This window comes from Artemia sp. Qi Xiang Cuo, chromosome 4, assembly GCF_049724085.1.
Source record: "Artemia sp. Qi Xiang Cuo chromosome 4, ASM4972408v1, whole genome shotgun sequence".
Lineage (NCBI taxonomy): Eukaryota > Metazoa > Arthropoda > Branchiopoda > Anostraca > Artemiidae > Artemia > Artemia sp. Qi Xiang Cuo.
Window position 1 is genome coordinate 1,307,707 of NC_142797.1, and position 72,089 is coordinate 1,379,795.

Genomic DNA, 72,089 nt, shown 5'->3' on the forward strand with positions numbered 1-72,089 from the left:
TTATTGGATATATTTGAAGAAATGATGGGCGTAAGAGGAGGGTTCTTTGCTCTCTAATCGCTTCTGACTACAGGAAATGGCACTGGCCCTCTGAATTTTCAATCGAGAGAGCCATTTTTTTATTTCCGCTACAGCATTTTCTATAAGAACCTTATATGTCCTATTATACAGTTTACAACCCCTGCCCTGAGGGCTCTAAGGGGGCTGTCATCCTCAAAGACATAATTTTCGGACCTTTCAACTACGTTGAAAAAAAAGGCTATCTCAAAATATTGTTGGATGTGTTTGGGGAAATGGTGGGTGTGAGAGGGGGGTTACTTACCATCCAATCACTTTTGACTATTAAAAAGGGCACTAGCCGTTTCAATTTCCAATCGAATGATTCCTTTTTGAAGTTTCTACGAGAACGTTTTCTATAAAAAAAAGCTTTATATGCCCCTAGGGCATAACTTACAACCCTTGCCTTGAGGGCTGTTTGGGGAGTGTCATCCTCAAAAATATATTTTCCGGACTTTTTAACTAAGTGAAACCAAATTGCTATCTCAAAATTAGATTGGATGTGTTTGGGGAAATGGTGGGTGCTAGAGGTGTATTAGTTATCCTCCGATCACTTTCGAATACTAAAAAGGACACAAGCCCTTCTAATTTCCAATCGAATGAGCCCTTTTTGAAGTTTCTACAACATCACTATTTATAAAAACCTTATATGCACCCTGGGTATAACTTACAACCCTTGCCCCGAGTGCTCTGAGGGGGCTATCATCCTCAAACACCTAATTTATAAAATTTTTAATTACTTTGAACAAAATTGCTATCTCAGAAATTTGATTGGATGTGTATGGGGAAAAGGTGGGCGTGAGAGGGGGGTTAGTTGCCCTCCAATCACTTTCGACTATTAAAAAGGGCACTAGCCCTTTGAGTTTCAAATCGAATGAGCCCTTTTTCAAGTTTCTACGACAAAGCTTTCAATAAAAACCTTATATACCCCCAGGGCATAGATAACAACCCTTGCCCTGCGGGCTGTGGGGGGAGTGTCATCCTCAAAAACAATTTCTATCTGGAAATCAACTACGCTGAACAAAATGACTATCTCAAAATTTTGATTGGATGTGTTTGGGGAAATGGTGGGCGTGGAAGGGGTGTTAGTTGCCTTCCAGTCACTTTCGACTTCAAAAAGGGCACTAGCCATTCCAATTTCCAATTGACTGAGTCCTTGTCTCGCGCTGCCTATGAAAAACTAAAGTTGCTCTGATTCGACTATTCTACAATAAACTCTACTATACATTCTTTCTACATTTTACTATGCATTACTTATCTATTTTGTCAGAGAACTTTTTTTTCAAACTTAATTGTTGATATTTGCGATAAAAAATATTATTATCTTCAGATAGAGTATAGACCGGGAACTCAAACAGTAATTATCCTTTCTAAAGAAAAAGAAAAGTTGCTCTGATTCTACTATTCCACAATAAACTCTACTATACATTCTTTCTACATTCTACTATGCATTATTTATCTATTTTATCAGAGAACTTTTTTTTTCAAACTTAATCTTTGATATTTGCGACAAAAAATATTATTATCTTCAGATAGAGTATAGAGCGGAAACTCAAACAGTAATGATGCTTTGTAAAGAAAAAGAAAAGTTGCTCTGATTTTACTATTCTGCAATAAACTCTGCTATATATTATTTCTGCAGTCTACTATGCATTACTTATCTATTTTATCAGAGAACTTTTTTTTTCAAACTTAATCGTTGATGTTTGCGACAAAAAATATTGTTATCTTCAGACAGATTATAGAGCGGAAAATCAAACAGCAATGATGCTTTGTAAAGAAAAAGAATAGTTGCTATGATTGTACTATTCTACCATAAACTCTACTATACATTCTACTATAAATTAAAATTCTTATGATTATATTCTATCTCCTGCAGCGTCTTTTCTAGCTGAAGTTAGAGTAAGACTGTGGAGAAAAACATGCTTAATACAAGTAATATTGCAAGACTGAAGTTGTTTGTTATAGTTGTTGAAAGAACAGTAGATAAATTCAGTGCATGAAATTTCATAAGCTTTACCGTAATTTGACTTCCAGGTATTCAAGAAAGCTGATGTTTTGCTAGACCCTGATAGTTCTATAGGAAGTGGTCTTTTCTTGCCGGAGTTGAACGAGCCTGAACATTGTAATGCCAGCAATACCGCTCTCTGGGAACTACATTCACTAATGGTATGTACTACTAGAATAGCGTATATGTTTTTAAAATAACGTATGTTTTAAATGAAAGTCGTAACCGTCATTAACGTTATAACCATTAAGTATTTCCTGTCTGAACTGAACGAGTTAAAGATTATGACTATACCTCACGTGATTTTAATAGGTCAAAGCTATTTAAACCTCTTGAATTAAAATAAACGATGTATCTATTTTTAACGTTACAACTTTAGAGATTTATGTTTCGTGTCGGAGTTGAACGAGCTAGAACTTTGTAATGCCAGCAATGCTGCTTGGAAATCCACTCTCTAAGGGTATATAGTATTAAAATAGCGTATGCTTGAAGTGGATATGTTAGAACTATAGAGAGTGGTTTTCCCTTGTCCGAGTCCAACGAGTTTTACATTATAAATGTTGTGACCATAGGACGGGGCCAAAATCCAGTAAAAGTTCATATTAAGGCTGCTGCTTCCAAGTTTTTCGGAGGGATCCATCATGCTAATGCTAAGGAGAACAAAATTCGGACTTCTGCCCCTTTCCCCCTGTCTAATGGTGTTATACTGGTAGGTATTGGTGTGGTAAGGTAAGGGTGTCACCACTTATTGGTGCAAAAATGGTACTAAACCTTTTACTGTAGGGAAAAGCCCCTGGCGGTGCCACATTTTATGGGATGCCCGCGTCTACCAAACCGGCTCTGTAAATACCGGGTTTGGTAATACCCAATTTACAGTATACCCTGCCCCAGGGTATGATAACGTGATCGAGCGGTCAAATGGTCAATTTCTAAGGCCAAGGCTACCCACCCTGGGTTACCGCTAATTTCTAACTATCTCCTTGGAGGTAACGAACCCCCCTGTCGATAATAATGACGGTATCTCGTAACTCTGTTCCTACCCTGTCTGGGTTCCGGGAAAATTAGTACACAGTAATAAAAGAAAATATCTTTTATTACTTATTTTAGTACACGTAGACAATATCTTACTTGTATTCTTCCAAACGGTCACAATAAACACATGTATAAATTTCCATTACATACTCCCTACACGGGGTCTCAAAGTAGACTACTCAAAGATAATATTCTGGACAGCAACTTTTCATAGGGGTGGACCTTCACTTGGCCCAGTCAATCCTCTCAATACCCATTCAAAACCAATCCTACTTTTTCTTACCTTTACCTTTCAATGACTCAAACCAGGAAATACAAAAATAGAATTTAGTTCAAAGCTTACTTATTACGAAAGCATCTAACTTAGCAACCAGAATTCAATTTAGGATTAAAAATTATCTTATAGGCTAATATAATTACAGAAAAGAAAATGGGTCATTTATCTGAAAAGAAAAGGAACAAGGGTAGAACCCCAACACCTCCCCCCGTAAGATAAATGACCACCCATGCGCCATTCTCGTCAATTTTTACAATTATAGCTCTTAAGTTCAACATTAAGAAATTCCTGTCCTTTTTCTTCCACCAGTGCCTCTACTTCCACTGCTGCACTCAGGATCCGTCGTCATTCATACTTCTTTACTGTAGAGCCCCCCAGGTCTTTATCGTATAGTATCTGCATTAAGTTTTCAAAGTTGAATTGCCCAAGATTCGTAGAAAATGATCGTGCGCAGCACAATCAAAACACAAATTTTCTCGCTCTCACGAATTTACATTTGAGAGGAGCAGAGAATCAGTTTTTGGCACATTTGATGATGCCAGCCATCATGAAATATTGGCTGTCCTAGCCTCTTAATTTCCATCTGTGGAAACAACCGCACATTTCAATAAAACAGTAAATTGCCTTTGGCATAATTTCAAGTAATCTGAGGCCGAACATGCAAAGGCCTGTGAAAACGATAAGGGTACTGGGAATGAAGTAAAATTTTGAGCGAATCATGAATCGTCTTTTTTCTGGGTTTCCTTCCCTGGAATAATCAAATGAAGAATATGCGTAGTTGCTAATTGAAGATGAAACTTAGATACTGAATATGGTTCGCCGGAAATAATTGTCGATTCCCATGGAGAATAACAAGTGTGAATAGGGTTACTGGACAAAGGTTTGGGTGAAATGTGAAGTGACTGGGAGAGAGTATCCCCCAAGGACTCCAGATCAGAGAGGCAAAACCTCGGTAAAAGGATCACAACTTGTCCGCCAGTTGTGCATTGAGGAAAAGGGCTATTTTTTGCGACTTCCCACAGGCGATCCCCCCCAAGGGATTCCTCCCCCTCATTAAGGATCGACATATCTTTTGAGTTGATAATACTAATCTCAGATTCCTTTCCAAGTTTTTCCAATCCGACTCGACATTCAATATCTCCCAACTTTCCCCCAACCCGTTGTAGGTCCTTCATCTCTATTTTGTAATCATTTTGTTTTATTCCCCATGGGTCTTTGACCTCTTTTTCCCCCTTATTATATATGTTATCAAGGCACAGCCCATCCAACATTTTTTCTCCCTATTATTTATGTTATCAAGGCACAGCCCATCCAACATTTTTTTTTCTCCCTATTATTTATGTTATCAAGGTACAGCCCATCCAAAATTTTTTTAATTTTCGCCACTTGAGGCTGAATCTCCAAATTTTGTCCCTGTTTTGCATTTATTTGTTCTTTTTCACTTTTCTCAATTTTTTCATTCGCGCAAAATAATAAATCATCGTTAAATCTGAATTGGACTCCAGTGTCCTCCATATTTGACTGCATTACTTCATTGTAGCTCCGTTTAATATCTCTTTTCTCTGTTTTAGTTCTCTTTGCTTTTACCGTAGAAACAAATATTTCGTTATGAAATGGGAACTGAATTCCGATATTTGGTTTTTCATATTGTGCTAAAATTTCCCGAACTTTGTGAGGAAAAGCGCATACAATAAATTTCGTCTCATTTTTCTTTGGTACAATCAGTGTTTCATTTTGGATTGTACTTGTTAGCGTCTCATATTCAATAAAAGTGTTCTCAAGTTTTTTTTTTGCAAATTTTCCTGAAAAATCATTTTCGCGCGTCTTATTTTCAATATTGTGTTGTCTTTTTACTTTTGCATCCCATTTCTGTGGATTACCAATATTTCGAACACGCGTATCAAGTATTTCGCTTTTCCGACAGGGTGGCGCAGCCTCCCAATTTTTTTTTATGAGCTGGTCCACCTCCCCCGTAGTCAACGAAGTTGTATATTTTCCCGTCTTAGTGTAGTTTTGTAATTTTCCCCCTGTTAAAGAAGTCACTTTTAAGGATAGGAGATTTCCGATATCTCCAAAGTCTCCTCCTACTAAAACATTCTTACTTACTTAGGTCCTCCTATGCCTGGGGGCGCATAAGGCAGCAACAGTGGTTCGCCACGACGACCTGTCCTGAGCCTTCAACCATAGCTCATCCAACGAGGACCTCGCCAGCTTCTCCTTCATTAGCGACCTGCCAAGGGTCATTTTCGGTCTCCCTGATTTGCGGAGACCGGGGGGATGTCCAACACCATGCGTCGTGCGGCAGCCTTCCATCCCCAATTTGCACCATATGCCCCCAATACATCCATCGCCGCTTTCTAATGAGATCAAGGACGGGGGTATGATTTGTCATACGATAGATTTCATCATTTCGTATTCTTTCCGTCCAATGTATATTTGTGATAGACCTTAGGCAATTATTGTCGAATGCCTGGAGTCGTCGTTCTAGCTGAGCAGTGATGCTCCAAGTTTCGCAGCCGTACATAAGGACAGAGACCACATTGCTATTATAAATTTTAATCTTTAGCTTCTGGGAATATTTATTATTTCTAAGGTAGCTGAAAGCAGACCCAGCCAATGTTATTCGGCACAGTATTTCTCTTTCGGAATTGGCAACTTGCGTAAGAATGCTGCCAAGATACTTGAACTCTCTCACTTCCTCAATTTCCTCGTTGTTAACCAAAAGTCCTTCGGCTAAGTCAGGTATGACTGCATTCGACATTGATTTGGTCTTGTTAGTATTTATGGAGAGTCCGACAGCATTTGCCATACGACCGAGTTCATCAATGTTGCGTTGCATATCTTCTGGGTCGTTGGTAATAAGTGCAACATCGTCAGCAAAATCAGCATCATTGAGTTCTCTCAGTGGATTTAATTGTAGACCGCCACTATAACTGCAGCCATGGAGAACAAAATCTATCACTATGGCAAACAGTAATGGGGATAGAATGCAGCCCTGTCTTACATCTGACTGAACAGAAAACCACTCCGTTAGGCCACCCTCTGTCTGTACTGCGCACATGATATCATGATATAGCGCTTTAATTATATTTACAATTTTGGTCAGAATTCCATAATGCACTAAAATCTTCCACATGGTTCCACGATGCATCGAGTTGAAGGCTTTGAGAAAATCTATAAATACTATAAGTAGCTGAACTTGCCATTCATCCAGCAGGACTCTCAGGCTAAATATCAGGTCACAACATGATCTATTCTGGCGGAATCCGTGCTGCTCATCTCTCAGAACTTTCTCCACTTTACTTCGAATCCTGTTAAGAATTATTTGGCACAGGACTTTGCTGCCAACAGACTGTAAAGCAATACCTCTCCAATTATCACACTTAGTCTTTTGTCCCTTTTTGAAGAGTTTTACAATTACTACCTTCGACAATTCACTAGGGGCTTTTTCTTCATCCCAAACACAGGAAAGAAGTTCAAATATGGGTTCGGCTAGGGCGCTTCTACCGTACTTCAGTAATTCTGGTGATATGCCATCATTGCCGGCAGCCTTTCCGTTTTTCAAAGTCTTTAGGGCCTTCGCTTAATTCTGCCGTTTTTTCAAAATTGTATATGTATAAATCATTTTCTATCTTCATTTACTTTCATTTTCGTACATCTTCATTTTCTTTTATTGGTTGAAGGTTTATTGTCTGCATTACTTCTATTATAGACTATTTCTGAGGCTCTTGAGACTTTCTCCCTGCAATCATTTCCATTGCGTTTTCTTTCTTCTCTGTCTGCCTCCTCCTTTTTTTCTTTGGCTGTTCTAGGCTATCTCTATCTCTTTCTTCTGTCTTTTCCTCCACCTTTCGTTCTCTATCTATTCTAATATTCTCTTCTCTCTGCTCTCTAGCTATCCTCTCTTTCTTGTCTGTCTCTCTCTATTTCTTTTCTATCTTCCTCCTCTTTTCGTTCTCTGGCTATTTTCTCTTTCTCCATGAAATTTAATATATGTTGTGTCATATCTATTTGAGTACTTTTTCGTGAGCCCCTGCTGGAAATTGAGCTTCTGCTACTCCTGCTACTTGGTCTACTATGATTCTCTCTGTCTTTATATCCTCTTGATTCGTTTTCTGAGTCTGTTCGTTCTATAATTATATTTTCTCTTACCCGCAACTCCCCTACATTTTGTACCTCATCTGAAGGGTGAGTTGTTTTTTTTACCCGTATTTTCATATAATGATTTTTCTTCATGTATTATCACCACATTTTCTTTTGTCTGGGTTTCTCTATATGGGAATAATTATTTCTGAATCTGCCTTAAACTCTTTTCTTCTTCCATGGTTTGTACCGGAGATCGCTCTATTATTGTTTTTTTTTTGAAGATTTCCCCTTCACGAGTGTCAGAAATGTCTATTTCACCCCCTGAGTGATATATGGTTCTATCTGATGGTGTTTTTCTTAGGGTATTTCCAGCGGGAGTCGCATACAATTGTGTGTCTGAATTCGATTTTTGTGTTACCGCGGTAGATCTTGTCTGAATTCTCCGTTTGTCCGCCATTACTTCAAGGTTTACTTAACGTCTTCCGTCCAAATGAAAATCCTTTTACCAGTGTCTGTTTTTATCCTTTCGTGAAAATTGTTTCGTTTTAATTTGCCGATTCTACGTGGGCGGCGCAGTCTCCCTTGTCTCACAAGTTAATTATTCGTGTGATCTATTGATTCTTAAATTTTATTACTTATTATTATCTAACTAGGCACAGCCCAGATAAAAAAAAATTCTCTCTTCGCGATTTTTTTATATATGTAACCACAATAGGCTACTATGTAGGCTAACTCAACTTGTCTCTTCGAAAACGCGAAATTCTTTTACTATCAGTGCTGTTGATAGCTCCTTTTCTTGCTGCCGCCAGTGTTATACTGGTAACCACCGGTGGCACCAGTGTTATACTGGTAGGTTTCAATGCCACCAGTATTGGTGTGGTAAGGTATGGGTGTCACCACTTATTGGTCCAAAAATGGTGCTAAACCTTTTACTGTAGGGAAAAGCCCCTGGCGGTGCCACATTTTATGGGATGCCCGCGTCTACCACACCGGTTCTGTAAATACCGGGTCTGGTAATACCCAATTCACAGTATACCCTGCCCCAGGGTATGATAACGTGATCGAGCGGTCAAATGGCCACTTTAAGGCCAAGGCTACCCACCCTGGGTTACTGCTAATTTCTAACTATCTCCTTGGAGGTAACGAACCCCCCTGTCAATATAATAATGACCGCATCTCGTATCTCTGTTCCTACCCTGTCTGGGTTCCGGGAAAATTAGTACACAGTTCGTAGAAAATATCATACTTGTATTCTTCCAAACGGTCAAAATAAACACATCTATAAATTCCCATTACAGACTCCCTATACGGGGTCTCAAAGTAGACTACTCAAAGATAATATTTTGTACAGCAACTTTTCATAGGGGTGGACCTTCACTTGGCCCAGCCAATCCTCTCAATCCCCTTTCTACTTTTTCTTATCTTTACCTTTCAATGACTCAAACCAGGAAGTACCAAAATAGAATTTAGTTCAAAGCTTACTTATTGCGAAAGCATCTAACTTAGCAACCAGAATTCAACTTAGGATTAAAAATTTTCTTATAGGCTAATGTAATTACAGAAAAGAAAATGGGTCATTTATCTGAAAAGAAAAGAAGCAGGAGTGGAACCCCAACAAAGTGTATATATGTCTTGAGATATTATAACTTTTTTCTTTAATTTTATTAACAAAACTTTTTTATACCGAAGGGTAGTTCAGTCTGACTTTAATACCCTTATTGAATACAATTATATTTCCATCGTAAACATTCCGAGTGGATTCAACTTACCTAACTTAGTCAACGTGACTTAGTCAAAATCAAAAGTCCTCTGGTCAAACAGATTAAAAATCCTTTGTGAGGATTTCATACGGGTATTTCATGTGGTATCAGATGCTGGTTGAAGGGCCTGGGGTTGGATGGAGTTGGATTTGGGTGATGGTTGTTACCCTGTGGGTGCTTGGAAGAATGTGATTGTCTTTTTTTATTATTAAATTAATTCGCTTAGGATGCTGCTAGGACTATTTATTTAAGCTTTCTTTTTTTATTTAATTTATTAGTTTAGAATGCCTTTAGGAATGTCTATATGTAGGTAATCGCTACTCGTTAGCAAAAGTTAAATTTTCCCTAGCGTAGAGATTTATATTTGTATGGTTTATATTTTTGTTTATTATGTTAGATAAAGTTAATGTTAAAGTTAAAACCATCGAAGATTATCTGTAGAAAATAAAGCTTGTATCACATATTTCTATCAGCTCATCAACTAGTATTGATCGCCTTTGAAAAAAAAAATACATTTCTTAGTTAAAAAGTTGATGTACTTGTTGTCAGTTAACATTCTAAGATCAGTACCGAGAAAGGAGCAAAAGGTAAGCTCTACTTATCTTTAGCAATGAGAGAACTATTAAAGTTTGAGGAGGTGATAGCTCTTATTGATGGTAATTTTGGCTCGTTCTAAGTTGAATTTGATTATTCATTTTATTTTGACTTAGTTTTAGGTTTCATTTAACCATTAATAGTATCTATTACTTTATGTTTCACTTGATTATTCATTATAATTTTTGTTCATTTTTTTTGGCTCCATTTATTCATTCGCAGTAGTTTCTATTCGTTTTAAGTTTCACCTTAAGTATATCGATTTTTAGTTTTCTTTTTGTTTTTTGGGAACTTTTTCATTAATAATATGAAAAGAGTTAAACAATTTTTAGTTAAAAAATTGCTACTTTTTAGTCAATTTTTTTCAGTTCCACTATCCTCCAATTTCTGTTCATTTTAGGTTTCATTTATTCATTCACTCACTGTAATTTCTGCTTGTTTTAAGTTTTACTTATTATGTAAAGTTATTTTTGCTCGTTTTTGGCTCTAATGTTGCTTTTTAATCGTATTTAAACTTTTTGAAAAATTTTTAATTAAAAATATGAAACGAGTTAAATAGTTTTGATAATAATAGAAGAAAAATCTGAACCTTGAAACAAACAGTTTTTTCAAACAATATGGTTTCAAATACTGTGAAATTAAATTCCTACCTTTCAGTCAATTTTTTTTTTCAGGCCCATTATCATCCAAAAGTTAGAAAACTGGCTAAATATATACAGAGTGGATTACCAACAACCGGGAGTGGAGTGCTGCCGCCAGAATTGGGAAAAAAGTAAGGTTTTTTATAATTTTTTTGAGACCCTTTTTCGTTTCTTGTCACTGCCAAAAAACGAATCGTTAATTATTATTCAAGAAGCAAGTGCTTATTTGTTGAACATTTTCCATAGGAAAAAGGTTTGGCTTCATTAGAAGAAGCGCTGGGCGTGGGTTATTTAAATAAGAAAATTTAATCGTATTTAATTAAATTAAACGTGCATGAGAACCCTAAAACTACTACCGACAAGATATGAAGTTTCTGATATTTCTAGAGAAGGATGGTCAGTTATATGAGTGTTAGATTATTAAAAGAAAAATTTAGCCATTCGAATGGGTACTTCAAGGTATAGTGCCCTTTTGAAGTAGCAACGGAGATTCCCGCAAAAAAAACAAATGGATAATTATCCTAAAAGAAAGAAGTGATCATATGTAGGATATTTTCCGTAGGAAAGACGAAAAAAAAGCGAAAATGTCTCATTTATTTCTTAACAAACTCAGTTTGGGCCACCAGTATTTTAATTTTTAATTTGGCTTTAGAATTAACAGTAAATGCGCAGGACATGGAATCGGGTGTCCCATACATAAGATAAGATAAGATTTGTTGCAAAAAGCCTGTCAGGCCATAGCAACATATAATACAGTCTACAAACAAAGCTCAAGAACAAAATACGACTTTAGATAATAACAATCGAAAAAAGAAAAAAGAACAACAAAACGACAAAAAGGAACACACCAAGGTTCAACATTTTCACCAACAAACACTAATCATAATAAAATTCAAATCCTGAAAACCGTAAAACTGTGTTTAATAGCACATGCGTTCCTCTCGGCCATCCGCTCAATTAAACAGCATTCACTCCCAAACACTCCTCCAAAACATTCATTCCGCAACTCAGCCAGCTTCTTCGATACAAAACTCGGATACAAAATACACTCGGATACAAAATGAAATAAGTTCTCATTCACACATCCACACATTGGGCAAAAATAAGGGCCAGTCGCCAGCCTAAACTTTCCCAAAAATTTCAGTCTCTCACCTAAATCCAAACTATCCCCTCTTAGCAACAACAAATTCTTCTAATTCTCTTTATTCAACCCAAATTTAAAATAAACCTCCGTCCCCCAACATTCCTTGGCTTGGGAGCAAAACCTCAGAGACATAGATTAGTCCTTATAAGCTAGCTACTCTTGGATTTATTGGTCATTTGGGGTTCACTGGACTTCCTTCTATACGGTTTCACCAATAGGGCCTTTTCCTTCATTCCCCATCTCCGAAAGGCCATAAAGGTCCAGTATTTTCTTGACCTGGTTCGGCCATGAATCACGTCTACCGTCCTTCAAGCTCTCCAAATAAGCTGACTTAAGAAGCCGAGCTCTAGGTACCCTAATTATCTTCTACCAGAATTTTACCATTCTAGCCAATCTAACACTCCCTAAACTGAAAAGCCCCAAATCTCCTTTCGGTACCACTGAACTAAATGAATCCTTCAAGTCTAAAATTTTCTTAAAATATCTTAGCTGAACTGCTTCTAGCATATCTGCTTTAGCAAAACCCAAACCTCAGAGTCCCAATGTAGACTAGAAGCTACTTTTGTCTGGAAAACTCTTTTGTGGATCCTCATGTCATCTTGCTGCCCTAAATTACTTCTCAAAAGCATATTTATTAGCCTATTACCCCTTAAATTACAATCTTCTACATGGCTAGACATTCCCTTAATGCACTAAACTTAACACCCAAATAAACAAATTCTTCTGTAACCTCTGTAACACCTTTCCTTCAAAATTAAAATAAACCTCTGAATCAACATCTCCTTTACTCCTAAATACTAATACTACTGATTTCATAGCGCTCAACTCTAAATCATTCTTTTTATAAATAATTTTTTATTATATCTAATTGCTTAAAACCAACAAATAGAAAAGTCTAAGTGAAAAAAAAAACAACAAACGAGACTGCGGCCAGTGGAGAGAAAACACGAAAAATGTAAAACAAACACGGATATTTCGCCTGTATCCAAACAAGGTGTCTTCAGCTCGAAAGAAAACATAAGAAGAACAAGATAAAAAAACAAGGTAAAGCTAAAAACCAATAAAACCGCCACCAAAAAAAAAATATACAATTGGCACAAACTGATCCATGTAGGGAAAAGATGCTATTATAGAATTACTTCTGTCAGAACACCAGAGTAACTGAATGGCTGGCCAGTTCGGCTTAAGATCTTTCAATCTAATTGCTTCTGAAGATTATCTCTACTATCCGCCAATAGAGCTATATCATCCGCGAAAAACATGCATGATAGCCTAAACCAATCCAAAGATACATAAGGGCTCCAATATTTTTCATAAACCTATCTAAATCATTAACAAACAAGGAGAAAAGCTTAGTAGATAAAGTACATCACTGTTTCGACCCGACGTGTGTCGTATGCAACCAAGACAAAACTCCCACAACCCTCACAACAAAATTCACCATTCGGTACATATCTGCTACTATTGTTGCAAAACAAGAAGGCAAACCCATTTTTAACATACTTACGATTAACAACATCCTAGTTACCGAGTCAAAAGCACTTTTCCAGGTCTAAAAAGGCTGTGAACAGCCGACCATTTTTCCCTCTATCATGTTTCCTTCTCAATACATCCAAAGTAAAAATGTGGTCAACAGTGCTGAATGTCGATCTGAATCCCGCTTGTATCGGGCTAAGTAATTCCTCCCTATCTAAATCTAACCAATCTCTTAGACTAAATTCCAGAACCTTACAAAGCAATTTACTTACCACATTTCCCATAAAGATAGACTTAAAGTTTTCGTGCAACTTCCTATTACCTTTCTTAAAAAGAGGCACTGCTACAGAAATGTCCCATGAGTGAGGCCAACAATCTTGCTCTGCTACAAACGAGAAAATTGCGGCCTAACATGGGTATTAAAGTTGTCCTTCCTAACCTCAGGGCCTTTGTAGACATACCATCTGTTCCTGGACACGTGAATTACCATTTATCTTTTTCAATTGATCCCAAGTTTCTTATTGAGATACAGGCCTAGTTAAATCGTAATTATTCTGTCTTAAAGGATATGTTACCGTCTCTAGAACTGACTCTCTATCCTCTGAACCACTCGACTCATTCGCCCTGACATATTCTGACTCCCTATTTTCAAAATAATCTGGCCACGTCTCAACTGCCGGGACATCTCCTCTTATTCCCCGGCCCTGGATTGAGCATTTAATCACCGACCAAAACTCTCTAGGGTTATTCACACTATAAGCTCTCATAATTTCCTCATTAATTTTCATCTGCATCTCTTTCTTTTTAACTCTTTTAACCCTATTATAATCTGACCTTAATTTCTTATATTCAGCTAGCCTGGGCAAATTCGTTTCCTGATCCAGTGGATCTGTTGCTTTAAGTAGTCTGAAAACCCTAATTACCTCTTTCCTTTTCTGCCTACATTCCTTATCGAAAACACCCTCAACTTTTCTGGTCGGATGTTTCCTATCCTAAGATAAAGGCTTGATGCTCTCATAAATTTTATATGTAATTGCCTAAACAGTTTGATGGAATTCTTCTGGTTCTGAAAAATTCAATATCGAATGGCAATCATTCTAAAATTCCTCACTTTCCTGTTCCATTTTAACCAATTCTTCTTTCTCCTTGGCTATCCAAACTGGTTTACGGATCCTTTCTACACACGTAGACCTTCCATTTCCCCTTTCAGACTGTCGAATACACGCTCTCAGCTTAATACTCACTGGCAGATGGTCAGATCCGACCAACTCTAGGACCCTGAGGTCGACCGCCCGGGGTCAAAGAAAAAAACTACATAAAATATAATCAATTTAACTTGGGCTAAACCCACTATATCACGTAAAATCACCCACACCAAAATCTCCTCCCAACCTTCCGTTCATAATTAGTAACCCTTCCTTTTTAAAAAAAAATTATTAAATTTCTTCCCCATCTATTTATTTTCCGAGACCTATCCCTACTTTTCCTAATAGGGAAAACATACTCACATTCATTCTCCAAACAAACATTCTGTCCTGGTCCATTTACAATGGGTTCACCAACCTGCTACTCGTCCTCTTCACTAGTATATGTATTGAAGTCCCATGGAAAAACAAAATTACGGAAAGGGTATATTCTTTTATACAACTGAGTTTCATTTTCAATCAATTCCCATGTATCTTCAAGGCTGTAAGAACTATTATTCGGAGGCAAATAAACCACACACACAACAAGGTGAATATTTTTAACTGATAATAATAACCAAAATAAATTTTCAGACTCACTTTCTAGCCTACGAAATAAGTTAAATACACCCTTCCTTACAAGCGCTGAAACTCCCCCATAATGTTCACCATTTGCCGACACTTTTCTCCTACACTCAAAAACATCAAAATCTTCACATGACGAAAAATCATCTAGAGAATTCCACGTCTCAACAAGGCAAACAACATCCCAATTTTCACAACTGGCTGATGTACTTGACTCTAATATATTTTCTAACTTTTCCCTTCTATAACTTTGCAAATTCCAAACTACAAAACGTAAGCACGATTCACTATGGCCCTGTATTCCCTATTCTGGCAATTTTGACTGGTTCCCAGGCACTACTATATCCCCCCAACTAGGATGCTCCTGATAAAAACCGGAGCTTTCACTTTCTGGCGAGGCCCAGATGATTCGTAATCCTGAATCGTCTCCCTTTCTCGAGCCTTTTTTTGCGCCTTTATCCTGCTCTAAAGGGCTAATGTTCTTACTGTTTCTTTTGCCCTGTCTCACACTCATGCTGAGGTATATCCACCGCAGGTTCTTGGCTAACTGGGATATGATATTGCCCACCAACAAAAGCAGCCCGGTCCCTGTCTTCTATACTAAATACAGAAGTAGCACTTCCAAAACTCTGACCACTAGCAGCAGAATTTACCGATCCGCCTCTCTCACGCGAAATAATCTGATTACTCTGATTTGCACGAGCGTAAGATGTCCCAGGTTCTTTAAAATCATTATAGGACCTAGCCATCTCATCACGCGTACGTTTTCCTTTCTGAACTTCATTCACTGTCCCATGCGTGACTGATTTTGATCCATCTTTACTGAGTGAACTTGCATTGCCTATTACTTCATTGCCCCTGTATATATTTCGATTTAAGTCGGAAGTCTGATGATCATTGGTTCTCATTACCTCTACTGCTATAACCTTTCGTTGTTCTCAATAAATTTCTCTCACTTTACCCAATTCACTGTCGTATGCAAAAATCTTATCCCCCACGAAAAGTCTCGCACACCTCAGCTTTGGATGTAAATGGCCTTTCGTACGCACGGCCTCCAAAATTGGTATCAACTTACTGCGTGCCAATAAATCTGAAGAAGTGCAATCTGGGGCTACTGATAAATGAAACCTTTGAAAAGTGCTGCCGAAGTAAATAGGGATTTGTTTAATTCCATAGACGCTAATTTAATTACGACTGGTCTGACTTTCTGGTTTGAAGGTAAACGAAAAACATCTTTAATATCTATCTGCATAAACCTGGTCCTCTTTTAGACTAGAACCCCTTATCTTTGGGTCAAAATTGTAGAGTATCACATTACACCTTTTTTTGCTCCGCCTCAATTCTATCCTTTTTCTTATCATTCTTTGCAACTTCCATTTTCAGCTCACGAACTTCCGCCTCTGTATTTTCCGATCTTTTTTCCACTTAACAAATTTTCTTATTCAGAGATTCCAAAATTGAAGAAAACTCATAGATAATTTTTCTTCCTTTTCGCGCAGGGTATCCAGTTTTTTAAGCTCTATTGACATTTCACTTAATTTCTTTAAAATCTGTAGCTGGACTTCCGTTGATTCTGTCATCTTGATGGTAATTACTAGCTAATTAAAATACAGAGACGTACCTGTTTAAAAATCAACTATTATATCCACGCTGACTCAAAGCGTGCAGTTAGCTAAGCCGCCTTTAACAATGCCATGGCTAACAGCAATTCCGAGTGAGCATCTCAACAAAATCCAAATCCAAAGATAATTAACAATTAACTTCTCGACAGATTCTGCAGGATATATATTTCACAAATCAAACTAATTGAATGCTGGAACATGCATTTCACAATTTCAGTCATATATATATGATCCGCTTTTTGGATGTTCACTGAATGAGAACTAAAACTGAACTGAACTGAGAACTAAAACAGCATGTGGTGGTACTGAATCAGAGAACCTTCTCAGCTTCCAACATTATTATTATGGGGCTTTTTTGTATTTTACTCTATGACACTCTTATAATGATTACCATTCGTTTTCTTATTAGCTAAGTAATTTGTTATTAATAGATATAAATAGATAGCTAGAAAATGTGGTAGCTGAAAGTGCTGCTGGTTCAGTGCATTCTATTCAAACCATTTTTTAGGTGTTTGAAGAATATATACTATTCAAAAGTATCTAACCAGGCTGATTTCCAATGTCAAGATCCCCTGATCTTGAGATTTTTAGTGGCAATAGGTCACGGCCGTATCAGGGGGGGGGGGGTGGATTAACTGTTTTGAACCCTCGCTCCCAGGAATATGCCTCTCGCTCATAAACCGGTCGTAAAAATGCATCTAAAAATGTAGTTTCTATCAAAAACTAAGAAATACTTCTCCAACTCATAAATTGATCTTAGAAATGGCAGGTAAAAAAACCTTTTTTGGGACCTTACGAAAAAGTCCACGGGAGGTAAACCCCTTCTGCTTCATTCTTTTTATGACCCCCCCCCCCCCTCAGAAAAAAATATTTTGGTAAACCCCGAAATAACAAAAAAAAACGGGTAAACCTTGTTTTTAAAAGCTTTTTCGAAAGCTAATAAGTGTTTAAATTTTGAATAAAATAGATATGTCCCTTCTATAAATGTTTGGTGTCTATTTTCAGGATGTGGATCAGGCAAGTAAGCAGAAAGACTGGGAGAATAGTCTTTTAGTGGATCATTGTCCTATATTTGTGGTTTTCGTAGCTATATCACTGATGAAAAGGAACTTTAACGTCATAACACGGGATTTAGTTCTGAGATTATTTCGTCAGTCGGGTATCAAAGTCGTATCTACATAGTTGTAAATTTTCAGACGAAAAAAAAATCTCACATTTCCCCTCTGATAACCGTAAAATAAAAACGGGTTTATATATAAAATAAATACATATCAATCTGTTTTTGTATTACGTTTATTGGAGGGGAAATAAAACAGTTTTGAGGTTTTATTTTGCTCTTCTGAAGATTTAAAATTATGGAAATATGACCTTTTGATGCCCGACTGACGATTTATCTTTTTTAGTTTATAAGCCATAAATCTAGAAATGGCCAATTATTGATAGTCAACTGCTGGCTCAGAAATATTTCTAATACGAACTTAATTAAAGAGGTCTAGCTATAGTTACTATTGATACTAAAAAAAAAGAAAAAAAAATACAATTAGAATTGTGTTTGTGAGAATTGAGACGTCGAGGTGGAATAGGGATTAGAACCGGAATTGAGAAAGAATAAAAAAAATAAATAATAAAATAAGAATTGAGACGTCGAAATAGAATCTAGATTAGAACCGGAATTGGGAAAGAATAAAAAAATGAATAATAAAATAAATAAATAAAAAATACAATTAGAATTGTGTTTGTGAGAATTGAGACGTCGAGATGGAATCGGGATTAGAACCGGAATTGGGAAAGAATAAAAAAAAATAATAAAATAAATCAAAATAAAAAATTAATACAAATAGAATTGTGTTTGTGTGAATTGAGACGTCTTGAGAATTGAGACGTCGAGGTGGGATCAAGACTAGAACCGGATTAGGGAAAGAATAAAAAAAATTAAATAAATACAATTAGAATTGTGTTTGTGAAAATTGAGACGTCGAACTGGAATCGGGATTAGAACTGGAACTGGGAAAGAATTCGGGGAAAGAGTTTTGGAAAGAGGAAAAGAATATAATGTGGAGTCACTTATAGTATGATAAAATTTGTTTTCGACGTAATACCTCAAATTACATATATTTCAAGACCACACTGCCTTTCTATGACGAACAAATAAACGTTCAAATCGGGATAAGTCCATTTATTTAGACAGTGAAAACAGGTACAAAAGTCTAGATATTTCGACAGCGACCGTCATCAGTAGAAAAACCCATTCTACTGATGACGGTCACTGCATATGTGATCGAAATATCTAGACTTTTTTTTACCTGTTTTCACTGTCCAACCATAAATGGACTTATCCCAATTTGAACCTTCATGTGTTGGTCAATTGTGTTGGAATTTACTCTCTAATAATGTGTTATATGTCGTTTCAGGTCACCTGTAGAATTTTTGGAGGAGCTTGAAGGGGAAGACCCTATGGTTGGAATACCAAACCCTCCTGAATACGTACCGAAGAAATTAAAAACAATTCGACTCTTTGATACTAATTTAATTGAACTTTGCAGAAATATTAGCGATTCCGTGAGCTGTGACGATTTTGACATTTCAGTTGATGGTTGAGTTTTGATTAAAATATATTCCTGCCTTTTACTTTGGCAGACGATGTTTTTTAAACTTACCAACCTGTTCAGTGAAGTTCTAAGCCTCGTTTTCATCTGGGTTTTACATACACCAGAAAATAAATCGACCGATAAAACTAAGAGAAGATTGTTATTCCGATACAGCATGGGAAAATGGGGTTCCTAACTGGCGGACTCAAATGCGGTTTAAGAATTGTTTGCTTTTTTTTTTTTTTTAAGAATATATTTAATTTAAAAACATTTAAATTAAATTAAGTATTATTTTTTAATTAATTAATATTTATTAATTGAATTTAGTTAATTTATTTATTTAATAATAAATATTTATTTTGTTTATTTATTTAATATTAATTTAATTAATATAAATATTTAATTTTAAATTCATTTTAATATTTATTTATTGCAATAATTTAAAAATATAGCAAAATCGACTAATATAAAGATTAAGGAATGAACTAGATAACTTTGGTTTCAATTATTTTCACCCTGGGAAACATAAACAGAGAAAACTGTCAAAATCATCGGCATTGAAGGCAGTGCCATCGTCTTTAGGCTCCATGGCAATCGGGCAGGAGATCCTTTTCCATAATTTTCAAGCTATAGAGCAATCCAGACCCAAGCGTTTTTCTGAGTCACAGCTATTTGGTTTAGAGGAGCACCTCATAACTTTCAGAAGATGCAATGGAACCGGAGATAAATCAGTCATCATCGGCACCAAAACTGTTCTTTTGCACCTAAATCCCCTCTGAAGAGAGTCGAGACTGTTATTATAACTCTGATTTTGGACCTGATGATAGATACGTGGCGAATAAAACTTTGGAAATGCATGTGTGGGTGGTAAGTGTATATTATATTATTCTCCTTACTTTGCTCTAGAATAACATTACCCGTATTTTGTATATCTTGAAGCCTTGGTTTTTTTTCTCTCTTGCTCCTGGTATTCGATTAAGTTGTTTTCTGCACCTTAGTTATGCCTGTTCAATCTTGAAAAATACTTCTTCATATTCTTAAGGTGCAAAGGCAGGATAACCAACACGGTCAGTTCCTAAAATGCTAAAATTGCCCAAATTTGCATGCTACACAGCAATTTTCGGTGCTACAGTTAAAAAAATGTCGCGGTTTGCAGCGTGACACGTGCATGGTCCGTTCAAGTGTTCTTGCATTAGTTTTAGGTCAATCTTAGTTTTAGGATGCTTAAATTCTGAGTATTTTGAGGCCGTCTCCTAGAAGACAGCTGATTTTAGGTCATCATCACTCTTGTGTCCAATGATGGACAGTAAAGCACATCCTTCAGTACCAATTATCTCCTGCTTGGTGCTTGTCTTCAGGAAAACTAGAGAACTTCTTCGGAGCGTCTCGTTTTCCTTAGATATGTCTATAGCCTTTCCTTTTCCAACATCGTGTTTATGGGAAGTGGTGTTGCAGCCAGGTAATGCATGGCAGAAAAGTTTGGAATTCCAGAGTTCTTTTCCCAAGCTAGTTTTCATCATTTGCATATCCCACGCAAAACTTATGCTGTCTTGTTTCACTTCTAGAGAATAACACATCTTGTTGGTATTGCAATGGCGTGAAACCATCCAAGAAAGAATAAGTCAGTATTATCACAAACTAGCACAGTAGGAAGAGTACTAGACCTCTCAACAGTGGTCTTAACGGTTTTCATATCAGCCTCGCCTTCTCCTGAATATTTTCGATCCCCCTTTCACATAAGCTTTCATTGAGCATGTGGACGAACCTCGCCTTTTTTTTTTTTTTTTTGGTTAGAAAATCGTCCTTGGGCATTTTAAGATATATACCTGCAGAAAACATCATCTCTCTTCCGTTAAATTTCACACGTCTGGTCTTTTGTTGCAGGTCCTCCATCATATCGAGGCATTAGTCTCGTCTCTGTAGGTAACAGATCACCTAGTAATATCATGCTTCTTAGACTGAGAGATGCCTTAGACAAAGTTTTAGGAGAAGAACAGTGCGGTTTTGAAAAGGGTAGAGGATGCATCGACCAAATTTTCACTCGTAGGTTAATAATTGAGAAGTACCTGAGTTGTCAAACACCTTTGGTCCTCAGTTTTATAGATTATGAGCAAAGGTTTTATCCTTGCATGGTATACCAGACAAATACATTAAAGTGATTAGTACAATGTACGAGAATAACACTGCTGCAGTTAAGGTAGGAAATGAGGTTAGCAGCTGGTTTTGTATTAAATCAGGGGTTAATTAGGGTTGTGTTCTATCCCGATTTATATGGATTATTTTGACGGATTTTGTCTAGAGGAGCACAGGAAAAGGCAATGGGAGATCACGGAATCAAATGGGGAGGAAAAAGTCTCCTTGACTTAGATTATGCTCATGATTTAAGCATCCTAGAGGAAAGTGTGAGCAAAATGAATGAACTTTTAGAGCTTTTGCGAGTTCAGGGTGTTAGAACAGGTTTGAAAATTAATACATTCTTAGACCACACTGGCTATACATGACAAACGAAACTCAGAGAAGAGAGAAAGTAACAAAATGAAAAATAAAATAAAAAAGGGTGAAAAAACGAGGATTTTGTCAGCCAGTGAACCATTAAGATGACAAAATATAAGCAAATATTTAGACAAGGACCTCCGCCAATTCGTCCTCAGTGCTAAACAAAAAAAAAAGAGAGAAAAAAAAAAACAAACGAGAATCTAACCTTTTGAAGTTCCCTGTACAAAGACATAACAGACACTGAATAAAAAACCAGGCTGGAATCAATGAAAATGAAATCTACCAAGATGATTGTGCAAGGATCTTTCGTCTTGCATTAACTTTGGCTGGTCTACAATTTTGGTTTTCATTAGATATGCAAATAGGTTCTTTTAAGTTTTTTCGGTTGAAATTATTGATTGAGTCCTTCAAGATTAAACTGTCGTAATTTGGGCTTAATGAAATATCTCCAGTATCTCTATTTATTGCTAAATTTTGGTTCATATATTTTTTTATTTCAATTATCTCCTTAAAAGTTTGTGGTACGCCAATAACAGTTGATATTAAAGCTGCCTCGTCAAACAGAACTAGATGGGTCGGGTTTACAAAAATATGCGAAGCCAATGCCGAATCAAAGTTGTCATTGTTATTTTTTAACCTCAGGGACTTATCTATTGAAATTTTGTGCTCATGCAAACGTTCACCTAGTTGTTGATGGGTTCTACCAATGTAAAATTTTCCATTTTACTACTCTTTCGATTCGAATCTCCAGTTCACAATGGAACTCGAAGATTCAGGTAAACTGCCTTTCTTAGATGTTCTGATTATAAAAACTACTCCTGGTCTTGAATGTTCTATATATAGAAAGCCGACTCATAATGATCGATATTTACATTTCTCGTCCCCTCACCCTCCTTCTTTGAAAAGAGGGGTAATAATTTCTTACGTCGACAGAGTTTTAAAAATTTTTTCACGTAATCATATTACTTATGAACTAAATTATCTCAAGGATATTCTTTTTTGCAATGGTTACCCAATCAAACTCATTTAAAATATAATATATAGACGATTAAAAAAGATAAAAGAACAAAATTGGGAGCTTGTACCCCTTGATTCAGTTACACAGGCTATTGAGAAAAAAACTTTCATCGTTTTACAATGTATCCCGAACCATGGATACATACTTATAAAAATATTAAAGACACCGACTCTTACGGTTTCTTTAAGAAAAGAACAACATTTTTAACATATATTTTAATAATTAAATTAGAAAAAAGACACATTCCAGTGAAGTGGTGTCTACAGACTAACGTGTTAGGGTTGAATATTGTAAATTGTTAGACCACATCAACAACTAGGTGAACGTTTGCATGAGCACAAAATTTCAATAGATAAGTCCCTGAGATTTAAAAAATAACAATGACAACTTTGATTCGGCATTGGCTTCACATATTTTTGTAAACCCGACCCATCTAGTTCTGTTTGACGAGGCAACTTTAATATCAACTGTTATTGGCGTACCACAAACTTTTAAGGAGATAATTGAAATAAAAAAATATATGAACCAAAATTTAGCAATAAATAGAGATACTGGAGATATTTCATTAAGCCTAATTTACGACAGTTTAATCTTGAAGGACTCAATCAATATTTTCAACCGAAAAAACTTAAAAGAACCTATTTGCATATCTAATGAAAACCGAAATTGTAGACCAGCCAAAGTTAATGCAAGACGAAAGATCCTTGCACAATCATCTTGGTAGATTTCATTTTCATTGATTCCTGCCTGGTTTTTTATTCAGTGTCTGTTCTGTCTTTGTACAGGGAACTTCAAAAGGTTAGATTCTCGTTTGTTTTTTTTTTCTCTCTTTTTTTTTGTTTAGCACTGAGGACGACTTGGCGGAGGTCCTTGTCGAAATATTTGCTTATATTTTGTCATCTTCATGGTTCGCTGGCTGACAAAATCCTCGTTTTTTCACCCTTTTTATTTTATTTTTCATTTTGTTACTTTCTCTCTTCTCTGAGTTTCGTTTGAAAATTAATGTTAAGAAGACTAAGTCATTAAGGCTTGAAATAAGTGGAGATGAAAAGGGTACGTTGGGTATGAAAAGATTGATCAAGTGGGCAGCTTCACTTACCTTGGTAGTATTGTTGGTGGAGTTGGTGGGAGAAGTGAAGATGCTAAAAGTAGAATAGCCAAGGCTCAGGGTGTTTTTTCACAGTTAAAAAAAAGTTTGGAAGAATAGGAAGATAAGTCAGCAAACCTAGATTATAATATTGGAAGCTATAGTGATGAAAGTAACCAAACATGGTTCTGAAGCATAGATGCTTCAAAAGACATATGAAGGTGTTGTACTTGTTTTCCAGAGAAATTGTTTAAGAATTTTTCTGGGCACCCGGCTAAATTGCCGCATATAAGACAATAGACTTTACGAAAAACGTGGTTCAATACCGCTCTCTAGGGCTATAATGAAAGAAAGTTTGAGGTGGCTAGGCCACGTGCGGATGAAGGATGACAGATTGCCGAAGATTGTTTTTTCGGCCAACCGTCTAGGGCTAACCAATATCCGTGATTTGCAAAGAAATTCAAAATTGAACCGCCATCGAAGGATACTAGCGAATAACTAGCGAATGTCTTTTCTAATACAAATAAAATATGAAGACAATATAAAAGATAAATACACACAAATAGACAAATATGAAGAAATGAAGACACTGCTTTGAGGTATTTTGTTTCATTGTCTGGAAAGATTCTAATTTCTTCTGTCCAAGCGTGAATATTTTCCATCTTTTCATAATCATATATTGTTGTAACTAAATTCAGAAATGAGGAGATTTCATCTAAAGCTTCATCAAACAATTGTTTCTTGAATTTCAGGTACTCTAATTGGCTCTATTCTAAATTAAGAAGTTGTTCACATTCAACATACTTATAATAAAAATTTACTTGACTTTATAATAAAATCCATATTTTTTCTAAGTTATATATGTTTTTAATTAGTGTTTCATTCATCTCGCCACTTGCTGTATATTAACTGTAATAACTCACCTATCCAGACGCTATAACATTTTTAAAACGGTCCCTTGGTGTTATTGTGATCGTGATACCAGGATGGGGACTCAAGTGCTGCACAGCAGCCGGCTAAGGGAGGGGGGGGGGGGTCCAGGCATTTATTTTACTTATATTATGGTAGGGGCGCACAAAAAAACGACAAGAAAAAAGTCAAAGTGTTCATAACACTTTCCAGCAGAAAAAAAAGTCACATGTAAATGAGAACTAAATCAACAATGAAACATAAAAAACTAATTTATTGCAAGATTATACTAAAAAAGATAATATGTTCAAAATTAAGTCGAAAAATTTTGATTTTCTGGAGAACAATTCTTGTTTCTTTTACTTATTCGTGGTTTGTATGATGCTTTGTGTACCTGGATAAATTACAATTGTAAGAAAACATTTTACTAAAGATGTTGCAGGTGTAAAACTTCTCTTCAGTATGAACTCTCAAATGAGTATATATAGTAGAATTCTGAAAAAAATAGTTTAGAGGGGTTTAAAAATGGTGAAAAAGTGTTTAAAGGGGAAAAAATGGCACAGATCTTGCAGTCACAAAGCTTTTCTGCAGCAAGAAATCTCATATATTTATATAAACTAGAGATGGTAGAATATAGGTTTGCTCATAACCTATACGGGTTTCTCCAATATACGTTCTTCTGAAAAGTTGCAACTTCATGCCCTAATCCATCCTTCCCCTCAATATTCTCTCACATTTCCCTTTTTGAACACTTAGCCTCAATATTACTTGTATGATAATTGTAGCGGCAGTAGTAGAAGTAGTAGTATTATTAGTGTTACATTAGTATTAGTAATAACAGTAGTAGCATTAGTATGAATAGCAGCAGTAGCATGTGAATGTTTCCTTTGGTCAATTGAACATCCCCCTTATGGTACCTCAGAATTTTCATCTTGATACGGTAAGCCGTTTCAAAAATATTGCTAATGCGTCCTTTTGACGCCCTTTTCATATTAACACTTTTGGCCTTACAAGTAGTTGCAATTGAGTAGTAGCTGGAATATTATACTAGCTGTAGTACTCGTAGTAGTATCAGTAAAAGTAGCAGTTTTTATCTTTTATTCAATTGGCCTTCTCCCTTAAGAATTCTCTGAAAGTTCCGATTTAATACCCAAATCCATTCTTGATCCTTTGAGCATCTTGATGACTTGAATTTCATTTAGCTCAATTTTCCCCTGAACCTTTCCTCAGATGTTTATTTCGATATCCTCAACCTTCGTAGTACTTGCTACAGAAGCAGCAATTTAGTGGTAGTAACAGTAGTTGTGGCAGCCGTAGCATTAGTATATAAATGCTGTTTTATGGGTCAATTGGTCATCTCCCTTATCATATCCTGAAAGTTCCAGATTACTATACTCAGTCAATTTTGAGTTACGTCCTTTTGACAACCCATTTGCACGTAACATGTTTGATTTACTTTAACATTCCCCACAGTATTCTCAGAAAAGCCCACCTGAATGTGCTTCGTCTTTTTGGAAAGTAAAGGTCAAAGATGCCCACTTTTCTCGATAACGCATACTTTATGTCAACATTAGACAAAATGACACATTGTGCCAACATCACTCTTTAATTAGGCAGCGTTGTTGCACTACCTATGATTTTTGTTATTGGTTTCTTGACAAATAATGCAAAACACTGAGCAAAATATTTAAATTTTCATTATGATGTAAATGATACTCAAGGCGTTGCGAAAATTCGAGAGAGGAGAGGGGCCTAAAATGACTAATTAGAAATATTTTGTTACCTTTGAGACATTTAGTTCTCTTACGCCACTGTTGATGTTACTGCGACTTAAAAACATAGTGCAGGAAATACAAATTGTTTTCAGTAAAGCACAAACGATAGTTGGGCCTTAGGGAGGCCAAGATGGCGAAATATATATCTTTATTTGTGCTGATTTTGGGTCACCATTATTTGTATATGATCATCCATTGAAATTGTGTATCGTTTTAGGATTCACCTATTGCTAAATCTGATAAATCTTGTTTGATGCTTTTATTGGTCCTGGTCCGCTCTCACTTAGCTGTTGGTCAACCTTCTTAAGACCATAGGCGGGCGTGCCTTGTTTGCCTCTCATTCCAGGCAATCTAATGGTCCTATGTCAATTTTAAATTCTTGGTCAACTGGCCTGAGACTCCAGGCTAGGCAGGCGTGCCTTTCCAAAAACTAACAAACAAGTATTTGTCCAATAAGAGAATCATACTTACTCCCGCCATTTACCCGTGCAGCCATTTAAATATTTGCCTCTCAATTACCTGGACTATCTGTGCTTGGCTTTTCTCTTTCTACAATTAGCCATGTCTTGATGCCTACTGCAAAATACTTGATTTGCAATTCAGGTTAGGTTCAGCTTTTATCAATAGTTGTTTCTATTGTGGCAGTACTAGTGGAAAACATATAAAGTATTTGTTTCATAAATATATATTACAGTGTTTACTATCGTGTAAAGCGTTTGTCTTGTAACTTCGTGTCTTTTCAGTTCCGGCAAAATAAATCCTTGACATTTGTTAAACTGACGAGAAAAAAGAACACGCCTTGACCTTGTGAGCAGTAGTTATAACTATAATATTGTCACCCTTGTGTTTCACGTGATTATTAATTTTAATTTCTGTTAAGCTTTTCGATGAACTAAGAATTTTTTTTTCAAAAAAAAGCTTTTAAAATAAAAGCAGAGCCATAATATATTTAAGATCAGCAAACATAAAACTATAATAAATCAAACTCAGAAGAACCTGAATAGCCTACTAAAGAAAAATTAAATTCGAAACGAACAGAAATTAAAACAAATGTTTTTATTAATAAAAAACTTCACAAAAAAGGAGATTTTCAAGGAAAAGTAAAGAGTCATATTAGAACTCAAGAAGAGCAGAAAACACAGACCATAATGATTAAAACTTAAGAAGACCCTGGGCACCCATTAGGTGGGGCAGGGGGCGCCCCCCTGGCTCAATGATGCTGCCTTAGTTTTATTTTTGTTCCGATATTTCTATTATATAGCATTAAAAGTGCCAATTAGACCAGATTTGCCCCCCCCCTGGAATTCAGCTTATGGGCGCCCATGAAGAAGACCAGAAATTACCATCAAATTATGCGTAGGAACCAAAGCGAACAGAAATTAAAATAAATAATTTAAACATAAGTAAAACAGATAAGGTTTAAGACGAATAATCAAATTTGAAGAATAATTTATTGATTAAATAATTAGATGAATAGTTAAAAAAATACACTCCCTGTGTGGTAATGTTGATTTATTCATAGTCTTAGTACTGAATGACTATAGTTTACAAGAGAAGACTGAAGCACTTATATCTGATCTATTTTAAAGGTGTCCACAAAATATAAACAGTACTGATTCTCATTCTTGTGAAGCGAACATTAAATCTGATTTTCTTTCTTTAATTGAGCATTTTTACTGTAAATGTTTCTGAGAAAAGTCTTCTAATTTAAGTTCCAAGCAGTCTATACTGCTATATCCTGTGATTGTGTTTAAGTAGCCTCATCTATAACTCAAATCACGTGATGTAAGCAGTGAATAGACTCAGACAGAAAACCTAAAAAGGAAACAGAAAGAAAATGACCACTTGAAAATACTATGTGATCTACAAATGGAATAATTTAATTACAATAATTAATAAGTCAATTACGATAAGCTGAAAAAAGTGAGCGTGGAGGCAGTGGCAATAGAAGCGTGATAATACTTCAGCACAGAACACATTTTTTAACGAGTTTTTTGGCTTCCGATTAACAAGCTTGACTCCAAAGATCCCCCCTTTCCATGACACATATTGCCCCCCCAGGGCCGTCACGTATGGGGTGACACCCCCCCCCCCCCAATATTTTCAGCCACTCGGTAAAATAAATTAGTCGGTAAAACACGATTTACCGACACCACCAAAATTTTTTGTTCTGTTAAAAAAAACCAGGAAAATAGTGACATGTGATCTGCAGAAATTTTGAGCTTTTTCGGTAAACGCAGCAGTAATACCGACTCCTGTCGTGATTTTACGGATGGTACCAAAATTTTCAATTTGGTTAAATAAAGAGTATGAAGATACTGACATGACATATACCGAAATATCTATCTCGGTCGGTAAATGCATTGGTTTTACCGACTAGTGCAGTGACTTTACGGTTCGTGCCACAGTTTTCCATTCGGTTAAAGAAAATGAAAATACGGATATGACATATAATGAAATCTCAATCTAGGTTGGTAAATGTAGCGGTTTTACGGACTTATGTCGTGAATTTATGGATGGAGCCAAAATTTTTCGTTTGGTTAAATAAAGAACATGATATGATGTGTACCAAAACTTCAATCTCAGTCAGTAAATATAGAGGTTATACAAACTCATGCAATGACTTTACAGCTGGTGCCACCATTCACTGTTTGGTTAAATAAAGAACATGCAAATAATGACATGACCTCTACCAAAATCTCAATCTTGGTCGGTTAATGCAAGGTTTTACCAACACATATTATGATTTTAAGGATGGCGCCGCAATTTTTCATTCGGTTAAATGAAGAACATGGAACATAGTAAAGATAGCGTTGCTCTTTCACCCAAAATATAGTCTTGCTCAAATAATTAAATCAAAGATCAAGGATTTCAATTCCAAATTCTTCACGGTATCTTAGTGCTGAAACAAATTAACCAGCAAAGCAGGAAATTTGGTTCAATAGCCAATGACGATTTCTAACTAAAACACCGTCCTGGACGTCCACCTGCTCAATATTCAGAGGCATTTGCTAATCCTGGAGCCAACCCATCAGATGAATGAAGTTTTGCAGGCAACCAATGGGCAGTGGAATGGAGTAGAAGTAATTTTCTAAGAACCTAAAATGAGTATAAAAAGCCAAACATCGATACAAGCAATCTTTTAGGCATTTTAGGCAAAAATTTAGACTTTTTGTGGATCAAAACGTACATAACTCTTGGAAAAAACACGCACAGATGGAATATTTTGGTTCCCAAGACTGGTGAATTCCCGTGCCTTTCCCAAAGATCACGCCATTTTACGAATTTTCTCACTATTTCCTATCTTATTCCTAAAATTTGTCTTGTTTTGTGCAACTTTAGCCCTGCTATAGAATACATTAATGCAAGAAAGCCTGCCATTTAGTTTAAATTATCCTTTCTTAACATGAAATAAGACCTCCATACTAAACTTACGGAGGAAATCGTCCCCCTAAATAATTCTCAAAATTCCTTTATTTTTGTCATACAATTCGCTTGTTTTCTGCAACTTTGGCCCTGCTCTGGAATACATTCATGCAAGAGAGCCTGTCATTTACTTAAAAAAAAGTCTCTTTTAAAACGTGATTCATTCAAAAACTGACTTTGTCATAGGACTATTTGCTGCATGTCGCTACAAATATAGGCAAGATAAAAGAACAAAATCGTTCTGTTTTCAAGAATTTCACGTTTAACCTTTAGGAGTAAATATTTATAAGGCAATTCCTTTCTTGAAAATGTTCATTAATGCCTTTTTCTCAACTAAAAGAACAAATAGACTATTTGTAAAAAAAATATATCATGATTCAAAAACGCTTTGTTCTTCTTACTGGCTCAAGTTTCACACAAGCGGACCAATTAGGTGAAATTTGAAATTTCATTCTTTCAATATGGCTTAAATTTTTCCAAAGGCAGGGTTGCCATTCCGTGAAAAAAAATCTGTAGATTCTTGAAAAAAAAACTAAATCAACACATAAATCACTAGATTATTGACTAGAAATCACTAGAATTATAATACTCTTTATCACTGTAATTAATAATTGTTTTGTTTCTTTACCAAGTTCTATACAGGCGCACCTACAGGAAAAGAGTAAAAGTACCCCCCTAGATGTGGACAAATATCTTTAATTTGATGTTTTGTTTTTCTCAGGCGAAAATTACCGTTGAAATTTTGAGAAATACCTTTTTGCATCTTTATGCAGAGAATAGGGGCTTCGTTTCGGGTGGGCAATTGCCCCACTTCCAATAATTTGGAGAAAAAAGTTTTATATAGCCCATGCCCCTTGACTATCTGGATATAGACCTCTCCCCCCCCCCCCCCCCCCCAAATAAAAATTCTGGCGCTACTCCCCAGGCAGAAAATAGAACAAAATACTTGCTTTCTCTCTGTATTTTCCCGACTTGTTACTCTTGGTTTATACCCCGATCACTCAAAATTGGTTGTCAGTGATTGAATCGAAATATTTGCTTTTAAATTTTTTTTTCTTGTCGATCCAAAACTCCAGTTTTTCCCCAAGAAAATGTAGAAACTATTTTTCTTTTCGCTATAGTTCACTAAATGCGTCCCAGTCTTCACAAATTTCGATAAGCATCGGTCTTATTGCTTTAAGAAAAAGAGGTACCTGTTAATTTTAAGGAACACACCCAAGCAGTGAAGTTATGTTAATCCTAATGAAATATGTCAAAATATTATGAAAATACAATACTTTAGCTTATATAATAATATTATTTGGGCTATGTATTTGCACACTAGGAGAGTGTAGGGCTAAATTAACCTCACCTTACCCCTCCCCCTAATGTTCCAATATATAGTCCAAGCTATACAAGTCGAATGCATTCTGTCACCCGTTATTTGTTTTTGTGGCTATGAAACTGGTTTGATAGATCGTACATTATCCTTATTATCCCTAGCAGACTTTCATCCCCAGAGCTACCCTTAGGGGCTCCGTGGGTCATGCTAAATCTAAAGGTATAGTTTTGGAACCTTTCAACTATGCTAAACAAAATGGCCATGTCAAACTTTCGACCGAACAATCTTTGGGGAAAAGGTGACAGGGGGGGGGGGGCTAGTAGCCGTTTGATCTTTTTGTTCAAATAAAAGGGACACCAGAAATTTTAATTTCCCTTCAAATGAGCCCTCTCCCGATGTTCTGGAACTGTTAGTTCGATACGATCACTCCTGGAGGAAAAAAATTAACACACATCATGATTTTTTTTCTGGTAAATAATACAAAATTCAACACTTTTGCAGATAGGGGCTTGAAAACTCTACAGTAAGATGCTCTGATACACCAAATCTAATGATTTTATTATAATTAAAATTCTTTCGCTTTTAGGGGATGTTTCCTCCCTCTTTCAACAATTGGCAAACTTTCACAGTTTCTTAGCATTTTTTTGGTAAGACTAAGCTTAATAAATTACAAATATTACGAATCAACATAATAAGCCGATAGTATATCGATTGATATCAAAATTCCGTTTCTAGAATTTCGATTACTATTCAGCCTTGTAGCTCCATTCACACAGTTCGTTACCACAAACTGTTTGATATGTTAGCACATAAATCCCAAAACTTAAAGAATAGGACGTTGTCTGCGCTTATTAGGTGTTTCAATTACAAATAAGAGAATTTGGAGAATTATCGGAGTTTCGATTAGATACTAGAAGTAAAAATTAAAATCATTAAACAATTCCCAGAGTAGATACCCCCCCCCCCCTTACTCTCAACCAACTTCAATGATCAGACTACAATAGATTCAATCTGTCTAGTTATATTACAAATTCTATTATAAAAAGCACTAGTCCTATTTTCTTTTTCAATGATTTCTTTTTTATTTAGGAAATTGTCTTTATTGTATACCTAGATTCTTATTTTTCAATTACTCCATTTCTGTTATATTTGCAGATGTAGAGGCTGTATTAATATCCAGCATTCAGTCCACTTTCATAGGTTTTAACAGAAGAAAATCTAATTTAGAACTGACAGATTACAGAGAAAAACCCCCATAAATATCAAAACAATTTGACCTGAACAAACGTTGTGAAATAGGAAGTATAGAACATTTTTGCAATTTTGCGATTAACTATTATCTTTCACCTATTAGATTCGCCTATTATCTTGATGACAAACGCTCTAGGGGTCTATATCTGATATGGACATATGATGGGAAATCAGAAGTTTCCAAGGCGGTATATTTGCATAGATGCTAATTTGCAACATGTTAGGAACTGTAGTGAATCACTATTTTGTGTTTTTTTTTTAATAGTTAGCTTGTTGTATCATTTATTTAATTGAATCATGAATCTACGCGCTATATCGTGAAAAATCACTAGGTTTAGGAAAAAATCACTAACTTTGGATCAAAAATCACTATAAATCACTAGCTCGAAGAAAATCACTAGGTAACATTAAAAATCACTAGAAATAGTAATAAATCACTAGGGGTGGCCACCTGGCCCACTGGTCTTATCAAAACGCGGGGTCATGGCAGAGCAAAATAATAAAATTGCCTTAAGAAAAAAATTCACAAAAATTCAATTAAGCCAATGAAAATAAAGCACATTTTTCCGTTTGGTTTTATTCCTTTTGATTTAGAAAAGATTTTACAGATGAAATTAAATCGATGAAATTAAAGAACACTTTTTCTCTTTAGTTTCATCTTTTCTGACAATTCCCTTAAAAGACCATACTGTAAAAGGGCATGGTGTTATTCTAGCAAAGTATTTACGATAGGCACAACGAAAATCTTTGAAATTTTAATGAATCTGGAAGTCATGGTTGCAGCGACAGTGGCAACCTAGTAAAGAACGAACCACGGCCCATAGTAACGAAAATTAAGGAACACGTTTAAAAATCTCTCTAGTGAGAAAAATACCATTTATAGGTTACTCTTGAACGGTAACTATTATTTTGATTAGTCTTAATAGTAAAATGTCATTTTGAAAACAACTTTACGGAGATTTTGAACAACAGTCTGAAACCCTCCAAAATGGCGTTGGATAGTAACGAAAAATGCACCATTGTAATTGCCATTGCCGAAAATCTATAAACGAAACTTGACGCCCCATCCTGAACGACAAGGAAAAATACTTTTTTGCATGGGCAACACTGATGTGTCCTCTTTTTTAAGAAAATGTTAGGCGGCACTAACAAAATATTATTAAAAGTGGGAGGAGGTTCTAATACTTAAAAGTTTGATATTAGAAGTAGAAATATTGGTAGAAGAGCCTGCACAGAAAGAGGAGGTATTTCCTGAAAGATGTCTGATTTGGACAGATTTATTGTATCTAAGAAATGTCAACTTCTTAACTAATTTCTAATGGAATAGTAGGAATGCAGCAGAAGAAACATTTTTACTTGGAAAAAAGAAAATTAGATTTGAGAAAATTAGAAAATTAGAAGTGGTAATTATAGAATAGAATATATCTTTATAAGCTAGAATAGTCAGTAAGCTAACATGAGTACGTCAAAATAAAGTATAACTAATAATAATATAATTGTCATATAAAGTGTGCAAAAACGAAGAAGAAAAAAAGAAATAAAATAGTAGTTGAACCAATCCCTTATAGTACCAATGGACATAGCTGATATTCTTGTTTGATTTGATAGTTGGCTTGTCAATCAACTGAGCTTTAGAATCTTTCTTTAACGAGTATGGTCTTAATAATATTCACTTTTGTTTATCCGAAGAGGGAAGGGGGGACTGTCAAAAAAGTTAGAAGTCAAGACATTTAAATCAAAATTTGATTCCTCAAATGTTACCGTCACATTTCAAAGGTGGTCAGTACACGATCTAGCAAGACGGAAGTGCAGTCTTGTGTAGGACAATCTTGTGAAACTTTTAACCAACTAAAGCCAGTTTAGCGATCAAAAGATGTTCTTTGAAACAACTCAACGCTAAAACCTCTTTTCATAAAATGAGACTGCTGAAAAGCAATGTCCTCTCCGCCCTCTCTTATGCGTCTCAACGCAAAGATCTGGCGTAGTATCAAAAACAGGGAGCCTTGTTTTTGTCTAAGACTTTCTTTGCAAAATATTGAAAATTAGCTAGAAACCAAGTTACAAGTCAGACAGTTCTTTCTGTATCCAGTCAGCCCCTAGCAAGATATACCCCACACTAATGAAGATGGGACCACTTACGCCATGTTATATAAAATAACCTCCCATGAACGGTACTTGATTGGCAGTCAGAGATCCCAAAAGAGAGGAATGTCAAAAAATGCGCTACGTTACACCTACCAGTAGGACCTAAACCACATCCTCACGAGTAGCTAACCCCAGTGGGAAATGGTCCGGGCAGCAACACATATGAGAGATGACTAGCGGGTCTTTCCTGATCGCCTGCGCACCTCGGGCAGTACATGAGTAACCAAGGCCCAATATGAGGTATTTCTATTATGCCTAATTCTTTTTATATTCGTTTGTTTTCAATTAACATATATATTTGCAGAACAATAAAGTGTCAATTACAAAGGCATCAAGGACAGACACGGTGCAAATATTAACTTCTCTTAAAAAAAACCTGAGTTATTTTATTTTTTTTCCTGAAAACCTGAATCACGAGCTACCAAACACCTTGTTGCAAAGTAACAAAGTGGTATACAAAAAACGATAAATTTCAAAAAGCAGAAGAAGTTTCCAAAAGTAAAAGAAGCAGAAAGAATTTTCAAAAAGCAGAAGAAGCAGAACGTAGTTTCAAAAAGAAATTTCAAAAAGCAGAAAAAGAGGAAATTTTGTAGCGTTTTTACGCAATGGGACTAGAAAGCCATGAAAACAAAAAAAAACATAATTTTGCAATTTGCAGAATTTTTAATTCTTACCTGCGTGGCATTAACTGCGTGGCATTGCGAACATATACTCGACCTGATTTGTCTTCTCTGAGATCTTTTGTTTGAAAAGGCGGTCTGTAAAAAGACGACTTACCATTAAACTGATTAAGGCTCAGAGCTTTTGTGTTGTTGTTTATAGGAGTAACTCTATTATTGTATATTCTACTAACATAATTTATGTCACGGAATAGCGATTGTTTATATTCATTTTTTTTCTTTTTCTTCTTTTGCCACGCCAAAAATGGTTTTGATTTAATGTAAAAAAAAAATATATTATCATCAGAACAGTCACGTTCATTGTCCATTGATTTTATCATCATTTGCTTCCGCGCTGTTATTCAGAACAGCACGGTTGTCAGGCTATCAGGCTGTTTGAACGTGTTGTTAGACTATTTGATTTTATATTCCGTGATTTGTGTCATGGATAAGCAGTTATACATATTCGGTTTCATTATTTTTTCTTCTTCTTCATTTTTAAATTTTCCTTCTGTTTTCTACGTAATTAAACTTCAAATCTTTGTTCTCCACGCTGAGGAGGCCTTAATTTGATATTGTTAATTTTGTTTGTTTTTTCTTAAAGTGTTATATATAAAAAAAAACATGGAAATCGTACACAAATTAGTAAAATGAAAATTTGATAAATTAAGACAACACAGTGTTAAAAATTCTACATTAATAAATAAAGAATGCACATTAAGGAAAATTAACAAATAACACAAATTAATAAAAATGCCAATTATTTAAAAGAACACCCAGGGAAATTTGATTGAATACTCTAGGGGAACTTCCATTATTGAAATAAAAAAAGAAAGAAAAATACCTCAAATAGCTACCAATTATTTGAGGCAACAAGCTGTTAAATTTTATTAAATATCCTACTGAATAATATTTATAATTTAATTAATTAATTGAAATCGAAATAATAGAAAAGTTTTCTTGCTATTGGTTTTCAATCACATGTTTTTCCGGTATTCAAACACTTTAGTCTGACAGTGAGTTATGTCTTCAAACAATTAAACACGTGGTAAAACACGCGTCCTTCAAACGATTCCTTTTTTATTTCTGCTTTTTATTTTTTAAGGGTTAAGGCCTCATTTACTTTAGTATGGTTTTAACTTTATGCATATTTTGATAACTACGCATAAGATTATTTTGATGTGTTAACTTTGGATGTTTTAGCTTAACTCATTCACAAACTTGACTAATCTTTTTCACGAATTACACAGTTGTGGATCAATAATCAAATAGTTCGTGGTAACGAACTGTAAGAAAGGAGCGACCCGGCTCAATAGTAACAGAAATTCTAAAAAACAGGCAACCTCCTAAATATCTAATTAATATTACAAAATATATAATTAATATCTCCTAAATATCTAATTAATATTACAAAAAACATTCTATACGTTTTATCAATTTTGTTTGTTATGCATGACTCATCGCCGTGAGCCATGCTGCATTTTTAAATGTCAAATGGCTAACATTCAAACACGGTTAAATGCCTAATTTATATATAGCTTAAAATGTTAAACGGAAACACTGCCAGATCATGTTGTTGATGTTTGCGTGAAGACAGTTGTCCAAAAGCATACGTTTGAGTATCTCGGACTCGAATATGGGAATTCTATCAAAGCTATTAAAATTCTAGTTATTGCGGCACTTAAGGAAAAACTGCAGAAAACTTACGGTATGTTAGCAAGAACTAAAGGTCAATTTGACAACATTACGCTCGGTCGTCTCTGTAACGCCATGTTCGTGCCACATGTCTTTTTTTTAACCCCATCATGGAATTGTTTTAGTAAAACTGAATGTAACCAAATTCGTTCAAATTTTTTTCGGTATTGCAAATATTTATTGGGAATTCTCATATGGTCCAGAAACTCTTATGTTTCGTAGAGATAGTATGTTTTTGAGATAAGTAAGAAAATGGATGAGTTGTCAACCCGTTTGAAAAGTCGAAATAGAACAGTCCACGACGTTCCAATGGCTAGCCTTGTTTAGTAGAATCGTGATTTTGATTTCGTTTGTTTTTCTCTCTTTCATAGTTATTGCAGTTTGATTTTATTTTGTATTTTTGTGTGATTTTTTCGTTCTTTTTTTTCTTTCATTTTTATAACTCTTTCGAGCATTTAGAGTATATTTATATGAAGGTTTGAAATTAAATTATTATTATTATTATTTATAGGGAAAATGCTAAAGGAAACTAGTCAAACGGGTATCTGTCAACAGAAAATTGGATCGCAAGCCGTGGTTTGTCATTACCTTTACAATATTTAAACTATTGTTTTTTTGGGGTTTAGGGGGGAAAAAGTTACCTAGGTTAGGTTCGGTTACGTTTTTAATATATGCTATGTCTTACCCCTCCCCCACCCCTAAAGTGCAAATATATTGCACAAGTTTGTTTATAAACTATTATATTTTAATAATATTTTGTTTTATTTAATTAGCATTAACCAAAGTTAACTTCTCGCTTGGGTACCAGCTAATTGAAAAGTACCAAAATAAATCTTTTTTTGTAATTTAATTACAATGAATAGTTCAACAAGAGTTTAAAAAAAATTAAATATTAATTTATACCCTTATCTAATTTATACGATAAGAATGAAGGAGAAAACTAGACCTAACACTTTCCAATCGAATGAGCCCTTTTTGAAGCTTCTACGACAACTCATTGGGTACGAAGCGCCCTGGTCTAAAACAAACAAACAAGCCCAAAAAAATAAACTAAATAAAAAATAATAAATAATACACTGTGCCCAAATAACTCTTTACTAAGGCAGCGCTATTGCCTTGCCTATGTAAAAGGAAATAGAATTTTCAATTTCTAATCATTTGAGTCCCTTCGAAATTTATACGACCACATCTTCTATAAAAACCTTATATGCCACGGGAGCATAAGTTACAGCCCTTCCCCGGATTTTAGGGGGAGGGGGTATATTGATCCCGAAGTTTTGTCATCTGATCGTTGGACTATTTCACACAAAATGGAAATCTCAATATTTTGATCAGAGGCATTTGGAGAAACGAGGGTATGAGAAGGGGGTATATGCCCGCCGATCACATTTGATGACTCTTAAAAAAGTAGCTATAACTTTAAATTTTCAATTGAATAAGCCACCTCTGATATTTATATGACTACCCCTTACATGAAACCTTATCTTCCCCGGGGCATTACTTGCAACAATTCCTCCGGGCTCTGGGGGGCTGTGTTGACCCCTGAGTTTTGTTATTTTATATTGAAATTATTTTGAATAAAATGGCTATGTCAAAATTTTGATCAGATGCATTTGGTGAAAAAGGGGCCTCGGGGGGGGGGGGGAAGGGCTAGTTGCCCTCCGATCATTCTTGAATCTTCAAAAACGTCTCTATAACTTCCGATTTATAATCGAATGAGCCCTCTCCGAAGTTTATGCGACCATACCTTCCATAAGAACCTTATAAGCCCCTAGGGCATAGTTTACAATACTTGCCCCCAGGTTCTGGGGGGGGGGGGCTGTGTTATCCCTGGAGTTTTTGTTACATGATCTTTAAGTGTCGAGACGAAGCTTTCAAGGAACTTTGGAATCTTGAAAAAAGTCAGTCAACAATTCCTTAAAAAAATACTGATTCTCATTTACAATGCAGTTATCAAGCCTCAAATTCAATATTGTTGGTAATCTAATTTCAAGACACATTTACATCGACAAAACTCACTATACAACAAAACACTTCAAATTTTAGAACCAACATCAAACAGACTATCTATGGCATCACTTTACAGACTATCTTGCACCGTTTTTTGTTTTAAATATTTTTCAGGAACACTCCCATCACCATTTAAAGGCTTATTCACACTAACATGACAAATCCATAGTTTAAATACACGATCTTCATCAGACATTTATATACCCCCGACACCGACAGCTAGGTCGGAATTTTCTCCTAGAATTGCGTAAGAGTGGAATGCACTTCCGCAAGAGTTGAAGTCATATAGGTCTCTCGGCTTCTTTAAAAAGAATGTGAAAAAATATCTAAAAGATTAAGAATTTATTTACTAGATTTATTTTATTATTATTATGTCTAGAATTTTTTTATATTATTATTATTTATTATATTTTAGTTTGATACTTCAAGGGGTGTGAGCGGAGGAGAAGTTGTGTTAAATTTATTGTTATTTGATGGCGGTTCGGAGTGGAAATTGGAGAGGACAGGAGGCCACGCTGTATTTAGAGTGTGCAATTATTACGGGCCCAAACGTGCATCAATGCACAAGGAACTGAGTTAAGTGTATTTTTGTATTTATTTTTTTTTAATTAAAACCTATATTGAACTTGAACTTTGGTCTATTCGGAAAAAAATGGCTATATAAAAAACTCGATTGGATGCATTTGGGGAAAAGAGGTTTGGGGAGGAGGGTAGTTGCCATCTGATCACTTTTGATTCTTAAAAAGGGAATTATAACTTCCAATTTCTTCTCATTTGAGTCCCCGCCTAGGTTTATACGACCAATTCTTTCATAAAACTTGTATACGCTCCCAGGGCATAAGTTAAAACCCTTCTCCCGGGCTCTGGGGGAGGGTTATGTTGACCCCAAATTTTTGTTTATCTGATCGTTTGACTATTTGAAACAAACTGGCAGTTTCAAAATTTTGATCAGATACATTTGGAGAAATAAGGGTATGTGTGTGTATGTGGGGGGGGGGGGCGTAGATGCCCTCTGATCCCTTTTGAACCATAAAAATGGAACTAGAAATTTCAATTTTCAATCAAATGAGCTACCTCTGAAGTTTATACGACCAACCATTACATAATAACCTTATGTGCCCCTGGAGCATAATTTAAAACACTTGCCCCCGGGCTCTGGGGGTTTATATTGACCCCGGAGTTTTTGTTATCTAATATTTGAAACATTTATGATAAAATGGCTCAAAACTTTTCTAAGAAATCTCAAAGCTTTTATCGGACAGGTTTGGCGAAAAATGGGCGCAGGCTAGTTGCCCCTCGATCTTTTTTTACTCTTATAAAGTGAACTAAAACTTTCAATTTCTAATTAAGTCAGCCCTCTCTGCAGTTTATACGTGCATCATTACTATAAGAACAATATATTTCCCCAAGGCATAACTGACAGCGCCTGCCCCCAGGCTCTTGGGTTGTGTCGATCCCAGAGTTTCTTTTAATGATTTTTGAATTTTTTTTTTTACAAAATGGCTGTCTCAAAATTTGTGTCCGATACATTTGGGTGGAAAGGGTGAGGGGGGGGCTAGTTGCCCTCCGATTACTTTTGACTCTTAAAAAAGGCACTTGAACTCCCAATTTTCAATTGAATGAGCCCCCTCCAAAGTCTATACGAACACCCCGTCCATAGACACCTGCCGTTGTTTCAAGCCACGTGTGACCATGTCTTAAGTAAGATTAAAGTTCCTTTTCATCTTCTTCAAACTAATACGGGTTTGAGTAATAGTGAGCTTTGACTACAAATTAACATCTACTGTGAGGAAATTAATTATGCTCTTAAGTGTGCTGATAAAGCGGCAATCCCCGTGAAAAAAAGTTAGAAGCAATACTGAAAAGTCTGGCTGGTCGAATAACACTTCTCTCGTAAATGCCTGCTCAAGTTTTAAGTGGTGGTTGCGTCTATGGATTGAATGCAGAAGGCCTAAGTCGGGTGTACTAACTCTGTGTGACTATTTCCAAAGAAAAGGTACCGTAAGGTCCTTGAAGAGCATCTAGCTGCTATCAAGACCCCTAACGCTGAAAAAGTTTTAAATGACCCACAATCTCTTTGGAACTTCCGATCTCGTAAAACTGTGCATTCTCGTGATGGTCCCCAATGTATACCAGTTTCAGGATGGGTCTCCCATTTGGAAAATACAGTTTTAAAAGCCAAATAGTAGAGTTGAAAGTGTTTTTGATGCACAGTTGTCTGAGCTTCTGGTTTCCAACCCGAGAACTAATTGGGTAGTGGTTAAACCGTCTGGTATTAAGGCGATAGTGGTTAAACTTATGAAAAAAAAGTTTTCTGCAGGAGCAGACAGTATATGTGCACACCACCTTACGGCCGGGAGTGATATGTTATATAGTCATTATCATTACTTTTTTAGATAATTTTTAATATTGGTATTCTTTCTGATTGCATGTGCCTTGGTGTCTTAACACCTATCCTAAAAAAAAGGGAAACCGCATTCTTTTTGCTGGTCGTATAGGCCCATCACGGTTTCTAGTGTTTTTGCGAAGATTTTCGAGTTTTTGATCGTAGATCGGGTAAATGAGCGTTGTACTATGCCCCCATTTCAGTCAGGGCTAGAATGTTTCCATGCTTTACGAAGTTTATGTTTTATTCTTCAAGATACGGAGGCGTGGGGGGTACGTTGATTTTAGGTGCATATGATGTGACAAATGCCTTCGGGTTACTTCTCCACTCTCGAAAAATGCTTGAATTATATAACCACGGTGTTAGCCTGGACGTGATAGTGTCTCTTTACGACATGTATCACCATCTGAAAATCTGATTGAAACTCGATGACTCTCCGACCATTTATAATAATGCAGCTCTCCCTGACCAGGTTAATCTCCCTACTAGCTGCGTATCTAAAGATGTTGATACATCTGTACTCTGTTATGCCGGAGACCTTTTGAACCTGTGCCGTTCCATTACCAGTTTAAAATGTAATTTTCATGAGCTTGCAACTCGCTATGATAGCATAAGTCTATCCATTAATGCTGCTAAGTCGTAAGTGCTATTTTTTAATTGCCCTGATTTTTGGTCCCAGAAAGCGTACGACTAGGTTTTTCAGATATTGTCCCAAAATCAGAACTAGTTTACCTTGGTTTACCGATTGGGTCTTCCCTTAGGAATACAAGAAAGCTCCTTATTAAGCATGCTGAGAGAAAAATAAGTACAGCATATGCTAGTATTGTTCATTCGCAATTTAGCCTTAAACGTAAGCTACTGGCCAAGTTTTACAATAGTATCGCCCTTCCAGATATACTATATCTAACGCCTTTTTGGGATGCTTTGACCGATATTTTGATAAGCAATCTCTGCGCAAATCTTACTTTAAGTTTGCGAAGTACTTTCTACAAATCCCTAGATGGCTTAGAAACGATTATGTGGTTCGACGTCTCGGTATTACGGAGCCCCTTCTTGCAGGGGACTCTCAATTCAAATGTTTATCAAACCGGCCATCTTCACACCCCTGGAAAATAACTCTAATTGGATTTTGTTTTGATGTTCATGTTATGTGTTCACAGTTCCTTCTTTTTCTTTCTTTTCTTACTTTTATTTTCACAATACTCCATCGCGTTTTGTTGTTTAACTGTATGATGGGGAATAAATTTTCATTCAGTCAGTCATTCATATCAAGTGCCTCTGGAAAAAAAAAACAATAAAAAAAACACTTTGGAGCCGTATTGCCTTTACTATAGGCTACGCTATAGCGTTGCATCTGATTGAAATTTTCTGAGGTTTGTATAATTAGACCGGCAGCATTAAGCCTAATTAATTTTATATAGGCCAAATTTGAATCAGCATAAAAAGCCAATTGTTTTGACATATTAATTGTTATCGAAATTGTTCTTTAACAGTTGTTGGAATTATAGACCCGAGTCGACCCTTTTTTGTAGATTAATTAAAAAAAAAAACTTTTCTAAAAAGATGTTTTTCAAATAAAATTAAAGGCCATTTTAAACTTTATCTCAGAAGATACAAACACCATTTAAAATTCACACTCAAAACGACCAGGAATTACTAAGAAAGAAAAAATGAAACCCCAAAACGAACAGAAATTAAATACACATTCATAGAAAAAACATAGAACACGTAATAATATAAATGAATAAATAGATCTTAAAGCGAGTAATGCTTAGATTGAATATAAAAAATCAAGCTTAAAACGAAAAAAAATATTTTCGTATTGAAGTATAAATGAAACTTAAAACGAAGAGAAATTAAATAAACAATCAATGCAAACAAACATACAATAGATATTAATGTAAATTGATAAATAAATCTTAAAACGAGTGAAGCTTAAATTGAATATGCAAATCAAGCTTGAAACCAACGAAAATCACTACAAACAAGAGTTTGGGTATGACCTCCTTCTCTCACTGTAAAAGTCTAAAACCTACTGCGTCATTGGTGCTTCAATGAAAACCAATTTTATGACAAATATTTTCTTTTGTTCTTAATACTGAAAATAAACATTAAAATTAAAGTAACACTTTGAACTGACGAGCTTTCAGCAATTAATATCATTATACATCAAATATTTAGTTTAATTTATTAGCTCTTTTTAAAGTTATTAAAGACGAATATAGTGTCACTACAAACAAGTGTTTGGATACTGCCTCCTTTCCTAACTGTAAATAAAAACCAAAAGCCTACTGCGCCATTGACGCTTGACTGAAAACGAATTATATTACAAATATTTTCTTTTCCAGTTCTTATAGCATTGAAAATAAAAATACAATTACAGTGAAATAAATTCTTGAACTGATGAATCTTTCAACAACTAATATCATTATACATCAAATATTCAATTTGATGTTGTTTATTCTTTCCAAGACTGTTCAAGACGCATATAGTTTTCAGTAAAGCGCCAATGACGCAGTAGGTTTTAGACTTTTACACTGAGAGAAGGAGGTCATACCCAAACTCTTGCTTGTAGTGATTTTTGTTCGTTTCAAGCTTGATTTGCATTTTTTTTCATTTTTTAATAGTAATTTCTGGTCGTTTTGAGTTTGAATCTTAAAATGCATCTGTATTTGTTGAGCTTAAATTCAAAATTGCCTTTAATTTTTTTTTAAAAGCTTATTTTTCGAACTGTTGGTCTACATTATATTATATTCGCTTTTGATTGCAAAAAATTCCAGGTTTTTAAAAATTCCTTATTTCAAAATCAAAAAAAAAGAAATAAAAAAAAATCAAATGTTCATCAAAGTATCAAAACTGGTATCAAAGTAACAATATCAAAGTGAAAAATGGGTCTGTATCAACCTTGGAGTTTTTATTATCTGATGTTTGAACTATTTTGAACAAAATTGCTATCTCAAAATTTTTATCGGATGGGTTTGGAGAAAAAGGGAGTGGGGGGGGGGGTCTAATTAAGCTTCGGTCTCTTTTTACTCTTTAAAAGTGAACTAGAACTTTCTATGTTCCATCAAATGAGCCCTCTCTAAAGTTTATACGAGTATTGCTTCTATAAGAGCCATATGTATCCCCCGAGTATAACTAACAACGCTTGTCCCTAGGCCCTGGGGGTTGTGTCGGCCCTGGAGTTTTAATATCAGATGGTTGAACTCTTTTTAACAAAACAGTCACCTCAAATTTTTATCAGATGGGTTTATCCATCTGATACACCCAAAGGTGTGGAGGGTGGGAGGGGCTTGTTGCCCTCCCATCTTTTTTTTACCCTGAGAAAATGAACTACAGCTTTGGTTTTCCATTCAAATGAACCCTCTATGAAGTTTATACGAGCATCCCTTTCATAAGAACCACATACGGCCCCAGGACAGAGCTTACAATGACTGCCCCCCGGGCCCTGGGTGGATGTGTAAACACCGGAGTTTTTTTTATCTGACCTTTGAACTATTTTGAAAAAATGGCTTTCTCAAAGTTCTATCAGGATGGGTTTGAGGAAAATTGGGTTTAGATAGGGTGGCTAGTTGCCCTCCGATCTCTTTTGACTCTTAAAAAGTGAACGAGAACTTTCAATTTCCAATCAAATGAGCCCTCTGAAGTTTATACGAGCAGCCCTTCCATAAGAACCATATATGCCCCCAGAGCAATACTTGCAACGCCTACCCAGGGCCCTGGGGGGGGGGGGGGTTGTGCAAAAACAGGAGTTTTTTTTATCTGACCTTTGAACTATTTTTAACGAAATGACCATACGTAAAGGAGTTTTTGTTATATGATCTTTGAACTATTTTTAACAAAATGGCTACCTTTAAATTTTTTTATCAGATTTATTTTGGGAAAAAGGGCTTGGAGGGGGGGCAGTTGTCCTCCGATCACTTTTGACTCTTAAAAGGGGCACTAGAACTCTCAATTTCCAATCAAATGAGCCCCCTTTGAAGTTTATACGACGACCCATTCTATATGAAGTGCCTCTGGAAAAAAAATAAATGGAGTGTGGGTGGTGGCTAGCTGCCCTCCAACCACTACTGACTCTTAAAAAGTGAATTACAACTTTCAATTTCCGATAAAATGAGCCCTCTAGGAAGTTTATACGAGCATCCTTCCATAACAACCATATATGCCCCCAGGGCATAACTTACAACGCCTAACCCCGGGCCCTGGGGGGCTGTGTCGACACTGGAGTTTTTTGTTATCAGAACTTTGAACTGTTTTTTTAACAAAATTTCTCTCTAAAAATTTTTATCTGATGCATTTAGGGCGTGGATTAGGGGGGCTAGCTGCCCTCCGATCTCTTTTGACTCTTAAAAAGTAAACAAGAACTTTCAATTTCCAATCAAATGTAACCCCTTCGAAGTTTATACAAGCATCCCTTCCATTAGAAATATATATGCTCCTAGAGCATTACTCATAACGCCTGCCTCCGAGCCCTGGCGGGTTCCGTCAACAAAAGAATTTTTCTTATTTGACTTTTGAACTATTTTTAAAGAAATGGCTATTATAAAAATTTTATCGGATGGGCTTGGGCAAAAAAGGGTGTGAGGGGGGGGGAGTTGCCCTCGGATATCTTTTGACTGTTAAAAATTGAACTAGAACTTTCAATTTCCAATCAGATGAGCCCCCTCTGAAGTTTATGCAAGCATCCCTTTCATAAGAACCATATACGCCCCTAGGATAACGCTTACAACGCCTATCCCCTGGCCCTGGGGGGAGTTTTTGTTATCTAATTTTTGAACAATTTCTAAAAAACTGGCTATCTCAAAATTTGTAGTGGATGGGTTTGGGGAAAAAGATGGCGTGGGGGCTAGTTGCAATTAACTCTCTTGACTCTTAAAAAGTGAACTATAACTTTCAATTTCCAATCAAAGGAGCCCTTTATGAAGTTTATACGAGCATCCTTTTCATAAGAACCATACATGCCCTTAGGACATAAATTATAATGCCTTTCCCTGGCCCCTGGGGGGTTGTATTGACACCGAATTTTTTCTTATCTGACCTTTGAACTATTATTAACAAAATATCTATTTCAGAATTATCATCAGATGGGTTTGAAAAAAGAAGGCGTGGGAGGGGCGGGGGTGGGGCTAGCTGGCCACAGATTTCTTTTGAATATTAAAAAGTGAGCTCGAACTTTCAATTTCCAATCAAATGAGCCCTCTCTGAAGCTTGTACGAACATCCCTTTCATACAAACCATATATGCCCCAGGGAATAACTTACAACACATGCCTCCAAGTCCTGGGGGATTGTGACACCTGAGTTTTTGCTATTTTGACTTTTGAGCAATTTTTAACTTAATGGCTATCTCAAAATTTTTATTGGATGCATTTGGAGAAAAAGGGGCGTGGGGGGGCTAGTTGCCCTCCAATCTCTTTTGACTCTAAATAACTGAACTAGAACTTTCAATTCCAAGCAACTAAGCCAGCTCTGAAGTTTTTACGAGCATCCCTTCAATAAGAACCATATAGTCCCCCAGGGCATAACTTACAACACCTGCCCTCTGGCCCTGGGGTGCTGTGTCAACCCAGGAGTTTTCGTTATATGGTCTTTGAACTATTTGAAAAATAAGCTATCTCGAAGTTCTTAATAGATGGGTTAGAGGGAAAAGGGGCGTGGAGGGGGGGGGGATAAGTGCCCTCCAATCCCTTTTGACTCTTAAAAAGTGGACTAGAACTTTCAATTTCCAATCAAATGAGCCCTCTTTGAAGTTAATACGAGCAAACCTTCTATAAGACCCATATTTGCCCCCAGGGCATAACTTACAATGCCTGCCCCCAGGCCCTGGGGAGTTATATCGACCCCGGAGTTTTGTTATATGATCTTTGAATTATTTTTAATAAAAAATCGATCGTAAAACTTTTATTGGGTTTATTAGGGAAAAAAGGGTTTTTTGGGGGGGGGGGGGCTGGGAACCCTCCAATATCTTTTGACGCTTAAAAATTGAACTAGAACTTTCAATTTCCAATCATATGAGCCCTCTCTTAAGTTAATACAAGCATTCCTTCCATAAGAACCATATATGCCCCAGGGTATTACTTATAACCCTTGTCCCTGCTTTCAACTACGTTGAACAAAATGGCTATATCAAAATTTTGATAAGATGTGTTTGGGGAAATGAGGGCGTGGAAGTTGCCTTAGAATCACTTTCGACAATTAAAAAGGGAACTAGCCATTTAAATTTCCAATCGAATGAGCGCTTTCTGAAGTTTCTACGACAACGCTGGCTATACAAGACCTTATATTCGCCCAGGGCATAACTTACAACCCTTGCCTTGAGGGCTATGGTGGGGGGTTGTAATCCTCAAAGACCTAATTTCTAGAACTTGTAACTACGTTGAATGATATGGCTATCTAAAATCTCTGCGTATGTATTATTGGAGGAGTTTTGGGTGTGTGGGATCGATTAGTGGCCCCCCAATCCATTATGACTTTCAATAGTGGCATTAACCCGTAGACTTTCCAATTAAATGAGCCCTTTTTGAAGCTTCAACGAAAATGCTTTTTATAAAAACATTATATCCCCCCAGGGCATAAATTACAACCCTTGCCCTGAAGGCTCTGGGGGAGTGTCCTCCTCAAAAACATAATTTCTATCTGGAAATCAGCTAAACTGAACAAAATGGCTATCTCAAAATTTTGATTGGATGTGTTTTGGGAAATGGTGGGCGTGGAAGGGGTGTTAGTTGTCTTCCAATCACTTTCGATTATTAAAAAGGGCACAAGCCACTCCTATTTTCAATTGAATGAGCCCTTTTCAAATTTTCTACGACAACTTCTTCGATACAAAGTGCCCTGCTCTATAGCAAAAAAAATAATAAATAACATATTGTGCCAACATCTTTCTTATTTGCCCCCCGGGCATAATTTAAAACCCTTGCCGTAAGGGTTGTGGGGGAGTGTCCTCCTCAAAAACATGTTTTATATCTGGAAATCAACTACGCTGAACAAAATGGCTATCTCAAAACTTTGATTGGATGTGTTTGGGGGAATGACGGGCATGGGGGGGGGGCTAGTTGCCCTCTAATCACTTTTGACTATTTAAAGGGCACTAGAACGCTCAATTTCCAATAGAATGAGCCCCTTTTGAAGTTTCTACGACAATTCCTTCGATACGAAGGGCATCTGGGGAAAAAAATAAAAAAGAAATAATAATAATAAAACATTGGAGCCGTATGGCCTTTACTAAAGGCAACGCTATAGCCTTGCCTGTGATCGTCACCACGAACTGTTTGATTAAATTAATGGAAAATGGTACTGTAGGTCAGTAATTGAATCTTGTATATATTTACCAAGTAAGTTTCATTAGTTTTTTTATCATTATTATTATTTATTTCATTTGGAAACAATTATAAGTGGTCGATTAAAGATAGTCCAAAAAGATAATGGCAAACCCAAAGAATAAACACACTTATCCATATCAACCATGACTATATCTGGTCCTTAGGAGGCAGGTAGCTCTGATGCAGGGGCGTAGCTGCAGTGTTTTTTTAGGGGCACGAGGGGGTGTTATTGAAGTAGGTGCTATTCAAGCGATAGTGAAGAAAAGTGACGATTTAACAAACACACTACTTGGGTAATTTAAAAACATTACGAAATAAATTATAAACAATTAACACACATTAAACTATCATAAATACGAGTGCTGGTTCTTGACTTTTACTAAAATTGTCAGCAATGAGGTGCTGCAGACGACATTATTATTGCGTAAACAAGCTTTCGGGTGGGCGAAGGTCAATTTTGTATACATCCGGGATTTCTTCAGCCAGATTCACCACTAACGCTGCAGTATATATTTCCCCTCCACTTCCCCCAGCCCCCACGACCAGTATGCTCAAGCTCATAAATGAACCAAGGTCTAATTTAATAGCCCCAGGCATTGCCCTATTCATTCCTCATAATTTTGGATAGATTTTTACTCTGTAAGATTTAATTTGTTGTAGGAAACTTTTGGTGTATCTGATTTATTGAAATATTATAATATATTTTTTATTAAATTGACTTACTTCTGCGCTCGCCAATTTATATTAACAAACGGAATTGCTATCAGCATGCCACATAAAGCCGAAACAAAAATTATAGGCAGCGCACAAATGCTGTCTTAGTAAAGATACAGGATATTGTTAAATATTCCCCACATTTAAATAGCGACCATATTCCAAATTTGAAAATATTCGAAAAATAAAGTTAGAATTGTTAACTTATCCTTTGGGGATTGTAGAAAATCTGAACAATTCTTGGCATCATTGTGGCAAAAACCTTAAGTTAATTAAAAATTACCAGGGATGTCAATTTAAAAGGAAAATTCACTCCTAAAGTTTGAAAATTACCTTCCCTTTTGTATCTCTGCTTAAAAAACGAATTCTATAAAAAATGCACAGAAGTTTTTCTCGTGTAAATCAAGGTATACATTTCTGGGGGGGGGGGTCAAACTTAATATCGTTTTTATGTCTATAATTCCCTTCACAAGCAAAGCTTGGTTTCCTAGTGCTGTATGATAAAACTGATAAAAATAGAAAAAGAGAATTTTTGGCACCACTTATACGTGCACACAAAATTTCTAAATTTTGAGAAAAATATACATATTTTGTTTAAATTAACTTTAATCTATTCTCAGCAACCAGTTCGTTCAGCATGCTGATGCAGAGACAAGTGTTTCACGAGTAACGCTGGTGTTGTGTGAAATGCAACTAATTTCAGTCATATTTCTTACCACATTTACGTCAATTCTGTTTTTGGAGCTGTTTAAAAGAAATATATTTAGAAAAGCGAAAATAGCAAGAAGTCAGAATAGTATTATGCACAGAGGCAGTTCTCATTTATGGGTAAGTATGTGGATCCAAAACGTAAGGATTAAATAGGAAGTTATCAGCACTAATTAAGCATTTCATAGGCAGCGCGCTAGCGCTGCCTAAGTAAAGAACAATGTGGCCGTAATGAGTTTTTTTTTTCTTCTTCTTTCTTCGACAGGCACTTCGTATCGAAGGAGTTGTCGTAGAAACTTCGAAAAGGGCTCATTCGATTGGAAATTCGGGTGGCTAGTGCCCTTTTTAATATTCGAAAGTGATTGGAGGGTAACTAACCCCCCACGCCCATCATTCTCCCGAACGTATCCAATCAAAATTTTGAGATGGCCATTTTGTTCAGCGTAATTGATTTCCAGATAGAAAATATGTTTTTGAGGAAGACACTCCCTCATAACCCTCAGGGCAAAGATTTTAAGTTATTCCCTGGGGCATATAAGGTTTTTATAGAAGGCGTTGTCGTAGAAACTTCAAAACAGGCTCATACGTTTGGAAATTCAAAGGGCCAGTGCCCTTTTTAATAGTCGAAAGTGATTGGAGGGCACCTAACCCCCCCCCCACGCCCATCACTCCCCCAAACACATCCAATCTAAATTTTTAGATAGCCATTTTGTTCAGCGTAGGCTTGTTGATTTCCAAATAGAAAATATGTTTTTGTGGAGGACACTCCCCCACATCCCTCAGGGCAAGGGTTTTAAGTTATGCCCTGGGGGCATATAAGGATTTTAAAGAAGGCGTTGTCGTAGAAACTTCAAAACAAGCTCATTCGATTGGAAATTGAAAAGGGCTAGTGCCCTTTTTAATAGTCGAAAGTTATTGGAAGGCAACTAGCCTCCCCCCACGCCCATCATTCTCCCAAACAAATCCAATTAAAATTTCGAGATAGCCCTTTTGTTAAACGTAGTTGATTTCCAGATAGAAAATATGTTTTTGAGGAGGACACTCCCCAATGACCCTCAGGGCAAGGGTTTTAAGTTATGCCCTGGGGGTATATAAGGTTTTTATAGATAGCGTTGTCGTAGAAACTTCAAAAGGGGCTCATTTGATTGGAAATTCAAAGAGCTAGTGCCCTTTTTAATAGTTGAAAGTGATTGGGGGGCAACTAGCTCAATCAAAATTTTGAGATAGCCATTTTGTTCAGCGTAGTTGATTTCCAGATAGAAAATATGTTTTTGAGGAGGAAACTCCCCTACGACCCTCAGGGCAAGGGTTTTAAGTTATGCCCTGGGGACATATAAGGTTTTTATAGAAGGCGTTGCGTAGAAACTTCAAAACAGGCTCATTCGATTGGAAATTCAAAGGGCTAGTGCCCTTTTTAATAGTCGAAAGTGATTGGAGGGCAACTAGCCCCCCCCCCCCACGCCCATTATTCCCCCAAACACATCCAATCCAAATTTTTAAATAGCGATTTTGTTCAGCGTAGTTTATTTCCAGATATAAAATATGTTTTTGAGGAGGAAACTCCCCCATAACCCTCAGGGCAAGGGTTTTAAGTTTTGCCCTGGGGACATATAAGGTTTTTATAGAAGGTGTTGTCGTAGAAACTTGAAAACAGGCTCATTCGATTGGAAATTCAAAGGGCTAGTGCCCTTTTTAATAGTCGAAAGCGATTGGAGGGCAACTAGCCTCCCCCCTACGCCCATTATTCCCCCAAACACATCCAATCAAAATTTTGAGATAGCCATTTTGTTAAACGTAGTTGATTTCCAGATAGAAAATATATTTTTGAGGAGGAGACTCACCCACAACCCTCAGGGCAAGGGTTTTAAGTTATGCCCTGGGGCTAAATAAGGTTTTATAGAAGCTGTTGTCATAGAAACTTCAAAAGGGGCTCATTTGATTTGAAATTCAAAGAGCTAGTGCCCTTTTTAATAGTCGAAAGTGATTGGAGGGCAACTAGCCCCCCCTCCCGCGCCCATTATTCCTCCAAAAACATCCAATCAAAATTTTGAGAAAGTCATTTTGTTCGGCGTAGCTGATTTCCAGATAGAAAATTTGTTTTTGAGGAGGATACTCCCCCACAACCGTCAGGGCAAAAGTTGTAAGTTATGCCCTGGGGGAATATAAGGTTTTTATAGAAGGCGTTGTCTTATTCCATTTGCACTAACACCCTAAAGGCTAGATGCAACAATGAAATAAAATGAATGAACAAACAAGATAATTTTCGCATACTAAATCCTAAAATTAAGGAAAACATGGAGAGGACCAGAGTAAAAACTGAATTTTTTACAATCTAAATTTTTCAATGGAATACAAAAGCACTAACATCACGAGCTGTAAAGCCTTTCTCGGATTTACTAAGAACCTAATACTTGAGAAATTTTCCGGGTTTTCGTTAAAACCGTTCGAACACCTTAACTTAATCACATTGTTTTGCTTTCCCTATATGATGCAGGAATTTTCCGGGTTTTCGTTATAACCGTTCGAACACCTTAACTTAATCACATTATTTTGCTTTCCCTATATGATGCAGGATACGGAACCACAGGCGAATTGCATTAGACATTTTGAATAGGATTTCAAAGCTCACAGCTAATATAGAGGTTCAACTTCAATATTTCGATTAAACTAATATCTTTCCGCATTTTTAAAACACACGACGATCATTGGTCAAACCCTACTATATAATTGAAAAATAACAGTAGCTTAAAGCCAATTATTAATCTGAAAACTCTCTTGTAATCTATACAACAAGTAACTCAAGCAAGTATTTATCCAGAATACTTTTGAAATCAGATCCCCCAGAGTTTGAATTCTCACGTAATATTTTTTTTTTTTGAAGCCTAAAAGCAGGCGAGTGTTTCTAACTATAGATTGTATACAATCAATGGAATTCGTTATAAGGTGAAGAATTATACAAGTAGTATACCTTGTTTAGTATACCTTGTATACCTGGTAAGTATACCTTGTTTAGTGTCATGACTGGGGGTTCAGGTTAAAAATTTTAAGAAGTGTATTATACACGGTGTGGTAAGGGGAATGTATCCTTGTGATTTGGAAAACTGGCCGCACAAGCTTTTCTCCAGTCCTCAAAGCGGAGTATATTTTTTTTTTTTTTTTAATGGATATTGCCTAACAGGATCTATACCTATTTTCTTAAAGATAAGAATTGTGCAGCCTGTGATGAAAGCAAAGAAAAGGGAAATAAACAGGAATTAAATGGCAAGCTCTGCAATATGCTCAATTGAACTTCTAAAGAATTTTCTTCGGAATAGATCTAAGAATAGAGCTAAGATTTTAGCTATTTGTGTTCAGTTTGTCTTGACAAAAAACAGGAAAGGATACCTTTGCAAAATGATTATCTCCCAGCTTAACCAGCGGAGTTGATGGAAAACTTCTAAGGGGATTCATTTTGAGACTTACATTTTTGAAATGATACAGATTGCTCTTCACAAGTAGAAGATCTTGTGTCTTCTTCACGGACAAGAACCGGGAACGAGGAACATTCAATCCTGCAAAACACGATTTTACTGAACATCACAGATGAATGACAAAAACGTCCAAAGATTCTACTTTTTGTACCAAAATATTATTGAAAATATACTGAAATGAGGAGAGCATGGACCCCTACACCTATAACATACTTCAATTAAGTGCAGCCTTTATTCTTTCTTAACACAAGATTACTAGCAAGATCAGGCATCTTTAGATCTAACTTACGTAGAAAAATAAATATTGTTTTAAAGGTTTGTTATACCGAGGGAGTGAGAATTACCAGCTTCAACTATTTCCGTAAAATAATTAAGTGTACAACAGAAAAATTTTCTGATCAAAATTTATTTCTAAACGATGTGGTTTCTTCTATACGATTAATGGGCAAGAACACTAAAAGGTAAATCAAACTATTTTTTATGAGATAGCACTAGATTTTAGTGTTTTCACAAAAACATTTTTTCAAGAAAAGTAAAGGACTCCATTAAGCCAAAAATGAGCAGAAATAAACTTAAATAATCTACCAAGCTTAAACCACAAATCCCTCGATAAAGAAAATCCCAAAAGAATAGAAATTACAATAAATAATCGAGTCAAAGTCAAAACAAGCAGAAATTATCATGAGGAGGGCTGACCTCCCCCATGACTTCTCAAGACCAGAACATAATTTTCATTTTACTGATTTTTTTTAATATCCTTTTTTAGCTTTGATAAATCAGAAATTGTTAAGACTTTAAAGAATAAATATCAGCATATGTTTATTAAACTGACAAGGCACATTCATTGGTTTTTTTTCCAGTTTCTAGGTTTAGCATCCAGTATCAAATTTTTTAAATCAGTACTATATTTTTTGCATTATGTAGCCTGAATTTTTCTATGTTTGAATGGTCTATATCATACAGATTTCGGGCCTACTTAGAACTTTGTAGCGCTATCAATATTAATTTTACTCTTTTGTCCTTAATTTTATAGCCCGAAGCTATCTCGAAAGAAAGTACAGCCAAAAAGTATCGGTGAAAAAAAAAAGAAAAATAATAATAATTTTACGGGAATATTGGCCGGATAAGGATAATGATCAAAAAAATACAAGGCACATATAAACACTGCTATTTTTCGATTAATATTTCGAGCATACACTGGCCTAAGATATATAGCCTATTCATCTACTGAGTAATAACCTGAACAAAAAAAAATACTGAATACAAAATAGAGAATATTTAACATGTTAACTAGTCTATGCAGTGGCAGTATTTGCTCTTTGATCACTTTCTAATAATAAAAAAGGCACTAGTCTTCTCAATTTCCAATTAAATTACCCCTTTTTGAAGCTTCTACGGCAAAAATTTCTATAGAAACTTTTTATACCGTAACTGCAACTGTGTAGTAAGTAGTAAGTATAGCGTACCGTAGGCGTAGTAAGTATAGCGGGTCTGCATGCCTAATGTATTAGGTATAATTATTCTGCGTATTATGCAATAAGAATTGTTTGACTTCACACTGCCCTAATACGTTAACCCCATCCCCCCAAATGTGCAAATATACAGCCCAAATTATGTATTTTCTATCTATTCTGTAACTTCTTTTTGTCTTGTCTCACGCTAAGCTGAAAGAAACTAACTAAAAAAAAAACGGTTCCTATAATGCGTCAATGAATGAACAACTTGAGCGGTTGGGCGTTTGTCAAACAAGTACCCATTGGAACAACCAAGATAAATTTTATAGAAAATCGTAGTTTTTATGTATGAATAGGTAATGGCGGGTCTCGCGGGACCAAAATGTTTTTATTCTGATGTCCTCGGTAATTTAAAGTGTTAAACCTGCTTTATTTTGCTCAACAAACCATTAAATTTGCCAAAGTTTATTAGATCTAACAAAGACCACTGTTTGGTTAACCAAAATAATTTGCATTCGTATTGGCCCAAGGGCCAATACGATTTCGTCTGATATAAAAAATATCATATTAACGGAAAAAATTGTACAACCGTTATTGCAGCTACAACGACTGTTATGCATCTTCACCTTCATTAAAAAATGTCATTATTAGCATTTAACCATATTAAAGGGTTATATACCCTGGGGTCATATAAGGTTTTTATTGAAATCTTTCTCGTAGAAACTTGAAAAAGGGCCCATTCGATTTGAAATTCCAAGGGCTAGTACCATTTTTAATAGTCGAAAGTGATTAGTGATATTTTTTGTTGTTGTTGTTGTTTAGATCAGGGCACTACGTATCGAAGGAGTTGTCGTGGGAACTTCGAATGGGGCTCATTCGATTGAAAATAGAAAGGGCTGATGCCCTTTTTAATAGTCGAAAGTGATTGGGGGCAACTAATCCCCCTTCCTCTCCCACCCTGCCATTTGCCCATTATGTTTAAAAGCTAAATGTTGCCTTAAGATTAAATCAAAACTCACTGTGATATTGCTAATTCCAATAAGGCATCTTAGCAGTAACCCTAGAACGACTGAGGATGTTATGTTCATACTTTCGGGACTACTTCTGCTCTTAGAATTGAACCAAATCAATATAGCATAAGTGTATCCATGCTGTCAAAAAAGGTAAACAGATTTTTTTGCGAATGGTATCAAGTTTTCCATTTCAGGTCAACTAGAGGAGGTATGAAACTAAATTAAACAGTACTATTTGTGTCCAGATTTTTCAAAGGGTGTATGTTGTTAAAAATTGCTGAAAATGTTTCTCCGGCATACAAATAGAAGGCCACACTATAAAGTCTTAAAAAACGAAAAGATTTAAAGTATTATTTTTTTTTCCTTGAAAAGACTATGTCAATATAAAACGAACAGAAATTAATTAAAAAAACTGTTTCCACAAAATAAGTTTTTTAAAGAAAAGTAAAGAACCCCATTAATCTGTTAATCTGTAAATCTGTAATCTGTAAAATAGAAATGTTTTTACTTATATAAACTTTAATAAATCAAATAATATTAACGTTTTGATAAATAAATATAAGCACATGTATGTTAAACTGACAATACACATTCATTTGTATTTTTTTCGGTAAAATGCAATTTACGTTCTGGCCTTGGGAAGGCATGGGGATTTTGAGCCCAACTTAAGTTAATCTCTGCTCGTTTTCAGTTTGACTAGGTTATTTATTGTAATTTCTCTTCGGTTTTGGGTTTATTTATTCATCGATGCTGATTTGTGGTAGTTTCACGCTTGGTAGATCATTTGACTTTATTTTTGTTCATTTTTTGTTTAATGGAGTTCTCTACTTTTCTTTGAAAACTTATTTTGTGGAAAAAGTTTTTTTAATTAATCAATGACAAAGAAGAGAATCAGAGTTTCAATTAAATACTGGAAATAAAAATTAAAACAATTAAATGATTCCTGGAGCGGATCCCCCTCTACCAAATTCCATGACCAAACTTAACCGATTTGACCTATCTAGTTATAGCACCAATATCATGATAAAAATCACTAACTTATATTTTCCTTTTCATTCAGGAAGTTATATTCACTGTATACCTACCTTTTTATTCCTCAATGATTCCATTTGTGTCCTATTTGCAGATGTAGAGGGTGTATTCATTTTCACTTTTGAAAGTCTTAAAACAAGAGAATCTAATCTTGAACTGATAGATTTTAGGAAGTAAAAGCACCTTAAATATCAAGGGAAAAATTGACCTGAGAAAATGTAGCAAAACATGGAAGTATAGAACATTTTTCAAATTTGGGATTAAGTAGTCTCACATTTTTATTTGATGACGAGGCCTCAAAGGCCGTATATTTGGAAAAATATTAATTTAGAACATACTATGAAGTGCAATGAATCCCTATTTTTCTCGTTTTCCTTATGTTAAAAACGAGCATGGATGAATCAAGAAAAAGTATCGGCTCAAAGTAAAGAGCGAATTCGGCACTTCAAAGAGCACCAGTTTTAAAGCTACTTAAATACATTCCAAGACCACACTGGCTATACATGACAAATGTAACTCAGAGAGGAAAGAAAATAACAAAATGAAAAATAAAATAAAAAAAGGTGAAAAAACGAGGATTTTGTCAGCCAGTGGCGAACTATCAAGAATAAGAAATAAGCAAATATTTCGAAAAGAAACTCCGCCGAGTCGTCCTCAGTGCTAAACAAAAAAGAAATAAAATAAAAATAAACCAACCAAGAAAAGAAAACCAAACCAACCGATTTTTGTTGGTTTCTTTTTCTTTTCTGTATTTTTTGTTTGGCACTGAGGACGACTCGGCGGGGGTCCTTGTCGAGATATTTTTCTTCTTCTTCATAGTTCGCCACTGGCTGACAAAATCCTCGTTTTTTCACCTTTTTTTATTTTATTTTTCATTTTGTTACTTTCTTTCCTCTCTGAGTTTCATTTGTAAAGCTACTTAATAAATTATAGTCTTTTTCCAAATTAATGGGGGGTAACTGCCCCCCCCCTCAACGAGGATGCTGCTGGGAGGCAATAGCGACTGCAGAAATTGTCCCACTAGGAAAGATTAATGAATAGAAACGCTAATTATATTTTTTTCTACCTAGTTTTTGCCCTGTTAAACATAAAAAAAAAATCATCATAATTTTACTTACTAAATGACTGCACTTTCTATACTTAATGTTCACTTCACAAGCACTCGAATCAGACTAATATATCTTATGAACCAGACAAAGAAAAGAAATAAAATTTCTTCCATTCAAACTAGCATTGTAGGTTTAATTTATTTCGCATAGGTGCATGCTTTTACCTCGTGCTATATTCTGCTCAATCACCTTTTTTCGTAGAAGAACTTGCCTTCTTTTTTTAAATACTTTGACTCTGCCAACTTCTTATATTTGAATTTGCACAATTCCATATTTATTCTAAAAATTTTTAAATATTTTAGCCTTTGAATGCTTCTTTGGGTACAAGGGTTGTAAAAGGGATGTAGAGGGGTTGTAGAAGGGCTCCAAAAATGTTTAAAATGGAATATATGGTTTATAAATGATAAGACACAGATGTCTATGAGCCTTAGTTTTTTTTTTCTTGAAGTGGCATCCCTGTTTTTGCAGTTTATTCATTTTCTTAGTATGTCCAAAATGTAAATGTTCAAGCTTAAATAAAGCTTACGTAAATTTAGAACTAATTTAGAACTATGTGAAAATTATTTAATTTTTTCTCTTGAACGTAAATGCAAGACAATTAAACGAGTTCAGTTGTATTTACAGCTTATAAGACGTGCAAAGCCGTGTCAAGGAGGGGGAGGGGGGTTATCTGAGATGAGCCGTCACCTTAAAATTTTTTCTCAACTCGTAAAATAGTTACAAAAGTACAAATAAACAAATTTTGATGTGTTTAGTAGAGTTTTCCTCGTAACCTCCAACAAAAATACTCTTCGTCCTTGACAAAATTTTGGATACGCCCTTGAAGACTTGACTAATCTCTAAGACTTTTTGTTTAGTGGGAATAAGCTTTTTATCCTGCCAGGGCCTGGCGTACTTCCTAATGAAAGTTCCCCCCACTCTGGCATTTCCACGCTTGAATGCTTATATTCATATTTAAAGTTTAGCTGCCAAAGGGAAATTAAGATATAAAAATAGTAATGAAGAAAATAAGAGATCCTTCAACACTCTACCTACATTCCAAAGTACATGCAGATTATAAGATATAGAATCAGACAGTTTGTGGAAACGAACTGCAAGTAAGACGCGATTCGAGCCAATAGAAACAAAAACTCTAAAAGGTGCTTCCATGTTATAGCGAACTCACCAAAGAAGTGAAGTTAGGTTAACCCTAATGAAATCTGTAAAAATATGACGAAAATATAATACTTTATTATCAAAATTATGGATAATACAACAAAGAATTATAGAAATCAGATCATCCAGGACGCATCATATTAAATACCTCATCACCTCTTGCATATTTAGCTAAAATATTGCCGCAAAATAATTTATCTGGCTCAGTCTAATCTGACAATCTTCGATTGGACAGCAGGAAACCAGTTTCATTATAAATCAAGAACAAAGTGTGGTTGCTATAACACGCAAGTACCCTCTATAAAAAGAATTTGGAAAACTATTCTTATTCCAAATCTGCACCGTTCATTAAGTTTAATTTTACATATCCAACACTACGAATCTTGTAAAGTTTGCTTGAGTTTTAAAAAGTGGGAAAACACTCATAAAAAGCCAAGAGGCATTCATGAAAATCACACCATTAGATTCCGCATATTCAATATCCCTTCAAATTGAGCATTGTTTCTTGAATCGCCATCTCCCATCACACAGAGCATTGTGAACCAAAGAAATAAGGAGCCAAAGATAAGGAACCAAATAGGGGACCCAAATAAGGAACCAAGATAAGGAACCAAAGAGACTAAAATTTTTGATAGTGCCAGGTTAGAAAACCTCAGGAATCCGCAAATGAAGGGATTTGTCCCTAAATGATAAACGCTCCCAGACGTGGAGTCGAACTATTCAGATTTTATTATTTATAGTTTTTTTTGCCTCAGGGTCAACTTGATCCTTGAGCTTTCATAGTCACTCTGTAGAGGATTTTACACCTTTTTCAGGCCTCCTTTGTTTACGAGCCAATCATTTTTTTTAATGCACGAGACTTTAATCCAAGCACCAGTCAGGCAAAATAACTAATATTTTTGGTCCTATTTTGTAGTGGGATGGGGCATAGCCTTCCTAATGTGTATCATGTGGATACCTTGCAACAGGACAGGAACCTATGGATGCGAGTTCAAGCTGTACCAAAACATTTCTAATGTTTGTTATTTTGTTAATTTTCATGCAAGTTTATAGATTTCTCTTAGCTCTTGCTCGGACACCGAGGTTCTGTCAAAAGAATTTTTAGGTTCTTTTCAAACCCCAATTTGGGGCTACATGGATACATATTTTTTGCCAACAAGCAGTGCTCTTGATTTTTTTTTTGTTTTTTTTTTTTAAATCAGGTCTCTTTGAACTAGGGTATGGGTTTCAGATCAATAACAGCCACAAAATTTTTTGATAAATTTTCAGACCGCCCATCACTCTAGACCCCCACGCCGCGTCCGTTTTCTTCCTGCCAGTGAATAACTCATTTTTAGGGAAAAACGGTACGCCACCGACAAGTTTTGGTGCGCCTCTGCATGATGCCAATTAAAAAAAACAGTTCGTGGTAACGAAATTTAAGTAAGGAGCGACCCGGCTCAATAGTAACCGAAACTCTAAAAAAACAAACAATACAAATGAATGTGCATTGTCAGTTTAATACACATGTATTGATATTTAGTAATCAAAAGGCTAATATTATTTGGTTTATTAAAGTTATAAAAGTAAAACCATTTATATTTTTTCAGTAAAGTGCAAATTTTGTTCTGGCCTTGGGAAGGCATAGGGGTTTTGCGCCCAATTTATGTTAATCTCTGCTCGTTTTGAGTTTGACTCGGTTAATAATTGTGATTTCTGTTCGTTTTGGGTTTCGTTTATTTATCGATGCTGATTTGTGGTAGTTTCACGCTTGGTAGATTATTTGATTTCATTTTTTCTCATTTTTTGTTTAATGGAGCTCTTTACCTCTCTTTGAAAAATTTATTTTGTGGAAAATATTTTTTTTAATTAATTTCTGTTCGTTTTGTATTGACATAGTCTTTTCAGGGGAAAAGATAATAATACTTTAAATCTTTTCGTTTTTTAAGACTTTGTAGTTTGGCCTGCTATTTGTATGCTGGAGAAAAATTTTCAGCAATTTTTAACAACATACACCCTTTTAAAAATCTGGACACAAATAGTACTGTTTAATTTAGTTTCATACCTTCTCTAGTTGACCTGAAATGTAAAACTTGATACCATTCGCAAAAAAATCTTTTTATTTTATTTGATTGCTTGGATAAACTTCCGCTATTTTGTTTTGGTTAATTTTTAAGAGCAGAAATGGGAGGATGGGGTGGGAGGGTGGGAGTGGAAATGAGATTAGTTAGCCTTAAATCACTTTCGACTATTAAAAAGAGCATCAGCCCTTTCTATTTTCAATCGAATGAGCCCTTTTCAAAGTTCCCGCGACAACTTCTTCGATACGAAGTGCCCTGGTCTAAACAGCGACAACAACAAAAAATAATACATTATACCCACTTCGATCTTTACTATAAAAATGTCAAGCCTTCCAATCACTTTCGACTATTAAAAAGGGCACTAGGCCTCTCGATTTCCAATCGAATGTGCCCTTTTGGAAACGACAACGCTTTCTATAAACACCTTATATGCCCCCAGGGCAAAAATTACAACCCTTACCCTAAGGTCTGTTAAGGTGGTTGTCATCCTCTAAGACCGAATTTTCAGAACTTTCAACTACGTTAAACAATATGGCTATCTCAAAATTTTGATTGGATGTGTTTGGGGAAATGGTGGGCGTGAGAGGGTTGGTAGTCGCTCTCCAATCACTTTCAACTATTAAAAATGGCCCTAGCCCTTTCAAGTTCCAATCAAATGAGCCATTTTGAAGTTTCTACGACAAAACTTTCAATAAAATCTTATATACCCCCAGGTCATAACTTATAACCCTTGCCCTGAGTGCTGGGGGGTGTTACTCTCAAAGACCTAACTTCCAGAACTTTCTACTACGTTTGACAAAATGGCTATCTGAAAATTTTGATTGGATGTGTTTGGAGGAATGGTGGGCGTGAGAGAGGGATTAGTTACCCTCCAATCGCTTTTGACTATTACAAAGGGCGCTATCCCTCTCAATTTCGAATTGAATGAGCCCCTTTTGAAGTTTTACGACAACTCTAACTATAAAAACCTTATATGCCCCCAGGACAGAACTTACAACCTTTGCCCTTGGGGCTCTGGGGGGTTTGTCATCCTTAAATACATAATTTTCAGAACTTTCAACTACGTTGAACAAAATGACTATCCCTAAACTTTAACTGAGTGTTTTTGGGGAAATGGTGGGCGTAAGAGGGGGGTTATTTACTCTCCACTCACTTTCGACTATTAAAAAGGGCAATCCAAATTTCCAATCAAATGAGCCCTTTTTGAAATTTCTATAACAACTTTCTATATAAAATTTAAATGCCCCAGGGCATAACTTACAACCTTTGCACAGAGGGTTCCGAGGGGGTTATTATCCTAAAAGATCTAATTTCCAGAACCTTCAACTATGATTAACAACGTGGGCCACTCAAAAAATTTTGATTGGTTGAGGCTAGGTACAGGGTGGGCGTGAGAGGGACGTTAGTCACTGTCCAATCAATTTAAACTATTTATAACAGCACAAGCCATTTCAATTTCCAATTGAATGAGCCCTTTTGAAGTTTGTGCGCTTTCAAAAAAAAACCTTACACGCCCCCAAGGCATAACTTACAACCCTTGCCCTGAGGGCATTGGGGGGGGGAGGGGTTGTCATCCTTAAAGACCTAATTTCCAAAACTTTCAACTACGTTGAATAAAATTGCTATCTAGAATATTGATTGGATGTGTTTGGAGAAAAGATGGGCGTGAGAGGGGGGTTAGTTGCCTTCAAATCACTTTCGACTATTAAAAAGGGCACTATCCCTTTGAATTTCCAATCGAATAGGCCCTTTTTCAAGTTTCTACGACAAAGATTTCAATAAAATCCTTATGTGCCCCCAGGGCATAACTTATAACCCTTGCCCTGAAGACTGTGAGGGGAGTGTCCTGCGCAAAGGTATAATTTCCTGAAAGTTGAACTGCATGGAACAAAATGGCTATCTCAAAATCTTTATTGGATGTGTTTGGGGAAATGGTGGGCGTGGAAGGGGTGTTAGTTGCTTTCCAATCACTTTCAACTATTAAAAAGGGCACTTGCCAATTCGATTTCAATCAAATGAGCCCTTTTTGAAGTTTCTACGACAACGCCTTATGCAAAAACCTTATATGCCCGAGAGGCATAATTTAAAACCCTTGCCCTGAGGGCTTTGAGGGGGGGGGTTGTCATCCTCAAAGACCTAATTTTTAGAACTTAAAACTACGTTGAATAAAATGGCTATCTCAAAGTTTTGATTAGATGTGTTTGGGGAAAAGGTGGGCGTGAGAGGCGGGTTAGTTGCCCTCTAGTCACTTTTCGACTATTTAAAGGGCACTAGCCCTTTGAATTTCGAATCGAATGAGCCTTTTTTAAAGTTTCTACGACAAAGCTTTCTATAACAAAGCTTATGTGCCCCCAGGGCATAATTTACAACCCTTGTCCTAAGGGCTTGCCTTAAGGGGGACTGTCCTCAAAAACATAATTTCTATCTGGAAATCAACTACGCTGAAAAATGTCAATCTCAAAATTTTGATTGGATGTGCTTTGGGAAATGGTGGGTGTGGAAGGGGTGTTAGTCACCTTCCAATCACTTTCGACTATTAAAAAGGGCATAAGCCACTCAAGTTTCCAATTGAATGAGCGCTTTTCGAAGTTTCTACGACAACTTCTTCGATACGAAGTGCCCTGCTCTAAAGGAAAAAATTAATAAATAATACATTGTGCCAACATCGTTCTTATATGCCCCCAGGGCATAACTTAAAACCCTTGCACTGAGGACTATGGGGGAGTGTCCTCCTCTTTACTTAGTCCCCGTTTCTTGTCTCGTTCTCGAGTGTCCCCGTTCATAGGGAGTGTCCCCGTTATGATTTATACAACAACTTTCTATATTAACCTTATATGCCCCCCAGGGCATAACTTACAACCCTTGCACTGAGGGCTCTGAGGGGATTATCATTCTAAAAGACCTAATTTTCAGAACGTTGAACCACGTTGAACAAAATGGATATCTCAAAAGTTTGATTGGATGTGTTTTGGAAAATGGTGGGCTTGAGAGGGGCGTTAGTCGCTATACAATCACTTTCAACTGTTAAAAAAGGCACTAGACCTTTCAATTTCCAATTGAATGAGCTCTTTTGAAGTATCTACGACAACGCTTTCAATAAAACTATATATGCCCCAGGGCATAACTTACAACCCTTTCACCGAGGGCTCTGAGGGAGCTATCATAGGCAGCGCGCTAGCGCTGCTAAGTAAAGAACGATGTGGGCACAATATGTTGTTTTTTGGTTTTTTTCTCCATACCCGGGAACTTCGTATCGAAGAAGTTGTCGTAGAAACTTCGAAAAGGGCTCATTCGATTGGAAATGGGAGTGGCTAGGGCCCTTTTTAATAGTCGAAAGTGATTGGAAGGCAACTAGCCCCCCCCCACGCCCATCATTCCCCCAAACACATCCAATCGAAATTTTGAGATAGCCATTTTGTTCAGCGTAGTTGATTTCCAGATGGACAATATGTTTTTGAGGATGACACTCCCCCACAACCCTCAGGGAAAGGGTTTTAATTTATGCCCTGGGGGTATATAAGGTTTTTATATAAGGTTTACAGCGTAGTTGATTTTCAGATAGAAAACATGTTTTTGAGGAGGACACTCCCCCACAACCCTCAGGGCAAATGTTTTAAGTTATGCCCTGGGGGCATATAAGGTTTTTATAGAAGGCGTTGTCGTAGAAACTTCAAAACAGGATCATTCGATTGTAAATTAAAAGGGCTAGATCCCTTCTTAATAGTCGAAAGTGATTGGAGGGGAACTAGCCCCCCCCCCCCGCGCCCATTATTCCCCCAAACACATCCAATCAAAATTTTGAGATAGCCATTTTGTTCAGCGTAGTTGATTTCCAGATAGAAAATATATTTTTGAGGAGGACACTCCCCAACAACCCTCAGGGCAAGGGTTTTAAGTTATGTCCTGGGACATATAAAGTTTTTATGGAAGGCGCTGTCATAGAAACTTCAAAAGGGGCTCATATGATTGGAAATTCAAAGAGCTAGTGCCCTTTTTAATAGTCGAAAGTGATTGGAGGGCAACTAGCCCCCCCCCCACGTCTATCATTCACCCAAACACATCCAATCAAAATTTTGAGATAGCCATTTCGTTTAGCGTAGGCTAGTTGATTTCCAGATATAAAATATATTTTTGAGAAGTACACTCCCCCACGACCCTCTGGGCAAGGGTTTTAAGTATTGCCCTGGGGGCATATAAGGTTTTTATAGAATGCGTCGTCGTAGAAACTTCAAAAAAGGCTAATTCGATTGGAAATTCAAAGGGCTAGTGCCCTTTTTAATAGCCGAAACTGATTGGAGGGAAATTAGCCCCCCCCCCCACGCCTACCATCCCCCCAAACACCTCCAAACAAAATTTTGAGACAGCCATTTTGTTCAGCGTAGTTGATTTTCAGATAGAAAATATGTTTTTGAGGAGGAAACTCTCCCATAACCCTCAGAGTGAGGGTTTTGAGTCGTGACCTGCGGCCATATAATGTTTTTATAGAAGACGTTGTTGTAGAAACTTCAAAAACAGCTCTTCCGATTGGAAATTCAAAGGGCTAGTTTCCTTTTTAATAGTCGAAAGTGATTGGAGGGCAACTAGCCCCCCCCCCCTCATGCCCATCATTCCCCCAAACAAATCCAATAAAAATTTTGAAATAGCCATTTTGTTCAGCGTAGTTGATTTACAGATAGAAAATATGTTTTTGAGGAGGATACTCCGCAGCAGCCCTAAGGGAAAGGGTTTTAAGTTATACCGTGGGGGCATATAAGGTTTTATAGAAGGCGTTGTCGTAGAAACTTCAGAAAAGGGCTCATTCGATTTGAAATTCAAAGGGCTAGTGCCCTTTTTAATAGTCGAAAGTGATCAGTAATATTTTTGTTGTTGTTGTTGTTGTTTAGACCAGGGCAATTCGTATCGAAGGAGTTGTCGTGGGAACTGCGAAAGGGGCTCATTTGATTGAAAATAGAAAGGGTTGACGCCCTTTTTAATAGTCAAAAGTGGTTGGAGGGCAAATAATCCCCCTTCCACTCTCCCATTTGCCCATTATGTTTAAAAACTAAATGTTGCCTTAAGATTAAATCAAATGCACTGTGCTAATGCTAATTCCCAATAAAACATCTCAGCAGTACCTCAAGAATGCCTGAGGTTATTATATTCAATCTTTCAGGGTTGTTTATGCTCTTAAAATGTAACCAAATCAAATTAGTGTAAGTGTATCCAAGCTATCAAAGAAAGTAAACAGATTTTTTTGCGAATGGTATCAAGTTTTCCATTTCAGGTCAACTAGAGGAGGTATGAAACTAAGTTAAAAAGTATAATTTGTGTCCAGATTTTTAAAAGGGTGTATGTTGTTAAAAATTGTTGAAAATTTTTCTACAGCATTCAAATAGCAGGCCAAACTATAAAGTCTGAAAAAACAAAAATAATTAAAATAGTATTTTCTATTTCCCTAAGAAGACAATGACAATCTAAAACTAACAGAAATTAATTTAAAAAAAACCTGTTCCACAGAATAAGTTTTCAAAGAAAAGTAATGAACGTCATTAAACAAAAATTGTCAAAAATGAAATCGAATAATCTACCAAGATCGCAACTACCACAAATCTGCACCGATAAATAAATGAAACCCAAAACGAACAGAAATTATAATAAATAACCGAGTCAAACTCAAAACGAGCAGAAATTAACATAAGTTGGGTGAAAAACCCCTATGCCCTCCCAAGACCAGAACAAAATTTGCACTTTACTGAAAAATATAAATGTTTTTACTTTTATAACTTTAATAAATCAAATCATATAAACATTTTGATTACTAAATATTAGTATATGTATATTAAACTGACAATGCACATTGATTTGTATTTTTTCAGTAAAGTGCTAGATTTCCAATCGAATGAGGACCCTTTTGAAGTCTCTACGACGACCCCTTTCATATGAAGTGCCCTGCTCTAAAGTAAAAAAATAATATATGGTACATTGTGCCAACATTGTTCTTATATGCCCTCAGGACATAACTTAAAACCCTTGCCCCAAGGGTTGTGGGGGAGTTCTCTCCTCAAAAAGATATTTTCTACCTGTAAATCAACTACGCTGAACAAAATGGCTATATCGAAATTTTGATTGGATGTGTTTAGGGAATGATGGGCGTGGGGGGGGGGGCTAGTTCCCCTCAAATCACTTTTGACTATTAAAAAGGGCACTAGTCACTCCAATTTCCAATCGAATGAGCCCTTTTCGTAGTTTTTGCGACAACTCTGTCGATACGAAGTGCCTGTCGAAGAAAAAAATATATTGTGACCACATCGTTCTTTACGTAGGCAGCGCTATCACGCTGCCTATGAAAAGGGCACTAGCCACTCCAATTTCCAATCGAATGAGCCCTTTTCGAAGTTTCTATGACAACTCCTTCAATACGAAGTGCCCGGGTATGGAGAGAAAAAAAAACAAATTCTGCCCACTCCGTTCTTTAATCCTCCAATCACTTTTAACTATTAAATAGGGCAAACGCCGTTTGAATTTCCTTACCCTGACCCCTTAAAACTTAAAACTCTTACCCTGAGGGTTGTGGGAGAGTGTCCTCCTCAAAAACATATTTTCCATCTGATAATCAACTACGCTGAACAAAATGGCTATCTCACAATTTTGATTGGATGTGTTGGGGGGAAAGATGGGCGTGGGGGGCTAGTTACCCTCCAATACCTTTCGACTATTAAAAAGGGCGCTAGTCACTAGCCCTTTTCGAAATTTCTACGACAATTCCGTCGATACGAAGTGCCTGTCGAAGAAAAAAAAACACATTGTGGCCACATCGTTCTTTACTTAGGCAGCGCTAGCACGCTGCCTATGAAAAGGGCACTAGCCACTCCAATTTTCAATCGAATGAGCCCTTTTCGAAGTTTCTATGACAACTCCTTTCTGCCCGGGTATGGAGAAAAAAACATATTGTGCCCACATCGTTCTTTAATCCTCCAATCACTTTTGACTATTAAAAAGGGCAAACGCCGTTTGAATTTCCTTACCCTGACCCCTTAAAACTTAAAACCCTTACCCTGAGGGTTGTGGGGAAGTGTCCTCCTCAAAAACATATTGTCCATCTGATAATCAACTACGCTGAACAAAATGGCTATCTCACAATTTTGATTGGATGTGTTTGAGGGACTGATGAGCGTTTGGGGCTATTTGCCCTCCAATACCTTTCGACTATTAAAAAAGGCAATAGCCCTTTGAATTTCCAATCGAATGAAACTTTTTTGAAGTTTCTATGACAACGATTTCTATAAAAACCTTATATACCCCCAAGGGCTTAACTTAAAACCCTTGCCCTGAGGGTTGTGGGGGAATGTCCTCCTCAAGAACATAATTTATATCTTGAAATCAACTATGCTGAACAAAATGGCTATCTCAAAATTTTGATTGGATGTGTCTGGGGGAATGATGGGCGTGGGGGTGGGGGCTAGTTAGCCTCCAATCACTTTCGACTATTAAAAAGGGCACAAGCCCTTTGAATTTCCAATCTAATGAGCCTGTTTTGAAGTTTCTACGACAACACCTTCAATAAAAACCTTCTATGCTCCCAGGGCATAACTTAAAACCCTTGCTCTGAGGGTTGTGGGGGAGTGTCCACCTCAAAAACATTTTTTCGATCTGGGAATCAACAACAGTGAACGAAATGGCTATCTCACAAATTTGATTGGATGTGTTTGGGGGAATGATGGGCTTGGGGGGATAGTTGCCCTCCAATCACTTTCGACTATTAAAAAGGGCACTAGCCCTTTGGATTTCCAATCGAATGAGTCTGTTTTGAAGTTTCTACGACATCGCCTTCTATAAAAACCTTATATGCCCCCAGGGCATAACTTAAAACCCTTGCCTTGAGGGTTGTGGGGGAGTGTCCTCCTCAAAAACACATTTTCTATCGGGAAATCAACCACGCTGAACAAAAGGCTATCTCAAAGTTTCGATTGGATGTGTTTGGGAGAATGATTGGCGTGAGGGGGGGGGAGGGCTAGTTGCCCTCCAATCACTTTTGACTATGAAAAAGGGCAATATAATTCTCGACTTCTAATCGAAAGAGACCCTTTTCAAGTCTCTACGACGACCCCTTGTATATGAAGTGCCCTGCTTTAAAGAAAAAGAATAATAGACTGTACAGTGTCAACATTGATCTTATATGCCCTCAGGGCATAACTTAAAACCCTTGCCCCGAGGGTTGTCGGGGTGTGTCCTCCTCAAAAAGATATTCTTTATCTGGAAATCAACTACGCTTAACAAAATGGCTATCTCAAAATTATGATTGGATGTGTTTGGGGGAATGAAGGGCGTGGAGGGGGGGCTAGTTGCCCTCCAATCACTTTCGACTATTAAAAAGGGCACTAGCCACTCAAATTTCCAATCGAATGAGCCCTTTTCGAAGTTTCTACGACAACTCCTTCGATACGAAGTCCGGGTATGGAGAAAAAACACATTGGGCCCACATCGCCCACAGCGCTAGCGTGCTGCCTATGATTATCTTGATGGCCTTTGTCTTAAGGAGCACAGGAAAGGCAATGGGAGACCACGGAATCAAATGGGGAGGAAAAAGTCTCCTGGATTTAGATTATGCTGATGATTTAATCATCTTAGATGAAAGTGTGAGCAAAATGAATGAAGCTTTAGAGGTTTTAGAGTTTTAATGAAGTTTTAGAGGTTTTGCGAGTTCAGGGTGCTAGAATAGGTTTGAAAATTAATGTTAAGAAGACTAAGCCACTAAGGCTAGGAATAAGTGAAGATAAAAAGATGACGTTGAGTAATGAAAAGATTGATCAAGTGGGCAGCTTCACTCACCTTGGTAGTAAAATTAGTAAAGATGGTTGGAGCAGTGAAGATGTCAAAAGTAGAATAGCCAAGGCTCAGGGTGTTTTTTCACAGTTAAAAAAAAGTTTGGAAGAATAGGAAGATAAGTCTGCAAACCAAGATTAGAATATTAGAAGCTACAGTGATGACAGCGGTCAAATATAGCTCTGAAGCATGGACGCTCCGAAAAGCGGATGAAGATTTGCTAAATGTTTTCCAGAGAAATTGCTTAAGGATTGTTCTGGGTACCCGGCTGACTGACCGTATTTCAAACAATAGGCTATACGAAAAATGTGGTTCAATACGACTTTCTAGGGCTATAATGAAAGAAACGTTGAGGTGGCTAGGACACGTTGTGCGGATGAAGGATGACAGATTGCCGAAGATTGTTCTTTTCGGCCAACCATCTAGGGCTAAACAGAAAGCAGGTCGTCCTTGTCTGGGCGTTGGAGGACGTCATAAAGAAAGATTTAAAGGAAATGAATACTGTTAGCGTGTGTAAAAAGGGAGGCTTTGAATAGATTGGGGTGGAGGAGGAGCGTGCGTAGCTGTGTTGACCTCAGGCGGCTTGGTGCTGCGGTGAGTTGTTAGTAGTAGTAGCATCTGGAAAAATGTGGAATTTTGTATTTTTTTACAGAAGAAAGATCACGGATGCGTGTTTATTTGTTGTTGATTTTTTTTCTTTTCCCCGGGAGTGATCGTATCGACCCAGTGATTCTAGAATATCGCAGGAGGGCTCATTCGGACGGAAATTACAAGTTCTAGTGCCCTTTCTAAGTGACCAAAAAATGAAAGGCAACTAGTCCCCCTCCCACGCTCATTTTTTTCCCAAAGTCACCCGATCAAAATTTTGAGATAGTCATTTTGTTCAGCATGGTCGAAGATATAAGTAGGGAGGCCATACTAATTACTAAACTAAGTGACGTCACAGCCAATCACAGAGCTAGAAATACTACCGGGAGTGACATCAGACCAGATTTATGGGAATTTACCTTGAACTTACACAATATACTTTGTCGAAATCAAACTACGTAATATCTGTTTTGATGCAATCTGTGCATAGTTATCGACACACAAAGGAACCTTCAGAAATTACTTTTTTGAGGATTATGTGGGCGAAACAGATCGAGATATTTTAGGGATTATTTTTACAGGAAAAAGTTAGAATTTCTAGGTTTTGGTCGCTATAATACACAAGATCAATTTTCAATATATAGGCTCCATTAATAGTTATAAATGTGTAAGAACAAAGTTATCAGAACGTCTTTCAGAATAGACAAGCGAACAGATTTAAAATTCAATTCTGACAATTTCTTGCTTAACATTATCTTTTTAAAAGTTCCCCATGACTTAAATGATTCCTGATTACTACTTCTAAAATTACTTACCTTAGTACCTTACCTTACCTTACTTACCTTATTACCACTTTCTCTTCCACTGTTCTTGCATACATTCAGCAATAAAATCGAGATTAAAAGAAAATTAAACAAAAATTTAGAATTTCTAGGTTGTGGTTGCTATAAAACACAATTTCCAATTTTCAATATACTGGCTCCATTAAGAGTTATAAATGTGTAAGAAAAAGTTATCAGAACGTCATATCAGACCTCATCTTTCGGGAATTAGACAAGCGAACGGATTGAATATTCAATTCGGAAATTTTCTTGCTTAATATTATTTTTTTTATAGTTCCCCTTGACCCAAATGGTTCCTGATTCCGACTTCTAAAAATTACTGACCTTAGAAACTTCCACTTCAACTGTTCTTGCAGACATCCAGCAATAAAATCAATATTAAAAGATAATTAAGGAAAAAATTAGAATTTCTAGGTTGTGGTCGCTATAATACACAAGTTCCAATTTTCAATAGAGATTTCCATTAAGAGTTTTAAGTGTGTAAGAAAAAGTTATTAGAACGTCATATCAGACCTCATCTTTCAGGAGTTAGGCAAGCGAACGGATTGAACATTCAATTCTGACACTTTCTTGCTTAACATTATCTTTT

General features: G+C 36.3%; 1 long non-coding RNA gene across 1 annotated transcript; it reads right to left on the bottom strand.

Moving 5' to 3' along the window:
- Positions 1–27,386: 27,386 nt before the first annotated feature.
- LOC148952670 (uncharacterized) lies at positions 27,387–53,520 on the bottom strand. The gene is made up of 3 exons (XR_016141603.1): positions 53,360–53,520; positions 35,157–35,240; positions 27,387–28,154 (listed from the first exon to the last, which is right to left on the bottom strand). It is a non-coding gene; the product is annotated as an uncharacterized LOC148952670 (long non-coding RNA).
- Positions 53,521–72,089: the final 18,569 nt, after the last annotated feature.